Here is a 72,089-nt window from a genome sequence, read left to right as displayed (position 1 = left end):
TATTGTATTGTGATCAACAAAAGAGAGCATGAATTTGAAAATAAATCTTCTTCACCACTTGTAAATGATGAAGCACCTTGGTTTTTACATGATTATGCATATGTGGATGTGATATTGATGACTTACAACTCAGGTATGACGATACCCTTCAAAATACAATATGTGATTAAATAAAAAATAAAATTTGAATACATTGATTCTACATGAGAAAGGTGGATGCCCGAAAAAGGCGTTTGAGACATAAGGGTTCATCACTGGAATAACGTGTTTGGCGACACAGAATATTGGTACCAGGCTAAGCGATCGTGTGTACTTGACATCATGTCATTCCCAAATTGGGACTATAGGTAGGAGCCCGAGCCAAGTGATCTTGGGCACTACCATTGGGTCGAGACACCATGCTGTGTGGTCTTGTGTGTCTCTCCCTCACTTATACTCCAATCTCGGCGGCAATCAAGGTTTGACAGTTGGTGTAAATTATGTAGGGTATTCCACCTAGCTCAGTTGTATTTCATTGATTGTTGAGAAAACTATTGCATTACACCCATGTGCTTTCAAATGATTTGATACGAAATTACTTTATAATGGCTCTCAACTATATTTTGTAAAAATATTATATTTTGTTTTGATATCTCTGCGTGCTAGTACTTTTGTGCTGACTCCCTCCTATCTCTAACCCCCTGGGTTTAGAGTTCCAGTCTAGGGGTCAAGAGAATCAGTAGATTATTCAGACAAAGTTGCAGAGACAAGTGGTGAGCCATCTATGTTTTGGAAGGTCTTATGTCCTGCAGTCCTTTTATCTTATATTCAGTTTTGGGGGTCTGCTGGGGGCCTTGTCCTAGTTTTCAGATAGACATTATTTCAGTCATGTAGTAGAGATTTCGCAGACGGTTTTAGGGATGTTAATTTAGATTATGGGACACTATTCTCCATTTTCGTTTTCATATGATTCTTAATCATGTTTCCATTAGATTGTGTTTCTTCCGAATTACTTTAATCATATGAATTACGTGCATGATTATCACACAAATAGGGGTGTTTTGGGCCTCCATGGTTTGAAATGCTCATTATGGCCAGGCCCTGGTTTAGGTCGTGACAAGCTTGGTATCAAAGCATCGTTCATGGTCCTAGGGTATTTGCAAAATTGCGTCAGGTAGAGTCCTATTTATGGGTGTGTAGCGCACCACACTTATAAGCAGAAGGCTGCTAGGTGTTTCGGAAGTGTTTCCCTTATTTGTGATTTAGTTCGTGCTTCAGAGTCTGAACTGTCCCCTAATCAATGATCACTTGTGTTTTAGAAACATAGCTATGCCTCTACGTCATATCATCAATCAGAATGCTCACGCAGATGAGGTTCGTCCCACCCATGGGATGCAAACCCGTAACAGGGCTCACACTCCAGAATTTTCCCTACTCCAAGAGTCCCTCCAGTCCCGACCAATCCACCTCTAGGGAGATATTTCAAATGCAGAATTCAGACGGTCTATTGATATGCTGACACAGTTGGTAGCTAACCAGGCTCAATGATCGAAAGATGTTGGGTCTGCATCTGTTACATCTGAGGCTACTAGAGTAAGACATTTGATGAAGATAAACCCACCTAAGTTCACTGAAACCAAGGTGGAGGAAGATCCACAGGAGTTCTTGGATGAGATGGAAAATATCTTTAAGGTAAGGCATGTGGATGAGGTTGAAGGGGTGAATCTAGCAACCTATCATCTCAAGGACGTTGCGAATCAGTGGTATGCCAACTTGGAAGATAAAAAAGGTGAAAGTGCTGAGCGCACAGTTTGGGACGAATTTGTGGAAGCTTTCCTTGATCGATTCTTTCCTCTGGAGTTGAGGGAGGCCAAAGCATAAGAGTTCATAAATCTGAAGCAGGGCAGTATGAGTGTCCAGGAGTACACTTTGAAGTTTAATAAACAAGCCCGCTATGCACCAGAGTTGACTAGTAATATGAGGGCCCGGATGAGGAAATTTGCATCCGGCCTTACTGATGACCTGGTACTTGAGTGCCAGGGGGCTATGTTGAATAAGGAGTTATACTTTGCTCGACTGACCGTTCATATGCATCAAGTGGAAGAGAAGAAGAAAAAGATTATTGAATCTAAGGAGAAAGACAGACAGGCTAAAAGAGCTAGATCTACGGACCAACACCAGAGTTAGCCACAGAGTGGTAACCGGGGTAATAAGTGGTCAAAGAAGAAGAAGTTTTGGAATAATGCACAGTCAGCAGCCAGTGCCCTTGACCCAGACCACCAACAGACAGACAAACTCAGATTTTTCAGACTCCTCATGGGTCCAAAGCTCTAGGTACACAGTCTCAGGGCAGTGTGGCCCAGCAATATCGTACTCATCCACGGTGTGAGGTTTGCAGAAGGAATCATCTAGGGAAGTGCTAGTTTGAGGGGAGAAACTGCTATACTTGTGGCAAAGTGGGTCACCTTTAGAGAGATTGTCCAACTGCTGGAGTAAATGCGGTGGGGGGGAGGGGGGCTAAGTCCCAAGCCACCTCTACAGCTCCTTTTCCTAAGGGAACCCCTTCAGCTACCGAAAGCGGTCACAACTGGTTATATTCTTTGACTAACCGCCAGGAGACGGATGCTTCACCATATGTTGTCACCGATATGTTACGAATGTTTTTTCGTGATGTTTATGTATTGCTTGATCCCAGGTCTACTTCATCGCATGTGACCCCTTATGTGGTTGTTGGTTTTGGGTTTGAGCCCGAAGTTATTATAGAACCCTTCTCTGTTTCTACTCCTGTAGGTGATTCTGTTGTTGCTAGAAGGGTATATAGAAATTGTGTCATGTCTATTCATAGTTGGTAAACTGCGGCAGACCTTATAGAACTGGATATGATAGATTTTGATGCCATCCTTGGGATGGACTGGCTCCATTCGTGTTATGCCAGCCTTGATTGCAGAACCTGAAAGGCTACTTTTTCTTTCTCAAATGAGACAACAGTTATATGGGCAGGGAGTTCTGTGGAACCTAGAGGTTACTTTATCTCTTATCTTAGAGCCCGAAAGCTTATCTCCAAAGGTTGTATGTATCATCTAATCCGAGTAAAAGATTCAAAAGTTGGAAACCTTTCTCTACAGTCAGTCCCTGTAGTGAATGAATTCCCAGAAGTCTTTCCTGAAGATCTCCTAGGGATACCTCCTGATAGGGAGATAGATTTTGGCATTGATGTGTTGCGAGACTCTCATTCTATTTCTATTCCTCCATATAGAATGGCTCCCACGGAACTAAAAGAGTTAAAGGAACAGCTTGCAGACCTCCTAGACAAAGGTTTTATTTGTTCTAGTGTTTCCCCATGGGGTGCACCCATGCTCTTCGTGCGAAAGAAAGATGGGACCCTTCGGATGTGCATAGACTACCGTCAGTTGAATAAGGTCGCGATTAAAAATAAATATCCTCTTCCTAGGATTGACAACCTTTTTGACCAGCTTCAGGGTGCCAAGTGCTTTTCAAAAATAGACCTTCATTTGGGTTATCATCAGTTGAAAGTTAGGGAGTCAGACATACCTAAGACAGCCTTCCAAACCCGATATGGTCACTACGAATTTCTAGTCATGTCCTTCGGGTTGACTAATACCCCAGAAGCCTTTATGGATCTTATGAATAAAGTGTTCCATCAGTTTCTTGTCTTATTCTTCATTGTATTTATTGATGATATTCTGATCTATTCTAAGAGTAAAGAGGATCACGCCAATCACCTCCGAATTATCCTTCAGACCCTTAAGGATCATCAGCTTTATGTCAAATTTTCTAAGTGTGAATTCTGGTTAGACTCTATTGCCTTCTTGGGGCATATTGTGTCTAGTGACGGGATAAGAGTTGATCCCCATAAAGTTGAAGAAGTGAGAAAATGGCCCAGACCCATGACTCCAATCAATATTCAGAGCTTCTTGGGTTTGGCGGGGTATTACAGAAGGTTCGTAGAGAGTTTTTCTTTCATAGCTGCTCCGCTTACTAAACTAACTTAGAAAAAGATGAAGTTTGTGTGGTCTGACTTATGAGAAAACAGTTTTGAGAAGTTGAAGGACAAGCTGACTACTGCTCTTGTTTTGACCCTTCCCGAGGGTGTAGATGATTTTGTGGTTTATTGTGATACATCCCGTGTGGGACTTGGTTGTGCATTGATGTAGCATGGTAAGGTGATAGCTTATGCATCTAGGCAGTTAAAGGTGAATGAGCATAACTACCCCACTCATGACTTATAGTTAGCAACCATGGTGTTTGCACTTAGAATCTAGAGGCACTATCTCTATGGAGTGCTTGTTGATATTTATACTGACCATAAGAGTTTACAATATGTTTCTTACAGAAAGAATTGAACCTCAGGCAGAGGCGTTGGATGGAGCTTTTGAAAGACTATGATATGAGTCTGCATTACCATCCGGGCCAAGAAAATATTATAGCCGACGCTCTCAGCAGGTTGTCTATGGGCAGCCTTTCTCATGTATAAGAAGGAAAGAAAGAGATGGTGAAGGATATTCACTGCCCTGCAAATCTGGGAGTGCGACTCTTAGATTCTGAAGATGGAGGGGTGATTGTTCATGAGTTAGCTAAGTCATATCTTTGTGCTGAAGTTAAGAAGAAGCAGGTTGAAGATCCTATCTTGATGCAAATTAAGAACAATGTGGGTTAACAAAAGGTTATGTCATTTGAAATTAGTGGCGATGGTATTCTGAGATTTTAGGGTAGGTTATGCGTTCTGAATGTCCATGGGCTACGGGAAAGAATCCTTAATAAGGCGCACACTTCAAGGTATGTCATTTACCCAGGCTCTACTAAGATGTACCATGATCTGAAAACCTTGTATTGGTGGAATAACATGAAACGTGATGTAGCTGATTTTGCGTCCAAGTGTTTGAACTGTCAACAAGTGAAGGTAGAACACATGAGGCCGGGTGGTACTTCCCAAGAGATAGCCCTGCCTTTATGGAAGTAGGAGATGATAAACATGGACTTTATTATAGGACTTTCGAGATCTCGAAACCAATATGATTCTATATGGGTGATTGTAGATCGGTTGACCAAGTCAGCCCACTTTTTGCCTGTGAGGACTAATTATTCGGGAGAGGTTTATGCTAAGATTTACATTGAGGAGATAGTTCGATTGCATGGGGCACCATTGTCCATTATATCTGATAGAGGTACACAGTTTTCATCTCAGTTTTGGAGATTTTTTTAGAAGGGTTTTGGTATAGAAATGAATTTGAGCACAGCTTTCCACCCTCAGATGGATGGGCAAGATGAGCGTACCATTCAGACCGTCAAAGATATGTTGAGGGCATGCGTCATTGATTTCAAAGGTAGTTGGGTAGATCACCTGCAACTAGTTGAATTCGCTTACAATAATAGCTACCATGTCAGCATCAAGATGGCTCCTTTTAAGGCTTTGTATAGGAAGAGATATAGGTCTCCGATAGGATGGTATAAAGTGGGTGAGACTCAGCTGTAAGGGCTTGATCTTGTTTATCAGGCGATGGAGAAAGTGAAAATCATTAGAGAATGACTCAAGACTACTCAGAGTCATCAGAAGTCCTATGCTGATGTTCAGAGAAGAGAAATAGAGTTTGAAATTGGTGATTGGGTGTTTCTCAAGGTTTTTCCTATGAAAGGATTTATGCGGTTTGGAAAAAAGGGTAAATTGAGCCCTCGTTATGTAGGGCCATATCAGATTTTGAAGAAGATTGGTACAGTTGCATATGAGTTAGAATTGCCTACAAGTTTGGGTTCCGTTCATCCGGTATTCCATGTATCCATGTTGAAGAAATGCATTGGAGATCATTCTATGGTATTGCCAGTAGAGGGTATCAAAGTGACACTCCTTGTCTTACAAAGAAGCACCCGTTGAAATTTTAGATAGCCAAGTTTGAAAGCTGAGGAGCAAAGAGATAGCCTCAGTAAAGGTACTGTGGAGGAATCAGAAAGTCGAAGAAGAAACTTGGGAGTCAGAAGATGACATGAGAATTAGATATCCCAATTTGTTTGATTTGATGGAGGAGGAGACAGAAGGTACTAGTGTTCCTATCTTATCTTTCCTAGTCCGTTATTATGCTTGAAATCATATCTGTCTGTGTCCTGCATCATCATTCGGGGATGAATGATCCTAAGGGGGGATAATGTAATGCCCTGCAATTTGGGCTATAATATAGACCATGATTTCGATGCGCTGCTAATACCGAAGCCATAAAATCCTATACCAATACGGCATATTAATTATTGTGTAGCATGTTAATCCACACAAGCTTGAATTTAGACAATAGAGGTCCTTCTACTCAAGGATGAGTTGAAACTATTTCGGTTGACTAAGTTTTAGTGGATGTTATAAAGTGTGTCAGCTTCCATCGACCACAACTCTTTGTATATGTCGAATTAGGAATCCTACTATATGTCAAATGATAGATATTCGTGTTAGATTTCCAACAATACCAATTTGGCTAAAATCCGACACCCGAGCAAGAAGTTATGGCCCTTCAAAGTGATAAGCGTCGCCTAACCAATCGCCCATGGCCACTGGAAAGCATAGGCAATAGCCTAGGCGGCGCCTATGTAAACATAGGCGATAGCCTAGGTGGCGCCTATGTAAGGAATTCTGGTGATTTAAACACTCCGTGTTGAGGAAAAAGTGGTCCTTTTCCACCCTTACTTAGCCCTAAAACATGAGATTTAGTTCCAAGGACCCCAAAATACTTATTCTTTCATCAAAAGTGCTCAAGGTTCTTCTTAGGGTTTCAAAATAAAAACCCCAAATAATTCAAGATTTGGCCGTAGGTTTTCAAAGATAATTACATAATTGGAATCACCAATCCACAAGCTTAGAGAAACATCTATTATCCTTGGAAATAGAGGTACGTGGGGTTATCCAAAAATCTCATGGGTTTAGCTTTTATGAACATGAATGCTTTTAAATAGGGGTTTTCAATCAAATGCTAATATCTTACTTTCAATATGATTTCGAAGTCATTTTCTTTATGTCATGGGAATTGTTTGCCCATATACTTCAGTGGTTGAAACCATGCATATGTGATTTGAGATTTTCCATGGAAGTTTGATAAATATGAATGATGAATTGTTTTCAAATTCCCATGATAATGTTTCGATACTCAATATTGTATTGTGATCAACAAAAGAGAGCATGAATTTGAAAATAAATCTTGTTCACCACTTGTAAATGATGAAGCACCTTGGTTTTTACATGATTAGGCATATGTGTATGTGATATTGATGACTTTCAACTCGGGTATAACGATACCCTTCAAAATACGATATGTGATTGAATAAAAAAATTGAAATTTGAATGCATTGATTCTACATAAGAAAGGTGGATGCCCAAAGAAGGCGTTTGAGACACAAGGGCTCATCGCTGGAATAATGTGTTTGGCAATACGGAATATTGGTACCAGGCTAAGCGATCTTGTGTACATGACTTTATGTCATTCCCAAATTGGGACTATAGGTAGGAGCCCAAGCCAAGTGATCTTGGGCACTACCATTGGGTCGAGACACCATGCTGTGTGGTCTTGTGTGTCTCTCCCTCACTTATACTCTAATCTCGGCGACAATCGAGGTTTGACAATTGGTGTAAATTATGTAGGGTATTCCACCTAGCTTAATTCCGTTTCATTGATTGTTGAGAAAACTATTGCATTACACCCATGTGCTTTCAAATGATTTGATACAAAATTGCTTTATAATGGCTCTCAACTATATTTTGTAAAAATATTATGTTTTGTTTTGATATCTCCACGTGCCAGTAACTTTGTGCTAACCCCCTCCCCTCTCGAACCTCCAAGGTTCAGAGGCCCAGTCTAGGGGTCGAGAGAATCAGTAAATCATTCAGATAGAGTTGCAGAGACAAGTGGTGAGCCTTCTATGTTTTGGAAGGTCTTATGTCTTGCAGTCCTTTTATCTTATATTCAGTTTTGGGGGTCTGCTGGGGGCCTTATCCCAGTTTTTAGATAGATATTGTTTCAGTCAGGTAGTAGAGATTTCGTAGACAATTTTAGAGATGTTAATTTAGATTACGGGACACTATTCCCTATTTTCGTTTTCATATGATTCTTGACCATGTTTCCGTTATATTGTGTTTCTTCCGCATTACTTTGATCATATGAATTACGTGCATGATTATCAGACAGATTGGGGTGTTTCGGGCCTCCATGGTTTGAAATGCTCATCACGGCCAGGCCCTAGTTCGGGTTGTGACAGCAGAAATATCCAAAAATAAAATATTTTTATACAACATACATGAGAGTATTTCATAAAAATATGTCATCATAAAACATTTGAATATACATGGGCATAATTTGATAAACTTCAAAGCATCTTCTTGGAATCATGACTCTACTCTTTATTTCTCTTTTGAGCTAGATGGTATACCCAACAATCTATAATTCCACAGGCTACATAGAATTTTCCCTTGACTCAGTGGCCAGGCCACCAATCCCAGTTTGCTGCAATAATTGGAGTATCAGTAAGGGGAGACATGCAAGATCACACAGTAGGGAGCCATAATCCCCAATCAAATTAACATGTCATGGTAGGACACAACATCACAAAGGAAGGCTCCTAACCATAGTCCTAAATTGGGATGACATAATAGAAGGTACATAAGATCACAAAGCAGGGACCGACATCCTGTATTGGCAAATCACGGTTTCCAGCATTGAGTCTTTCAACTCGTACTTTATTTGGGTAACCATCTTACTTTCTTAGAGCCTATTTTTTTAACCTTTTAAAATATGCATCTTACTGAAATCATGATCTGAAGTATGAAAAATCTATAGTTTGTTCTGTTCTATATCTACCATGGCATTCATCTGTTTTGGTATCCTCATACAAAGACTTGCAAGTTATATCTATAAGCCATATCATATTATGCTTTGGTACTTTCAATCAAAACATTTCATTTGACCACCGAAAAGCATTTAAACATAACATGAGAGAATCTTAAATTGAAAACACATGAAAACTCATGAAAAATACTCTCCTTTCAGTTCTTTGGCAAAATGTGGTCATCTTCTTTCATTGAGCACATACAAGTTCCTTAACAGTGAATATGAACATTTAATAATGTTGATGAAACCCCTCTAAATTATTTCATAAGATAATAACAATCCATCAACATTGGCAAAAACACTTAAATCAACATTCAACCATCAATGAAAATAATCAATAACATTATCAAAACATTGGTTTTCGTAACAAGAGAGGGAATTCATGTAAATCATGTTTTCAATTAACTTCTCAAACTCATAACATAGATACACATGAATATAATTCAGATTTAGGGAAAACCCCCATGGTTTAAAAAAAATTCATCATAAATTGGGGTTCCCAGCACATACTCTCAAAATAAATCTTAAATTTCATAATATGTATATACATATAAACTTTGTAAAAACTTTAAAACTTATGCCCATGTAGTTTAGGTTAGCCCTACGTACCTTTTTTATGAAAGGGAATTTGAATTAGTTTGAATTCTAGCCTTGAAGGAAACCATAATTTTCTCTTTTTCTTGAGAGTGAAGAGGATTTGAGATATTTTAAAACTAATAAAAGATGACTAATAATGCTTATGGTATGATCTAAATTCATAGGGGAGGTTTTTAAAGTGAGAAAAGACCAAAAAACCCCTAGAGAAAGAACGTAAAAATTGTAGAAATTTTCAGTTGATGACTTAATTGATAGCTTATCAACAAGTTGATGGCTTATCAACTAAATCGTCAACTCATAGATGGAATTAGACCCTTGATGTTTAATGGTGATGACTTGGTTGAGAAGTCGTCACTTAGTTAAAGGCTTATCACCTCAAGTCGTCACTTTGTAGCTGAGGTTGATCATATTCTGTTTATGGGTGATGACTTGATTGATAAGTCGTCACTTAGTTGACGGCCTATCACCTCAAGTCGTCACTTTGTAGTTGGATTTGGTCACATTCTGATTAAGGCTGACAACTTGGTTGATAATTCGTCACTTAGTTGGTGGCCTATCACCTTAAGTCATCACCTTGTTGACAGACGGACATATTGAGGTAAAAATAAGCATAACTTCCGACTCCGGTGTCAGATTAAGGTGAAACCAGTTGCGTTTCAAAGAGGACTCGGAGATATTTATTTTCGTATATAGTAGGCCACATAACTCATTATGTACAAATACAAATGGTCATTGAAAGTTGACCCAAGTTGAAACATTCACTAAAACTTAATTGATAGAAGCGTTCTCAACTCACTTTTGAGTTAGGAGGTATTTGTGACCTCAGTTCATATTCAAAGGTATTACCACAGTATATAATTTATCATCACACATATATTATCAAGGAATCATTAGGTTTGGGTCTATACGCGTAGGAACGACAGTTTGAATTTAAGCTCAAAAAATGCGGGGTGTTACATTATCTCTCCTTTGGAATCATCCATCCTCGAATGATGGGTAGGAACTTGTTAAAGCTATAGAAGTATGGAATAAAGGATGTTACCTCACATTAGGAATTATATTTTCCTAAATGAGACATACGTAGACATTCAAGAAGAGCTTAATGGCATCACCAAGTAAATTATGTAGCACAAAATCATGAACTCACAAAACTTAACCTCGATAAGATCTTAGCTTATGTTCTATGGTGCATGATCAAAACATTGTAAAGAACGAATTTTTCTAAGAATCCTCGGCCTGATTAAGATATTTACAAGACATGATATGAGATTTCCGTGGGATATATGAGTAGATTAGAAATATTCTCTATCTCAAATGATACGTCTAATAGCCTTTAAATTCTTTTGCGATGCTTCTCCACTATGATTTTAACAATGAATACCACATTTCAACATCTCAATATTATAATTGCCCCGCTAAATATATAACTACAAGATCTTGAGTCTAAATGCATCGTACTTCCATATTAAAGCATAACCCAGAGTAAAAATATACTAGCTTAAGCTATGGGACCTGATATTCTACATCCCTTTAAGAATAGTTCTCCATTTTATCATTATAATCGAACAACCTCATGCCTTAAATTGAGGAGTACTAACCACATAGTGCATTGGTTTGAGTATCCATCAATCACAAAATTCAAGTCTATCTCTACTACACCCATTTTATAGATCTTCCTACTAAAACCAGAAACTTCAATCATTCTCACAAAGATTTATGCCACATATCTCCTTCCTAACTATTTCACATAACGAAAGTTCATCTCTATCTTCCCCCTACTCCTATAACCTTAGCTTAAGAAATCATATAAAAAATTTTCACCTTCAATAACATCTATTCCCCTACCTAAAACATTACTACGCTTCCACAACCACTATCATACTAACATACGGAGGGTCATTGAGGACCCAACCATAAGGATCATGAATAGGAGTAACACTACTCTATTATAACCTATATTTGTTGATCTACTCAAGGTGGGACATTCGATGAAAATATACGATACAATAGACACAAAGTACTTCATATATCAGATATCTAGATCATAAATAGAGAGTTGTTCGGGCGTAAACATAACACAACATGAGTTCTTAGGACAGGCCACAGTGGGAAACTTGAGCGCGTATATCATGAGTTGTATAACAAGAAGGTGGAATTCATGAAGTCAACAACTGAGACTGGGATTGCTACTTAGAGCTATTGCTTCTCATTTTCAAAGCTTAGATAGTCATGAGTTTTCATACAGCTTATCACTTTAGCTAATCCCGACATAAAATGAATCAGTAATATACGAATACATAGTTCGTTAGAAGTAAGCATGAGTTGGGACACGGATTTATGGATCCTGAACATCATAAAATAGAGCTTGAGTACATGAAAGACTGAATTTATTGAGACATTATTGCTTCTAGTTAGGAGGTCGGAACATTATAGGACTTACATAGAGAACTCAGACCTTATTGATGTGTGAGCAGACACTAACATATTCAAGGCTTTTTACTGAAATAATTGCAAGGTCATAAGAATATTTTGTCATTTTTGATTATTTTATCTTTAATTTTACAGTAGAAGATAAGATGAAAGTGAACCAATAGGGATGGAATCAAAAGAGTTGAAATCTGAAGCAAATAAAAGAGAAGTATGGCCGATGACATTCCTGATAAGTCATCAGCCCTTTGATAAGTTATCAGATATACCTTCAGCCTTAGATAGAGAATGGACCTCAGCTGAAAGTTGTAATGACATTTTTAGATAAGTCATCAAAGAGTTGATAAGTCATCAGAGTCGCCATCAACCTTAGGCAGAACATGTGAGCTGAGGTGGAGAAGTGACGACATTATCTGATATGTCATCATATTTCTGATAAGTCATCAGGATTCATCATCATCCTTAAGCAGAAAGTGCTAAAACTGAAGAGGGAGCTGACGACATTTGTGATAAGTTGTCAGACTCCTGATAAGGTGTCACGAATGTCGTCACCTAAATCGAGGAATTATTAAACTCAGTGATTTTGTTTCCGTATTTAGGCTGAACTATAAAAAGTATTGTTGACGGTTTTCTAAAGGAGTTCTGAACATAATTTTGGAACACACGTATTTTGTTATTTTTCTCTCTAGTTTCTTAGCTTGAAAAACAATTAACTTTGAAGAGATTTTCATTAATATTATGGGATTTCTATTGTGATCTAATCTGAGAATCACTAGTTATTATTCATCTTGTGGTAAGTTCATCTTTCAAATTATGAATACGTCTAGTTGTTTCGCTTATTACATTATGAGTGGCTAAATCTCTTTAGCCCAAATTATGGGATCTATGGGTTAAGTTTTGGTAAGATGCTATGTGTTTTCAATTCTAAAGGTAATAGGACTCCTTGATAATTCTGAGATTTTAATTATTGTTTATTGGTTGCAAATGATAGATAGCACCTGCTCTGATTTACTTGAGATAAGAAATCAAATATACTAGGAAGTGAATTATTGACAGGGACTTGGAAACACTAAACTTCCATTTAATAATCGACGTTGTAACAAGGTTGATTAACATGAGGTAAAGTCTGGTTAATAAATATAAATTCCCTAAGTCCAAGAGGATTAGGTAATTAAATGCTTAAGTAGGTCAATAGATATTTAGGCATAACTTCGATAGAGATAATCTATTGTCCTACCTAATATGAGAATCTTGAATCACTATTAGCATCTATCAAGTACTAAAACCCTTAGTGAACATAATTCTGGTTTCCCATAAACTCTTGATTACAAATATTGAAACTAAAGTGACCAACAATTATTTGTTAATCTCCAAAACCCCCATTTCAGGAAACATCCAACTACCAGTTGATTAAATCACAAACAACTTAAGTTCACACCATATTCCCTGTGGGATTTGACCCCAACCTAGTTGGGTTATATATGGACAATGATCACTTACATTCTCATTAGAGAGGTGTTGTTTGAGTATTATCAAAAATGGCACCGTTGCCAAGGAATATGGTTGTAAATTGAAGTTTGTGTGCGCTAATTGATTGTTAGTCAAGTTTCCTAGTTTTATGTTTATTTGTTGTTTTTGTTTATTACAGGACCTTTGTAGTATATGCCAAGAACCAAAAGTTTTGGAGAACTATTATTACCATTTAACCTGGAACCGCAACAAATTGGAAAAATGATAGACCAGCAGGAGGCTGACAGGTTAGCAGCCTTAGCTAGAGCTCAGGTGAATGTGCAGAATGTCGGTCAACAAGTACGACATTAAAATCCTGAGGATGAAGATTTAGGAGACGAGGAGTTGTTAAACCCTGGTAACCCAAGACGTGTAGAGTAAGTAGCTGCACCAGTACAGCGTAATGCTAACAGGAACCGTCCGTTCTGAGGAAGGCAAGATTACCAGCCAGTCTAGTATGACCTCAACGATGACGATGATGGAATGGATGGAGAAGGTAAAATGGGTGCAAGGCAAAATTCAACATCATGAGTACTATGATTCAACTCCTTAATCTGAAGGGGTTGTTTGGTGGCCTTCCTGGGGATGACCCCTACTTGCATCTGGTGAACTTTCTCACCATCTATAAATCTTTTGATAACCCAGGAGTGGGTCAGAATGCTATCCGATTGAGATTGTTTCCATTTTCTCTGTCTGGGGAGGCAACAATGTGGCTTAATGAGCTGACACTCAATTCTATAACCAACTAGAGGCAGTCGAAAAGAGTTTTCCTAGAAAGGTTCTTTCCGCCTTCTAGGAGGGTACAGTTGAGGGATGAGATCAGCAACTTTAGGCAACTCCTAATTGAAGCCTTGTATAAAACCTGGGAGAGATTCAACAAGAAGCTGACACAATATTCGAACCAAAATATGAAGGATATACACTTGATGGAGACTTTATACATGGCTTTTTAACTCTGTAATAAAACCAATTGTTGATAATGTTGTTGTGGGTTCATTTGTTGATCTTACATTCCTAGAGGATTCAGAAATGCTAGAGAAAATGACCAAACAGAGTCGAGCATGGCATACCACAGACTCTGTGTTAACAAGCCCCACTATTTCTGTAGGTATGACTGCGGAACAACATAGAAGAGATGAGGAGCATGACTAAGACATGGCTCACCTAAAAACCCAGATGGACCTACTAACCAAGCACTTGCTATCAGGCAAGACTGAAAAGGTGAAAGTTGTGGGATCTCAAGATAGAGTTGATACTGATGTAGAAGAAAAGGCAAACTATGTTAATAATCAGGGGGTTTCTGAGGCAATAGCCAAGGAAATCAAGGTCAAAACTATTATGATAAGCCTAGTTATAAAGATAGGGAGCAGGGAAACTGGAGAAGCTAATAATAGGAGTGCGCTATATGTTCCTCCTGGAAATCATAAGGCTGCTATAATAAGTTCTGAAAAGACATCCATGGAGGACATGATGACTAAGTTGCTGAAGGAAGTGGTGGCTACCAACTCTAGTGCGAATACCAGGAAGACCGATCTGTCATCTATTAGTCAGTTGGTAAACTCACACTCCACCACAATCAAATAGTTAAAGCAGCAGATGAGCTAACTTTCCACAACATTTAACCAGAGAAAGAGCAAAATATTACCAAGTGATACGGTCCAAAATCCGTAGAATGATGGCTCATGTATGGCGATTACCACTAGGAGTGGTAAGATATTACCTGGACCTTTTGTGGGTAAAAGTTTGGTTGAAGATGTGACTGAGGCAGAGGATGAACCCAAAGAAAAATGTCCAGTGGAGTCTGAGAAGCTGGATGGTTCTGATAATGCTCTAGAAAAAAAAAAAAAAAGAAGGAGGTAGTGTTGAAAACTCTCCCAAGACCACCATCTCCCTTTCCTTAATGATTGAAGAAAAAAACTGATGATGCAAAATTCAGCAAGTTCATGGCAATGCTCAAACAATTGACAATAAATGTACCTTTGGTGGAGGCACTCAAGCAAATGACAGGATATGGTAAGTTCATGAAGGACCTTATGACTAAGAAAAGAGTGGTGAGCTATGAACTAGAGGATAATCTCCATCATTGTATCACTATTTCTACGAGGACCTTGGTGCAGAAGAAGCTAGACCCAAGAGCATTTACTATTCCCTGTACGATTGGGTCTATGGAATTCACTAAGACATTATGCGATCTGGGAGCGAGCATTAATTTGATGCCACTGGCTGTATATAGAAAGCTGGGTCTGGTAAATCCCACACCCACCAACATGCGACTCGTGATGGTGGATAGGTCAATAAAACGACCTGTTGGTATTTTGTATGATGTGTTGGTAAAAGTAGCTAGCTTTATATTCCCTGCAGATTTCGTCAATCTGGATTACGAGGTGGACTTCGAGGTGCCCATAATCTTGAATCAAGTTTTCCTCAAAACCGAACGTGTGTTGATTGATTTGAGAATGAATGAGCTCATGTTCAGGATGAGTGATAAAGTGGTACGATTTGATGTGTGCCAATTAATAAAGTAGCATGAAGAAATGAGTGGGTTCTCAGTAGTTAATGTGTATTATAAGGATGAACAAGAGGTGTCAATGGAGGAGCAACTTATTGTTGAGCCTTTAGCCATAGTTTTGATAAATTTTGATCGTGAAGGCATTAAGGAGTACGAAGAGACTGTTTGTGCTTTAGCAAGAATAGGTTCATATCCTTATGCTCCTAAGAGGCTAGATCTTGATCTTGCTAATCGACTGACACCACCGGCTAAGCCATCCATTGAAGAGCCACCGGTGTTGGAATTGAAAGAACTACCTAGGAACTTAAGGTACATGTTTTTGGGCAACGAAAATATGCTACTCGTTATTATTGTGGATGATTTGGGAGAGCAACAGGTAGAAGTACTTATTTTAGTACTTTAGAGGTACAAAAGAGCAATAGGATGGACCATCACAAATATTATTAGCATCCCCCTGGCATCTGCACACATAAAATACAACTTGAGGAAGGTTGTATTCCAACCATCGAGCTCTAGCACCATCTTAACCCACCAATTCAAGAGGTGGTTAAGAAGGAAATTATTAAGTGGTTGGATGTAGGAGTCGTTTACCCTATTTCTAACAACAAATGGGTGAGCCCAGTTCAATACGTGCACAAAAAAGGGGGCATTACTGTGGTTGAAAATGAAAGGAATGAGTTGATTCTACTCAGGCCTGCGACTGGGTGGAGAGTTTGCATGGACTATCGCAAACTAAATTCATGGACTTTGAAAGACCACTTCCCATGCCTTTTATGGACCGAATTCTTGATCGATTGGCCTGAAGAAGATGGTATTGCTTCTTGGATGGTTATTTCTATATATAACCAGATTTGTATTGCTCCTAAAGACTAGGAGAAGATGACATTCACATGTCCATATGGCACCTTTTCATTTAAGAGGATGCCGTTTGGGCTATGCAATGCACCCACTACTTTATAATGGTGCATGATGTCTATCTTCTCAGATATAGTGGAGGACACCATAGAGGTATTCATGGATGATTTTTCTGTGGTGGGAGATTCATTTAAGCTGTGTTTGGCAAACCTGAGTATAGCCTTGCAACGATGTGTTAATTCAATTTGGTGCTTAATTGGGAGAAATGCCACTTTATGGTAAAGGAGAGCATCATTCTCGGGCATATAATTTCAGCAAAAGGGATAGAAGTTGATCGAGCCAAGGTTGAAGTTATTAAGAAACTACCACCTCCCACTTCAGTGAAGGGAGTGCATAGTTTTCTTGGATATTCTGGCTTTTACCGGGGGTTTATAAGAGATTTATCAAAGGTTGCAAATCTTCTTTGCAAAATTTTGAAGAAAGAAGTGAAGTTTTCCTTCGATGATGATTGCTTGAAGGAATTTGAATGCCTTAAAAAGAAGCTGGTTAAGGCCCCTATCATTGTTGCACTAGATTGGTCAAAACCGTTTGAGATCATGTGTGATGCAAACGGTGTTGCCCTCGGAGCTGTACTGGGACAAAAGAAAAATAAACTATTTCATCCAATATACTATGCCAGCAAAGCACTGAATAGAGCACAAAAGAACTACACTGTCACTGAGCAGGAACTCCTGGCTGTAGTGTATGCTTTTGAGAAGTTCAGGGCTTACCTGCTTAGGACCAAGGTGGTGGTCCATACTGACCATGCAACTTCAGGTATTTGATAACTAAGAAGGATGCAAAACTAAGGTTGATTAGATGGGTATTGCTGCTACAAGAATTTGACTTTGAAGTCAAAGATAGGAAAGGTTGTGAAAACCAGGTTGCGGATCATCTGTTTAGAATGGAAGGTGAGCAGGCAATTAGTGATGAAATGGAGATAAATGATGCATTTCCGGATAAGGATATCTTGGCTACTACTATGGTGAAATTTCCTTGGTACACTGATCTTTCAAATTATATTATGAGTGAGGTCATTCTAGAAAATCTTTTTTTCCATCAAAGAAAGAAATTCCTGCATGATGTGACACATTACTTCTGGGATGAGCCATATCTTTTTTGGCGATGTGCTGACAATATTATAAGGAGATGTATGCCAGAAGTGGATGTATTGAGCATATTGGAAGCATGTCATGCTTCCCTAGTTGGAGGTCACCATGCAGGTGATCGAACAGCTAGGAAGGTATTGCAGAGCGGCTACTATTGACCAACATTGTTCAAGAATGCTCATGATTTTGTGTTGAAATACGACCAATGTCAGAGGTAGGGGTCAATCTCCAAAAGACATGAGATGCCTTTGACAAAGATTCTTGAAGTGGAATTGTTTGACGTATGGGACATCAATTTTATGGGTCCTTTTGTAAGCTCGTATGGGATGAAGTATATTTTAGTTGTTGACGATGTCTCGAAATGGGTCGAAGTTGTTGCCTTATCTGATAATGAAGGAAATAGGGTTGTTGCTTTTCTCAAGAAGAAAATCTTCTCTCGCTTTGAAGTACTATGTACTATTATAAGCGATGAAGGATCTCATTTTTGCAACAAAGTGTTTCAGGTGGCTTTAGAAAATATGGGGTAAAAAAGCATAGAGTAGCCACTCCATATCACCAACAAACTAGTGGGCAAGTGGAGGTGTCAAATCAAGAGATTAAAGTCATCCTAGCCAAAATGGTGAATGCTAGTCGAAAAGACTGCTCTCGAAAGCTCGATGATGCCTTGTGGGCATACCGGACTGCTTTCAAGACACCCATTGGCATTCACCATTTCAGTTGGTCTATAGAAAGGCATACGACTTACCAATAGAGATAAAGCACAAGGCCTTATGGACACTCAAAAGGTTGAATTTGAGTTGGAAGGAGGCAGCAGAGCTGAGATTAGGACAACTGAATGATATGGATAAATTCCATCTCAGGGCATATGAACGAGCAGACCTATACTAAGAAAAGATAAAAAAGTATCGTGATTAGAGGATAGAGAAATGAGACTTCTAAAAAGGTGGCTTGGTGCTTCTGTTCAATTCCAGACTCAAACTATTCCCAGGTAAGCTTAAATTCAAGTAGTCAGGCCCATTTAGAGTTACTCAAGTCTACTCATCTGGAGTAGTAGAACTTGAAAATAAAGACGACAGAACCTTTAAGGTAAATGGGAAATGAGTCAAACTTTATATTGATCCAAAAGACTCGATGAACAGTATTGTTACTATCTGTCTTGATGAAGTCTGAAGTAATCGAGATGCCTAAGTCATGCCGCGACGTTATATCAGGTGCAACATGAAAGGTAACCTATGATCCCCGTGCTTGATCTACTCCAGGTATACCCTAACCTTTTGTTCAGTTTTTCTGTGATTTTAAGCTGAGGGTGTAGGGTAAATTATTGTTGCAAAATTTTGCAACTAACTAGGAGAAATACAAGTAACTAAGGCTTAACTTATTTTTGTAATTTTTGAGCACCCCTCCAATGGTCTGAAGGTTTAAATGTGTGATTTGCATCCAAGTGTTACCACTGTGCATCTTTGTATGGCATTAGTTCTAGTGACACAATAATCATTGCTAAACAGCTGTATGAACTGGATAAGTAGTAACTAGTGATATACTAGTGTGCCATATACGTGTGAGATTTTATTTAGTTCCCTCTGTATGTTGGATTCAAAACTTGCCCAGTTAGTCTTACCTGGGTTGAAGGATAGGGGTTAGGAAATGATCATAGGCCATTTTGATAGTAGCCCACTTTTAGCCTAAACGACCTTCCATGTATGTAGAATATCCCTTGATCCTTGCTTTGAGCCTGCTTAGCCTATTTCTTCTTATGACACCTGTCACCTTCTCATTTATATTACAATAAACCTGTTTTGGCCCTAGTCCTCCTTGGACACTGTACACCTAGACTTAGGCAAATGGCCTAAGTTAAGGGTGGCTATCATAGAGGTGCTTGATACAGAATGAGTATGAAGAAAGGTAGCATAAAAGAAAAGAATAAAAAATGAGGTGTGGTGAAAAAGAGCAAGGAAAAAAAATTGTGTAAAAAAATAAGTGATTGTGGAAAAGACCACACCCATCCTGAATAAGTGTGATCAATAAAAAAAAAGAATAGAAAAAGGTTAATGAGTGAAACTCCAAAAGCTAGTGTAGTGTCAAGGAGGCTTAGTCACTTTAAACATCATCAAGTATCATACCATCCCCTAGCCGGCATTACAAGCCAAAGAAAAGACCTATAGTGATCTTAGTTGACCTGTCTGAAGATCTTGGTAATGAAAATAAGGGCAAGCCTATGGTATTCGGCATACATTGATTGGAACATCATTCTAAGAGTGAGTGTTTTTTTTACTGTCCCCATAGTTACATATATGATTACTGATATAAGAAAAAAGGGATTTCTTTGCTGTGAGGGCACACCGGATATGTTGCTACTTTCTAACTTGTTCGGATAGTGTAATACTGGTCTATGCATGGTTGTTATAGCTGAATTAATGTCGTATCTTGATTCCTGTGTGTTGTATTGTTGGTCTTCAATAATATACACAGTTGTCTTGAATTGACTGACCTTGGAGAGGGTGAATATGTTTTGATATAATATGGATGATTGACAGCCGAATATACTTTGTATCCTCTTGGTTGTGTTTGAGTTGCTTGAGGACAAACAATTGTTTTAAGTTGAGGGTGTTTATGTGTGAGCAGACGCTAACACATTTGAGGCTTTTAACTGAGAATAATTGCAAGGTCTTAAGCAACTTTTGTAGTTTTTGATTGTTTTATCTTTGATTTTGCAGTAGAAGCCAAGATGCAAGAGAACCAACAAGGATGGAAGCAAAAGAGTAGAAATCTGAAGAAAATAGAAGAGAAGTGTGGCTGAAGACATTCCTAATAAGTTGTCATCCCTGTGATAAGTTATCAGATATACCGTCAGCCTTAGACAGAGAATGGACCTCACCTGGAAATTGTGATGACATTTCCTAATAAGTCGTCAAAGAGTTGATAAGTTGTCAGAGTCGCCATCAGCCTTAGGCAGAATATGTAAGCTGAGGTGGAGAAGTGATGACTTTTTTTGTTATGTCGTCACATTTATGATAAGTTATCAAGATTCATCATCAGCCTTAAGCAGGAAGTGCTAAAACTAAAGAGAGAGCTGACGACATTTGTGATAAGTCGTCAGACTCCTGATAAGGTGTCACGAATGTCGTCGCCTAATTCGAGGAATTATTAAACTCTGTGATTTTGTTTCCTTATTTAGGATGAAATATAAAAAGTATTGTTGAAGGTTTTCTAAAGGAGTTCTGAACATAATTTTAGAACACACATATTTTGTTATTTTTCTCTCTAGTTTCTTGGCTTCAAAAACAATTAACTTTGAAGAGATTTTCATCAATATTTTGGGATTTCTATTGTGATCTAATCTGAGAATCACTAGTTATTATTCATCTTATGGTAAGTTCATCTTTCAAATTATGAATACGTCTAGTTCTTTCGCTTATTACATTATGAGTGGATAAATCCCTTTGATCCAAATTATGGGATCTATGGGTTAAGTCTTGGTAAGATGCTATGTATTTTCGATTCTAAAGGTAATAGGACTCTTTGATAATTCTGAGATTTTAATTGTTGTCTATTATTTGCAAATGATAGATAGCACCTGCTTTGATTTGCTTGAGATAAGAAATCAAATATAGTAGGAAGTGAATTATTGACATGGACTTGGAAACACTAAACTTCCATTTAATAATCGGCGTTGTAACAATGTTGATTAACCTAAAGTAAAGTCTGGTTAGTAGATATAAATTCCGTAAGTCCGAGAGGATTAGGTAATTAAATGCTTAAGTAGGTCGATAGATATTTAGGCATAATTTCGATAGAGATAATCTGTTGTCCTACCTACTGTGAGAATCTTGAATACTATTAGCATATATCAAGTACTAAAACCCATAGTGAATATAATTCTGGTTTCCCATCAACTCTTGATTACAAACACTGAAACTAAAATGACCAATAATTATTTGCTAATCTTCAAAACCACCATTTCAGGAAACATCCAACTATCAGTTGATTAAATTGCAAACAACTTAAGTTCACACCATATTCTCTATGGGATTCGACCCCAACCTAGTTGGGTTATATATTGACAACGATCTCTTACATTCTCATTAGAGAGGTGTAGTTTGAGCGTTATCACTTATACATAGGACATTGGTAGAATGACCACTTAAATTGAAGTAGGAGAAATATGCTTGAATAAGAATCGGTTTATCATAACTCCTCTACATAACTGTCCACACTGAGAAAATTTTGGAACTACTTTAATTAACCATCTCCCCCATAGATCAAAGTCACAATCCTAGACTTGCGGACATATCCCCTCATCAAATATATAACCACAACTCTCAACACAATGGGGGATCACCATACACATAAAAGCTAAACTTCCCCTGATAAACTATACTTTGAAGGCATTTCTTTTCGGGAATGCTACTCTTAACTTTTGCTAGCCTCTATAGCCATTACCCTACAACTCAAACTCGCATGAGTATACATATCCACACTCCTTATCACATAATGATCCATTCTCCACTACTCAACACACTAACATTAGATCTCTAATCACATAAATTATAACTTAACAAAATTTGTAAAACTGTACCAAAGGCGCATATTGCCTACCCATATTTCCTTAATTCAACTCTAAATAACATTATAAAAAACTCCCCAGACTTCTCCATACTATAATATTTGAGAATGAAATCTAGGAACACATGATACTCGTACACATCACACCTTATCTAACAACATGCTACCTCAGGGTTCAACTTATTCTTATATACTTACGCTCTTATCCACTTAATGATTCAACCATAATTCATCATTTTAAACTCGTTCCAATGTCACATTCAGGTTAAGGCTGATGACTTGGTTGATAAGTCGTCACTTAGTTGACTGCCTATCACCTCAAGTCGTCACCTTGATGATAGACGGACATATTGAGGTAAAAATGGGCATAACTTCCCACTCCGATGTCGGATTAAGGTGAAACCAGTTGCGTTGGAAAGAAGACTCGAAGATCTTTGTTTTGGTATATAGTAGGACATGTAAATCATTATGTACAAGGATTAATGGTCTTTGGAAGTTGATACAAGCTGAATCATTCACTAAAACTTAATCGATAGAAGCATTCTCAACTCGTCTTTGAGTTAGGAGGTATTTGTGACCTCAATTCATATTCAAAGGTATTCCCACACTATAGAATTTATCATCACATATATATTAACAAGGAATCATTGGGTTTGGATCTATACGCATAGGAACGACAGTTTGAATTCTAGCCTAAAAATGCGGGGTGTTACATTTCATCTATGCTTTCGATTATGAATGTTATTGATTTATTCACAAGTATGAGAGGCTAAAAACCCATACATAGGGTTGTGAAAACCCTAATGGATTGACGAAGTAGGGGAAGTGTTGTTGTTGCTATAAATGGATACCCATGTATGTATTTCTTTATATTCAATATAATATTTTTCTTAATGGGTCCACACGTTAGGATCCTACCTAGATATTGCTACTTACTCCAAAAGAGAAGTAGTGACTAGGAAAAGATAAAGACAACAGTAATTTGGAGTTTAATTGTCGATCCATGCTTCTAGGTTTTATCTAATTAAGATGGTTAGGTTTCACCTAATAACTAAAGACCCAAAAGGTGATAGTTAACTGGGGTCAAGATAAGTAAAAGGACATCCTGAGACTAAAAAGGTAAAGGGTGAAATCTTTCTACTTGTCCAGAAGACTGTAGAAGGTACATAACTTATTGATTTTTCATGAAAAATATCGGGCTGGTTCAACAAAGCACGATAATCCTACGGAGTTGAGAAGCTAGGGTAAACACAGTCCTAGTGTTGAATTATGACTGATTACAACCAAAATTAATATAGTTACTTGCTAAAGGTTGCTACACAAATCCCCCCATTTACTTTTCCAGTTCTACCCGTTGACTACAACTACTGAGATCCATAATTATACATGTTCCCTTAGGATTCTACCCCAACCTTTGTTAGGTTACTATATTTTGACAGCAATCATATCATCTTCTGAGAGGAGGTGTAGTTTGGACGTCATCACAGTATTTTCAATATATCATCCAGACTCGAACCGGGTATCAATGTCATCAACATATCCTCCAGACTCAAATTGGGTAACAACATCATCAACATATCCTTCAAACTCGAATTGGGTATCAATATGATCAACATATCCTCTGACCTTACCGAATATCATCATATCATCACAATATTATCAATAATAGGCAATCAATTTCAATTATAAAGATCAAGACCCACAAGGGCTAAAGTAAATGACAAGCCCCACAAGGGCTAAAGTAAAGTACAAGCTCCACGAGGGCTAAAGTAAATGACAAGCCACACGAGGGCTAAAGTAAAGGGCAAGACCTACGATGGCTAAAGTAAAAGAGAAGTAAGGAGGAGCAAACCTTTATATCTTATCATCCATCGTCGAGGGTAATTTAGACATAAATATGTGAATATATATATAGCATGAATATTATAAAGCATTAAGGGGTTCCATGGTTAGTAGCATAGATTCTCATGTATTCAATAAATCAACCTTTTAGAACCCTTAGTATCATGACTCATAATATTAGCATCAAGAAAGCTTTCTAACATAATCACTAGATGGGCTACAAGACAAAGCATAACATAAGTCCAACACAATCTATATAGTATCTTTATGCATAGTCAATAAGCATGCCTTCTTACACCATTAACATCATAATTTCTAATATAGACAATAAGGAAGATTTCCAATATGATTTGTTAGCATAATTATTAAGCATGATCATAAATTGGGTAATAGTATAGTTAATGGCCCGAACACTAACCTAAATGATGGATTAATCAAGAGTATAGTCAAGGACTCATCATTACAAAATCCATAATTTAGTCATTTATACCTTGGGCATAACCATAAGTAATATCATGAGCAATGGCCCATTAGTAGCATATTCATTGGCCTAAAAATATTTCATCATTAGTATGAACAATGGCTAAAGCATTACATGATCTAATTTATTTATAGCATGGTCAATAATATCGTTTATGACTTAGACCATATTATAGAATTTAATAGAACGTTCATTATCTCATCCAATAGATAATCATAATAACATAATTAATAGCTTGACATAAGATTTAGCCAACAAGGCATACAAAGGAATAATTACTTGGGCATCATTCTCAATGCCATTCCACATAACCAACAAGTACCAAGAATCATCAATATTGCCTCAAAATGGCACTCTTTAGTCAATTACTAGGCGTAAGATTTCAAGGGAACTAATCACAAGTCTTGTCTTAAGGTGAGTCAACAAGCCCACATCTAAATCCCCAAAATGCATTCTAAGTCAATTTCTACCTCGGACTAGGCTAAGGTCTCTAAATCAACTCTTAGATTTATAACAAGCCACTATAAGACCTAAGGTAGATATTTTACTCAAGCACCTTTACTAAGTCCAATAGAACCAAGGCAACCTTCCCTAGTATAACCAACCAAGGCCAATTTACTCTAAGTATGAGCAACTAGAGCATTATATCTAAGGCTGAGTATTTTAATGCATTCTCATGCTAAACATGAGTAATGAAGTCAATTCCACCTAATATAATGGGAAACAAGTTAAGCTTTCCAACTTCTAAAATCCATATAGCTTAATTGGTCCAACTAATCTAAGTCTTGAATTTCATCAATCCAATACTTAAAACTCATCCCAATCTAATAAGACATCACAATTATATCAAAACATAGCTCAATCTAACAAGGAGTAAGCCTAACCTACCTCGAATCCAAAGAAAGCCCACAAACCGCTAAACCTTTGATTTTTTTTTTCGAGAAGCTTTTTCAAGGTGCCAAGCTATCAAAAACACAATCTACACATTATTACGAGAATTTCAACACCCATATTGTACCACTGTGCTTTAGGTCCAAAAATAAAATCCAAAACCACAAGTGGGTCCCACAAATGAAAAACACATTTTCGATATTAACACAACATTTATACACCACTAGGGAATCATAACCCTCAAGAATTAGATGAAAACCAAGAATAATTGGGCTAAAATCAAGACCTTGAGTAATTTGGGGTTTTGGTCAAATAATCAAGAAATTAAAGTATGAAAATGAAGGATTCATACCTTAAATTCATTGTTAATCGCATATATATATATACATATATATATATATATACATATATATATATATACACATATATATATATATATATATATGTTAATCAAGCGCTTCTAACTCACCCCCAAGAATTAATGTGAAGTTAATATATCATTTTGGGGCTTTTAGGGTTCAAAGGGGAGTAAAAATGGTCAATTTCGCGACCAAGGGGGCTATTTATAATACCTTGATCGCGGTTAAATGAGTCCGCAACATGAAAACTTATTTTTGACCTCACGGACTCATTTGAACTCCATTTTTGGCAAATAAACTATAAACTCCATTTTTCATAAACGAACTATAGACTCCATTTTTCGCAAACGAACTATGTAACCCCATTAAATTCGACGTTTCAGACGCATTGGTGAAGTTGAATTTTCCATTCGAGGTCGTTTAGTCCACTTATGGGTCCCACATCCATATCTTCTAATTTTTGACTTTTTGACCAACGGATCAAAATGAGCTCGTGTGTAGTGGGACCCAAACCAAGGGTCTACCTAGCCTAAAATCAATATTCCAAAACTATTGGAGCAGTTGAAGTTTGAACCCGAGATTGTTTTATTGAGGTTTTTGCTCGGTGACCATTCATAACTAGTGAAGACTTCTAAACTGGAAATTGGTTCTAAAAACTAAATGAATTGTCTAGTAACCGAACTATCGATTCCAGTATGTCATAATTGATTTGGAGCAGCTATGGAAAAGCTCTACAGGGGAATATAAGTGAAATTATGGAAAATCACCTGGAGGGTCATTACATAATCTTAATTTAAATTTTAAAATGTTACTTACATAAATATTTATAATATAATACTACTTAAAGCTACTATTTGTTAGTCAAGAAACAAATAGAGATGTTGATAAACAAAGTAAACACTTAACGAGCAATAATTTAACTATCTAAATAGCAATACTAACCTAATTTTGTTTCAATATATTACAATAAAACACAAAAAATGTCAAGATGTAATTCATAGAAAATGCAATTGAACTCCTAAAAAATAAAAAAAGCCTCTTATGGCTCTTATGACGTGTTCAACACCATCACATCATCTTCATCAAACATATCTGATTCCTTAAAAAATAGTAATTTTGTATTTTAATTATTTATATAAATATCTATAATGGTCTAAATAAACTTTGAGTTTAGACTCCTTTTATAATTCTTAGTACTCTATTCTATTTTCTTTTTTATTTAGCATATGTGTCAACCCAACCTATATTGCTCAAGACCTTTGGGCAAATAAACTTATTCGATCCGAGTGGAAAAGTCATGTTCTTAAATGAACCGTAAACATCATAACCCAACCCTATCAAATTATAGGCCAGGCCAAGCCAACACCATATTGACGACTCTACGTGTCAAGCTGCTTGAAGGACTAAAGTAACGAAAAACAAAAACTGAGGGACTAAAGTATAATAAATTTCAAAAACATTTTCGGGGATGACCGAAGAGGCTCCAAGTCTCTAACCCAAATCTATTTATATATAAAAACAGAAACAAAAAAGACAGGCATCCTCACAAGAAAAATCATCATTAATTTTTTAAAAAAATAAAAATTACAAATTTAAATATAGCTTAACTATCATCAACATTTTATTTAAAAATTTAACTTCAAATTACAGCTATAAAAATCAAATCTGAGTAACTGTCAACCACAATGTCACGATGATCTATACAAGTTTCCCACAATATTCCCACGACACAACTATCATCACCATTTTTCTTTAAAAATTAAACTTAAAATTACAGCTTTTAAAAACATTAAAACTGCCACAATTTACCAATAATACAATTTAATCATTTGAAAAAATAAGTTTCCACAATACTCCTACTACTTAAAAATCAGCATTTATTATTTTTGAAAATAATAAAAAATTATCTTTAAAAAATAAATCTAACTGTTAAACAAATCAGCATTTATTATTTTTGAAAATAATAAAAAATCTATCTTTAAAAAACAAATCTGAGTAACTGTTAAACACAATTTCAAGATAGTTTCCCACAACGCTCCCACTACTTTAAAATAGTTTTTCATTCACGACTCTGTTTAATATATCTCAACTTTCCGTGCATTGATTTTATTCTTCTTACAGAAAAAAATTAACAAATACAAAAATGACTCTATAATTTCATAACATTTCCCAAATTACAAGCAAATCATTGCAATGGAATTTGAAAGTAAGAGTTGTTCGGCTATGGATAATGTTGGATAAATTCAAACCTGAAATGCCCTATTCAATGGATATGATTTTACAAGATGCAAAAGTTCGTTGTTTTCTTCTCCTTTTAAGTTTACTTCTTTAAATTTGTTTTCATTATTTTTAAACGTTTTGAATTGATTTAATCATACTAATTTTCATTGTTAATTTAAGGTTATCGTATACATGTGTCAATTGGCAAGTACGATATAAAGTTTTTCAAGAACAAGATAGAGGAACTCGAGTTATATCTCATGAACTACTTTGTTGTTACATCGAATTCCATCAAAATTAAGACTACGGCATACAAACACAGGTCGATTTTCATCAAAATGACTTTTGTTGAGAAAACTGTTGATCCTTCATTTGATATGGACATATTTAATTTGCGTTCATTTGACGAACAGAAAATTCATCATAATGCTAATGACACTAAACTTTTTGGTAATTACTCTTTTAACTCACTTTACAACTTATTGATTAATATGTTTTTTTAGGTTCACTAACCTTTATATTTATAAATGTTGTTGGACAGGTTGTGACATATGAATCGGTTCAGACCTGCCATCAAGACATCAATAATAGTGTCTTTATAAATGTTGTCTTGGGAGATGAAAAGTAAGTTTTTTTTTCATTTCACAGTACAAATTGTAAAAAAAAAATACCATCAGAAAATAAAGTATCATTTATGCACTAATTGCATAACCTATTATACAATATACATGAGGAATAGGCTTTCAACAAATTTATAAGGGAAACTTATGGATCGAATTCAACCTTATATGACTGCATCTACTGGTGAACCTTTGATTGTGGTTCTTCAATTAATGAAGGCTCAAAAATTTAGAGGTATAACTAATTAAAACTGTAATGAAAATCATATTTATCAAAGAAAATTATTATTTTTCAGATTGTAAAATATTATTTCTACAAATGTCTATTCTGTTCGTAGTTGTTGGTATCAAACTAAGCTATGGATAAATCCATCTCTGCCGTAATCTATTGCATTTAAATCTAGGTTTGTCACTACCTATTTTAGAAAATATTGATCAATTAAAATTTCTGTATATTATATAAATTAAATTATAATATTTTTTACTCAGATTAAATGCAACATGTGATTCTAACTATGAATGATTTAGTCAAACAAGTTCTCAACAAAGTTATTCTATCACTGATGAGCTATCCAAAGGAATTGTACCTTTTAAATATATCAGTGATCTGAGCCAATGCATCAAAGTGAGTTGAATAATTTTTTAAGTTCATATTGACTTTATACACTCTGTTAGAATAATTATTAACAAAACTATTTTTCATAAATAGGAAGCTACCTATTTGATTGCTACAAAATTTGTCAGTTTGGATCCTAAACATGGATGGTCATATTTGTCTTGTAATAAGTGTCTCATAAAGGATGAACCTAATGAAAACCCATATTTTTGCTCAAAATGTAATGCAAAAGCAAAAGTTGTTCACAGGTTGTTACATTCCTATACTAATTTATTTATCTAACAAATAAAATACTTTATCAAGATAAAAGAGTGAATTTCAGGTATAGGCTACAAGTTCATGTAATGGATGGAACTGGTCTTATAACTTTACTGCTTTGGAACCGCAAGGTTGTGCAACTTATAGGAAAGTCCGCAAAAGAATTAAAGGAAGGATTAATTCCCAATGATGAATGTTCATATCCAAGTAAGTTGGATGATATTATTGAGAGAAAAATCATGTTTAAGATCATGGTTAAGGATCAAATATAACAAAACATGATGAAGTCTACAAAGTGGTTAAGTTAGTTGATGATGAAGTTCTTTTCAAGGAATACAGTCATCCTTCACTAAAAGACACTATAAGTGTTACTAATAAAAAAATCTTATACATTTGACAGAATTTATACAGAAATCATAAAACAAACTTTATTGACGACTTTACTGTATGTATTAGGATCCCCTTTTTAAAGGTGCACAAAACAATGGAGGAGATGAGCTTTTTGAGATAATTATAAGTTACATTTATGATTCTATCATCCTAATTTTTCTATAAAAATATTATAAATTTGAGTTTAAGTAATCACATACCTTTTAGAATGAATTTTTGCCATTTCATCACATAATTGCATCCTGCTAATTATGTCCTCTGCAATATCAACATTTAAAAAATTAAATAGAATCATAACTACTAAAATTGTTGTTTTATATTTAACATAATATATTAGAAAAGAATTTAAGAAAATAAAATTGTAAAATGTATACTCATATTATTATTCTTTAAATTTTACTTGACACAACTTTCCACTATACAATCTTTTACAGACTCCAATCAAGAAGGATATCTCAGGTTGAGGATCATCCCTCACAGAAGTTAGTGTCAATGTTGATATGACAGAAAAACAGACTTCCAAGAGAAGCAAATCTGTGGGAAAATTCCCTATGCAGGAATATGATGATGAGTGTAATGACAAATAAGTCAACAACTAGGTTCGTAAAGTGATTAAGAAGGGAAAAAAATATGATGTGGGAACTACATGGTCAAATATATTAATGTTTCTACAAGTTTTAGTTTCAATTTATTTTTTTCATACTATAACTTAGGGTTTATGTATTGTTACAATCAGTTATGAACAACTATATTAGATGTTTGAATAATGTAATGAAAAGTATGTTTTGTTGTTTCATATTTCATTATTCAGTTTGTATGATTAGATCTTATTTATAGAAACTTAACATCAAATGTAGCCTATTTTCCTAGAAACATATTTTTTTACACAAAAATTAGACAGTGGACATATCAGTCTCCAAGGCATCAACAACTCTCAATTTCAGATATTTCATTAATGTCATTTTTCTCTTTCCATATTGTAAGTCTAGTGTGTTGATCATGGGGCACTCAACTACCTAAGTATATCTCCTAAAGAAAACCATACTATCATGTTTAATGTGGTTTCTTACACAAACAAGTTTCAGCAGACAGAATGCGGGTGTGAGAAAAACACAGTATATTCACTCAGATCGTTAGTAGTATCCTATATTCATTGTTATCTTATAAACAAATGGTGTATATATTCACAATAACAATGAGAGTAAGATTGATAAATAATATGAATTTTTTTTTAAAATACAGTACTATCTGTTAAGTATAAGATAATACATATATCTGCAGATTACGAATAAGGTCCTTGCATTGAATATCATGAAGACTTAGCCACAATTCCTTAAATAGTACAGCTGCTTGTGTTGGTGCTGCAATTTCTAGACATCCATTTACGTTGATTGTTCCAGTTTGAAAAGGTATAATTACATACCATTACGTGCATCCTCTGGTATCTGTTCATATGCAAGCAAATAAAAACTTATAAGATTATAATGATAAAATAAGAAGGACAAAGGAGAACAACTATAATAGACAATTATAGGCTTTAAGCTTCCCACGAGTGAGATCTCACTACGAACACTACTATACTTACAATTTCATGACATGGATATCAAATGATGGTATGGTTAGTTTGGTCATGTGTTATTAAGGAACTAACCCATTTAGTTCTGATATAAAATAGTGCTTTTAATGATTTTATTTTATAATTGTGGTGTCCATGCCACCTTGCATGCACATCTATTAATTTCATAGGATATCTACAATCTCCCACCAAATACGGGGATCATTTAACTCTATCCACCAAGGTGCTCATGATGAATATGTACTTCCACAACAATGAAAACTTCTTTACAAAAATTGAACATAAATATTTAAACTATTGAAACGATTGAAGCTTTGGTTAGTATTTGGAATGTTATAGTTTCAAAAAGTGCTTCAAAAATTGAAAAGTACGATACTATTTGTTAAGTGTAAGATAAAACACCTACCTTCAAATTACAAATAAGCTTCTTGCATTGAATATCATAAAGACTTAGGCACAGTTCCTTAAATAGCACAGCTGCTTGTGTTGGTGCTGCAAATTCTAGCCATCCATTTACGTTGACTGCTCCAATTTGAAAAAGTATAATTACACACCATTAAGTAGGATAATATAGTGCAAATCCAATATACACACAAATAAAAATGCAGACAATGCGACACGTCAACATTTTAGGGCAGGTGCTATAGGTACAAGATCAACAAGTGTCTCACTTAATTCAACCAGCTCACAAAGCAATTATTTTGCAGATACCTTGATAAGCTCTCTACCAAGAGTCATTGCTCTATTTGATATAACTATAGAAACTACTACATAAATAATCAACACTCGCCCAATATCTACCATATATGCGGCACCCTCAGACTCCTTTATTATGTAAGCCCTATCACATGATCCATAAAGATTACAAGCACCACATACTTGCAAGTAATTTCTTTAAACCTCAAAGAATACGTTCACAGAGAGATGTCAAATGACCATTGAACTACAATCAATCTAACTTATCCTAGAAAAAGAAATTCAAAACCAAGGACTTCTAATTATTTAAGAGTCAACTTACATCTCATTCATCGAGGTTTAGATACATCCGTAGCCTTTTCGTAGTTACCAAAATTCTTGAACAAGTTAGTTATGAAATATAAGATACTTAATATAGCTATTGAAAGAAAGAGTAACATTTGTGAGAGATAAGACACTTGTTGACTGAAGTATCTTAGCCCGTAAAATAGAAAGTCATCTATCCCAATGTGGAAATGGAAAGTCTAAAACCTTTTTACCCTAATCACAAATGACAGCAGTGTGAAAAATAGTAGTATGTTTATCCCATCAGTTTCTCTCATATACTATTTTTAATCAGCGTATAAAATTTCATCAATGTGGAGCCTGCAGTACACACAATAATGCCATCCATTTCCCAAAAATATAGATGGGATAACATTTTTACAAAAGTTACTCCTTGCATTGAAACAAATTTTTTGATATTCAAAGAAACATTCTTCATTTAGAAAATATAAAAAACAAGTGAAAATGCTACCTAACCATCTAGCAAAAGCCAAAGACTGCAGCCACTGAGAATGAGTTGGTATATATTTGCTATATCATGGTGAATAATTATAAAAAAAGGGAGGGCAATTCCTATCATTAGTTGGCACTCCAGCAGAATTAAATCATAAAAATAATTACATCCGCATGCTAAAGAGAAAATAAGTCAATTTAATAAACAATCTGAAACTAGTTGAAGTCATTTCTTACCGCCATCAATAATATCTTCTCTTCGTCTAATATTCTATTAAACCGACACTAAATATGAATCATGCATGTTCTTCAAACTGAATTGAAGAAAATATGAAGTAGAATAAACTACATATCAAAAAACTCATAACAACACATTTAGCTAAAAAAAGCATTTTGGAAATTATTCACGAGCCTCAAACTGAATTTGGATAAATATAGATTAAGAAAAGAGTACACGAATTGAGAAAGGTTGTAGTAAATAGTTTAGCGAAAAAACCTAGGAACTAAAATTTTTAATATTTGCATCCTTGCAGCAGTAGATGATCAAAAGTCATAGAAAAAAGTGTACTTTGCAGCAATGCACAAAGCAAAACACTCATAAAAAAAAAAAGAAAAAGAACTAACTGTTTCTCTCCTTTGCAGATTTGCTTCCTAGGTTGCTAACTATTTTTGCTTTTGATTAGGCCCCTAAAACATAATTCGGAAGAACAGATTCAAAACACAAAATGCTCTTTAATAAACTGCAACAACAACATATCACATACATTAAATGGGGCATCAAATATTAAAGTGAAATTTATGACGTCTTGGAGATGCAGATATCTGTCCACATATATTTATGTCTGTTTAAAGTTTAATAAATATAACAAATTTATTTTGATTGTTACAGTTAATGGGTAAGCTACATCGGTCATCATTCTTTCATAAAACACATTTAATAAAGCTTTAGAGGGACTCATTGCGAAAACTATAAAAATATTTATAATAAATCACTTGACAAACAAAATTCATTTACAACCATAAGGATGATTCTAATGCTTTTGGGTAATCCTATTGCATGTGTGTTGTTGTTGTGACCAGTTCACCAAGCCCAAATTAAATTAGTAAGTCAACAGCCAGACTCAGATCGATACAACAACAAAGTGGTAGAAACAATAAAAAAGACTGATTATGAAATATCAAGATCCAGTAGATGAGAAAAATAAACAGGATGAAAGGATATTGAATTCACTTGCTAACTAAATCAGAGTTCGGTATGACAGATCTCTGCAAATTCTGCTGCACATTGATGATGCTATTCACTTATTGAATATGCGATTTGTAGAAGTTGATTAAAAAAAGCAAACATAACATATGAACACAAATTAAGATAAATTAAGTAGAATCTTGTACGGGATAATACAGAACTTACTTCAATTTTGATGAAATATACTATATACCTTTGTGTCTAAAAAAAATTAGGACCTGTATGTCATTAAATAAAACTTGATATAATTGCTGATAAATTAAAGTTAAATAATAAAAAAATAAAAAATTGAATATACTCAACTGCATTTAACAACTGTTATTTTTCAGTATTTCATATCCTTTTCAAAAAATACAACAAAAACTCACTTTATCATGGAAGATCAAAAGAAACTTGCAAGAAAAAACAGAATATTCTTAAGGAAGAATAAAAAATGAGGAAAATATTCGTCAGATAATAATGGCATGAATTTTGTTCCTTTGTATTCTTTTCAGACATTTTATATTGCTTCTTCAAAACTTCTATGATATGTACACTTTTACCATACTATTAGATACTTTTTCATTTTTGAAAAAATATATTATTTGAAAGACATAATATTTGAATCTAAAGACACATTTATGTTTTCATGTTTTCAAAGTACTTACACATTATACATAAATCAACAGAAATGTAAAGGGACATTTATTCATAAAAATTACAGATGTAATGCATTTAAATGAAAATATATGTATCAAACCCTTTACTTCATAACGACATTATTAGTATTGGTATGACAACTACACCATTCAATGTTAATTTGTATTTGACAGATTCCGAGAGCAGTTCATCTTCAACTACAAAGCATTCTAAGGGTAAAGGATTGTTGGTGGATGAGAATACTTAGTCAACTTATTTAAATAGGCAATATGGTGATATACCAGGTATTTCATTAAAAGAATACTATAATTCAATATTTTACATATAACATCGTTATTTAATTCTAGTATTTATGTATAAAAGACATTTGCTCTCAAACCAACAAACTCATGATGAATATGTAGATGAAGATATGTTTGAAGGTATATCGAATGCTACCCAATAACAATTGATATTGTTATACTGTATTTAATATAATAGATTATATACATATTATTTTATTTTCATTATTTGTGGTGGATGTAAACGAAGATTGGACAACTAATAATGAAGGTCATTATATTTCTTATTATATTTACATATATAATATAATTCGTCTATTGTTTATAATATGTATGATGACTGAATTTATATTTATTAAATTATAACAATACTAGATTATTGGGACATAGGAAATCATACTTGTCAATATGAATACTGCGGAGCTTACTTCTGGTACGAAGAAAGAATAGAGAAGAAGTACAAAAATAGAAAGCCAGTATTCACTTTGTGTTGTGGTAGTGGAAAGATTAAGCTGCCAAATTCAAAAGAACCTCCTTCTGCACTAAAGGAATTATTTCTTGGATCAGGTACATATATTCATTTATAATTTAAATACAGGAACATCAAAACATATTTATATATAAATTTTAATAAACGTAAACTTGATGTAGGAAAAAAAAAAAAGCAATCATTTCAAAGAGAATATTCGAACTTATAATTTCATGTTTTCTTTTACATCAATGGGAGGAAAAGTCTATACATCTGTCAATCAAACAAAAGGACTAAGAACATTCAGATTGCCTAGGCAGAATTATAATATAATAGGAAGCTTATTGCCGACTGAGGGATCTATTTCAAAATTTGCACAATTGTATATTTATAATATGGAAAATGAGGTGAACAAAGAATACATGATATTAGGTGAGTTATTGCTCAATAAAATATTTAACTATATTTTAAAAATAATCATAATTTTACTGTACTTTGATAATTATTTTTTCTCAGTCATAGTGAAAGCAACAAAAAAATACATTCTGAAATCGTCAATGTTGTGAAGGAAATGCTAGATAAACACAATGTGCTAGCTAAGTCTTTTAGAATGTTTAGAGATAGATTTTAAGAAAATCAAAATTTAAATTTGCGTCTCAGATTGATAAGAAAAAGAGGCTTTGATGGAAGAAGATACAACTTATCATCAATTTCAGAAGTAACTGCATTTGGTTGTTGGTGATTTTGAACCAACAAGGTCTGACAGAGATATCATTATTGAAACTTAATTTGGACAACTTTAAAGGATAAATGAATTGAATGCATCATATTTGGGTTTACAATATCCACTACTTTTATCATATGGTGAAGATGGATACAGAGAAGATATTTTCTCAAATGTTTATAAAGAATCAACACGTGAAAGAAAATGTGTTAGCTGTCGTGAATCATCTAATACAAAATTCAAGAAAGGAAGCATGAAGTTTCTATAATTGTATCATCTAAAAGATTATTTCATCAATTCTTGGTTGATGGATTTACAATGATAAAATCTTTTAGATTAAATTATTGTAGGCTTAATAAAAAAAAGTTGAGATCGCACTTTTATAAAAGGTTAGAAAAAGTTTTTTAAGGAGAGATACTGAACCATCTTCTCAAGGACAAAGAGTTTTATTGTCTTCCTCATTCGCTAGAGTAACATGTTACATGTTGCAAAATTATCAGGATGCAATGGCAATCTGGCTAGATATCCTGATCTCTTCATTACATTTACTTGCAATCCAAAATGGTCAGAGGTAACTAGATTTGTTAAGTGTCGGGGATTGTCTCCAGAAGATCGATCAGATATTTTAACAAGGATTTTCAAAATCAAATTGGATCAGTTAATAATGGATCTGCGAGACAATAAAGTTTTTGGAGAAGTAAAGGCAGGTATAATTTTTATGTTGTATCTCAATAATTACATTAAAATTTTTAATTATTAGTAAGTTATTATTAATTATCAACATAAAAATATAAATATTTATCTAATATATCATTTTATATAGTAATTTATACGGTTGAATTTCAAAAGTGAGAATTGCCTCATGCATATATTCTACTATTTCTTCATAAAAAATGTCCAAATGCTGCCGATATTGATGAAATTATTTTAGCTGAATTGCCTGATAAATTAGTTGATCCTCTTTATTATGCGATAATTACAAATTTCATGATACACGAAACATGTGGTTCTATAATAAAATCTTCTCCTTGCATACAAAATGACAAATGTACAAGGCACTTTCTAAAAAAGTTTGTTAAATCTACTTCGATTGATGAAGAAGGATATCCAATCTATAGAAGAAGGAATAATGGAAGATCTGCTAATAGAGCAGGTATTGATTTGGCTAACAGATGTGTTGTACCACACAATAGATTTCTGTTACTGACATATGGTACACATATTAATGTTGAATGGTGCAATCAATCAAGATCCATTAAATACTTGTTTAAGTATGTTAATAAAGGACATGATCGTGTCACGGTTATTTTTTCACAAAGTGAAAATATTGATGACTCAAGAATTGTTGATGAAATAAATATGTATTGTGATTGTCGGTATATATCACCATATAAAGTGTCTTGGAGAATTTTTAAATTTCCAATCCATCACAGAAAACTACCTATAGAAAGCTCATCTTTTCATCTAGATGGCAATCAAAATGTAATTTTTTTCAGATGATTATTCAATTGATACAGTGGTCAACAGACCATCTGTTAAAGAATCAATATTTTTAAAGTGGTTTAAGGTTAGTAAAGAATTTTCTGAAGCAAGACAGCTAACGTATGTAGAATTCCCTCTAAAGTTTGTGTGGAAACAAGAATCAAAGAAATGGGAAAAAAGGAAAACTTCTGCCTTTTCCATTGGCAGAATTTTCTTTGTTCCATTAGGATTCGGTGAGCAATATTACCTTAGATTATTATTGAATGTAATTAAAGGTCCAAATCTTGTGAGGATCTTAGAAACATTAATGGTTGTGTTCACAAGACTTTCAGAGATGCGTGTTATGCTTTAGGTTTATTAGACGATGACAAAGAATATGTGGATGTGATAGTACAGGTAAGTAATTGGGGAATGCCATTATATTTAAGATAGTTATTTGTTATGCTACTTTTATCGAATTCAATGTCACACCTTGAAATTGTTTGGCAAGCAACATGGCATTTACTATCAGAAGATATTCTTCCTGAAGAAAGAAGAGTTTTAGATAACCCAAGTACTTAAATAATGCTTTTAGTTTTTTAAAATACTCATATAAGAATAATATATTTTATTTCATTAACTTAGATTTGATGACAGATGATAATACACACTTATGCATTATTTAATTATGATTTCATTGATCATATCTTTCATTGACTGTTTTTAAACACAACTTTTATCTTTACTGTACTTAATTTTAATATGTTTTTATTTTTTCTCAGAAGCTAACCTGACTGATGATGATATGAAAAATCGTTGCTTGCAAAAAATAGAAAACTTTTTAAAAGATTCTGGAAAAAGTTTTCTTGATTTTTCAACAATAACAATGCCTATTTATAATGATGAAGAGATTGGCCACAACAACAGATTAATATGCGATGAAATGCATTAAAATAGGCATGCTTTAGCATTGGAATATCAGCAATTGATTGAGAAATTGACAGATGAGCAAAAGTCAGTGTATAAAAAAATAATAGCATCTGTGAATGAAAACAAGGGTGAATTTTTCTTTTCATGCGATTTTGGTGGAATGGGTAAAATTTTTATTTGGAAGACTTTGTCTACTTTCATAAGATCTAAAGGAGATATTGTGTTGACAATTGCATCTAGTGAAAATGCATTACTTTTGTTACCAGGTGAAAGAACTTCTCATTCAAGATTTGCAATTCCACTAAATATAACTTAAGACTCAATATGTAATATCCAGCAAGGTACTCCTTTAGCAAATTTAATTATCAAGACAAAGTTGATTATCTGGGATGAGGCACCAATGATGCATAGATATTGTTTTGAAGCTCTTGATAAAACATTAAGAGATATTCTTAGCTTCAAAGATTCATCAAATTCACAAAGACTATTTAGAAGTAAAATTATTATCCTCGGAGGAGACTTAAGACAAATATTACCTGTCATCCCAAAAGGTACTAGACAAGATATTGTTAATGCAACTCTTAATTCTTCATATTTATGGCCTCATTATCAACTATTGAGACTAATAAAGAATATGAGATTGCAAGGTAATGAGATAGGTACACATCCGGATGAGTTGAAAGATTTTTCAAATTGGATTTTAGTTGTTGGCGATGGAAGGATTGAAAGTTCATTTGATAGAATAGAAAACGTTTCTATACAAAATGATCTTATAATAAAAGAGTCTATTAATCCAGTATCAGCTATTGTGGAAAGTATGTATCTAGATTTCATCAATCATTGCAATGATCTAGGATATCTACAACAAGCAACCATTCTTGCTCCAACTCTTGATATGGTGGAATCAATTAATCAATAGATGATTTAGCTCAATCATAATTCTGAAAAATTATATTTGAGTTCTGATAAAATTTATAGCTCTGATCATACTTATTTAGCTTTGGAACATATACATACATCAAAATTTTTGAATACTATTAAATGTTTCAGAGTTTCAAATCATGCTATCACTTTAAAGGTTGGGATTTCAGTGATGTTATTAAGAAATATTGATTAGACAACATGATTGTGTAATGGAATAAGGTTGATTGTTACTAAACTTGAAAATCAGGTAATTGAAGCCAAAGTTTTATCTGGACAGATGCTTGGACAAAAAGTGTTTATTCCAAGAATGACTTTAACAACATCTGATGCAAGAATTCATTCAAGTTTCAAAGAATACAACTTTCAATTACTGTGTCTCTTTCCATTGACAATCAACAAAAGTCAAGGACAGTCTCTATCTCATGTGGGATTATTTTTAAAAAATCCAGTATTTACACATGGACAACTGTTTGTAGCTCTTTCCAGAGTAATAAGTAGAAAGGGATTAAAAATATTGGTTTATGGTGAAGATGGACAAATAACAAATGAAGCTACAAATATAGTGTATAAAGAAGTTTTTCAAAATTTGATCTGATACTCAGTGTATTTTTGGAGATTTATCTACCATTATTGATTTGAATGTGGTTGAATCAGAATATGAAAAAGATCTTTGCATATTAATGTAATGCGACACCCCAACAAACAAAGGATGATTGCGAATGTAATAAAATCTTTATCATCTCATTGCTTACACTTAATAGATGTTCATTTAATGTATTCATTTTGATTATAATTTTTTTTAATGAAATATTACAGGAGAAAAATATTGGATCCAATATGTGTCATCAATGCCAGAGGAACGACTAAAGATCCGTTGTTAGGTGCATCAAGTGTAAAACAATGTATTTTTTTGTTTCTTAAATTACCAAATGGTACTGTAAAATTTGAATAACTATATTGTTGTTTGTATTTGTTTATGCGAGTAACTTTGTCCGACAACTATCAGTACAAATCGATGACATTTTACATTACTGAAATAAAAAATATCAACTTTGTCATCCACCATAAACTCTCTCTCCTATTGTCTAAATACATGAATAAAGTCTTAACCATTTACATGGATATTATCAGTAAATTGAACACAAAATAAGAAAAAATTTCAGACAGGAGGTATATTTTTCATTTTGTTCTGCTAAATCATTATAATAATTCTAAAACAGTATGAAGATGAACAAAAAACTCTTTTGTAAAATTTTTACAAAGACTGACAAAAGTATTACCAACCTCGGATGGTCATCTTCTGATTACCTCAAAAAGTTCGTTAGACCTATGAACGTCATCATTAGCCTGGAAAGATACTTCCAGTTGAAAATCAATAAAAACAGACAAAGCTTTAAGAAAGTTGAAAATTGGATCTTAACCATAATAAAGAATACAAATATTGCAAGAAATTTACTAATGGGTTATTAATTTTATTAATGCCCAATTAAATTTATTAATGTACAGTTAGCCTTCCAAACATTAACTACCATGTCACAACTCACATGCATGGTCATGTGATTTATTGCATAACAGGTAAACAAAACAAAACACCAATAACAACAAAAAAGTTTAGGTTTGAAAAACAAAGAGATAATTCGACCCTAAACTTGACACTAAATTATAACTTTGACCTTAAACTTTGATAGTGCACAAATAGGACCTTTAACTATTCAAAACCTGAACAAATATGACCTCCGATTTTGCAACTCCATGCGTGAGTCTCACTCGTGCCTACGTGAAAGGTAATCCAATCACACGGTGTCACATTGTTAAAAGGGCTGACTTGGAGAGAGGTCATATTTGTGCAGTTTTGAATAGTTAAAGGTCATATTTGTGCACTGTCAAAGTTTTGCTTTTTGTGTTAAAACGTCATTTTTATTCTTCTTCTTCTTCTTCTTCTTCTTCTTCTTCTTCTTCTTATTATTATTATTATTATTATTATTATTATTATTATTATTATTATTATTATTATTATTATTATTATTTCTAGAGCAGCAACACCTAACTTTTTTTTAATTTTAAAAATTATTATTATTATTATTATTTTGTTTATTTCTATAGTAGCAGCACCTAACTTTTTTTTAATTAAAAAAAATAGCCACTAGCAAGGGTCGAACCCACGCAGTAGGCTGAAGGAAGCACCCAAGAAAAGCAAATAACACCACTGGGCTATCTAAGTGCCTTGTTTCATGTGGTTCAACATTAATATACGTACATAAATATACATTTTCTATCTTATATATATACAACATAATTTTTTTATCAAGGGGGTTCGGGTGAACCCCATGGCAACCGCGTAGGTCCGTCCCTCGTTAATTTAATAACGTTTAATAACGTTAATTTAATAACATTTTAATTGCATTAATTTGATAACGTTAATTTAATATACTACTACTACTATCCTTAATAACATTAATTTAATAACGTTTTATTAAAACAATAATTTTTTTTATTATTAGTATAGTTTCATCTTTAATTTAATATTTAAATAAATAATATTTAGATATATTATATAACTTAAATTCGTCCTTTGCTTTATAATATATATACATATCCGAGCGATTTTTTCGTATGAGGCTGACCCGCCTAATTAATAAATCTTCAATATTGCTCTTTTTTCGCAATGACAAAAGAAATTAGATGCCATTTTCATCTTTGAACCAAAAATAATGAAAAAGTAATAGTGAAAAGTCATTTAAAGGTCATATTTGTGCAGTTTTGAATAGTTAAAGGTTATATTTGTGCACTGTCAAAGTTTAGGGTTATATTTATGTATTATGCTCTTAGATTTTAAGCTGGACGCGCTCAATTTTGCGTGATGAACATGCATTTTGCCACGTAGAATCGGAGGTCATATTTGTACAGTTTTAAATAGTTAAAGGTCATATTTGTGCACTATCAAAGTTTAAGATCAAAATTATAATTTGATGTCAAGTTTAATGTCATATTTATGTATTATCTCAAAAACAAAATGAGCCTAAAATAGTTCACAAAAGTTGTCATTTCAGACATGTAGTCAAGTACTAACTAGAGTCTAGGCCAATATCGTTAAGATGTATGAAAAATAACTCACCATGCATTCTATTTCACCAACAGAAAATAAACCATCCTTGGTTACTTCTGCATACATGAATAAGTCACAAGCCAGAATACTAACATATTTCGGCAATGGGATTCTTTAAGACCTTTTCTTAATCATGTAGGATTATTAAGACTATTAGAAAAACTAACTAAATAACTGGAAAGATCTCCACAAAATACTGACCATTGCTCTTTACATTCCGGTGCTTTAGTATAGCTCCTTCGATATCTCTGTAACCACGATTCATACAAGTTGTTGTGCGCCAATCTAAAGGGACAAGAAACTGAGTAAGCTATATTAAATAAAATCTGGTTCTAAAGTTTCTGCACGTGCACCAGCGAAAGGTCAAGACAAACTACTCACTTTTGTGATGTTAAACATCGTGGAGGAAGTTGCAACCTTATATACATGAATTGGGCTGACTCAATAACCTTAGCCACCTTAAACATTTAGAAGAAAAAAAGTTTGGACAGTGATTTATATTCCTATTAAGAATCTTACATCCTTGTTGTTTTCTTTAATATCATGTCCTTACTAAAATGATCATGATCGGTGACCAGACAACAACGTTCCTCACTGTTAACTTTAAAAGGCTCATCTCTAGAAAAGCATGCAAGCCCTTCTACTAGATAAGGGTACCCCTCCTTTCTGGGTTGATAAACTTTAGATGTTGCGAGGAGACCAGTGAAACCTTCTTTTGCCGAAATTGGCAGAGCTACCTCATTGCTAAAAAGCAAATTTTACACGGCAAAAGGTTGCAACGCCTGCACAAATAGACATAGATTCATATCATTTATTTATTATCTACATTGATCTACTTTAGATATACCAAGTTTTAAATGAGATGTTAAAAATTATACAAAAAAATAAATTCATTAAGTTCACCAAGCATTGCTTAGCCTTGTGGACCACTCATTATCTGCAATCCACAAGATTCTATTATTTTATTTCCAATCCATCAGACTTAAGACTCTCTATGTTTCATCAACTTCAACAGCACTCGACAAGTTCTTTGTAGAAGGAAAAAAATAAAAAGGAAAAAATGAGTAATCTTTATCAAAAATCACCCTTTTCTCTCTCTCTCTCTCTAATTGCTCAAAAACTTCAGAAAAAGTTGATTACGGTTTCAAAAGTTCTATCTATATATCCCCTACTATTCCATACAGATTTACTATTATCCAAGTAAGTCACATTTCTTGATTCCAATTCTCTCCAATTTTCCGTGATAATAATTATTATTAGAATAACTATTTGAGAAATCAACTCAAGATTTGACTAGACCCATCAAACAAGAAACAACAAAGACCACATAAAAAAAGACTTACTCAAATAGTCAGCAATTGCAGGTCCGTTTAGCAGCCCAAGCAATTGTCCTTGTCATTGAAGGTCTGTTTGGTATATCCAGTTGTCTGTGATTGAACCACCAACATATGTCCTTGATAATTGTCGGTTCGACAAGTATGATAAGTGTAAATATGATTTTTATTTCGTACCGATGAGCAAGACATTTGCTAGAAGCCTCCCCATTTACAACTAATATTCACCATTTTCAGAAAAAATAATTAATTAACACATGCAAAAAAAGTAATTAACTCATAAAAAAATTATCCATCAAATTTACACTGAAGAAAATATTTTTTTTGTTTTAAAATTAAAAAATATCAACTCATACTCATAGATCAATGTCAATCATTCTAATATTCAAAATCCAAAAAAATTATAGTAAACACAAGCACTTTGAAACTTTCAAGACATGCAGAACAAAACTACTTCTCTTAATATAACTTTACAAAATTAACACTTTAGAAATATTTAAAAGAGATTTATAAATTTCATTTTTTATACACATAGAGACAATGAAATATCTCAATATCGATGTATTTACATCAATACAACTCAATATACACAGTGTCTTCTCATATATTGAACCTAGGGATAAAAGCGTATACAAAGCATAACACTACTTAAGAAAAAGTAGAAATGTTGTTTCTGTTGTTTCTAATAAACCCCAAGCTCAGGACAAATGTTGTTTCTGTTGTTTCTAATAAACCCCAAGCTTAGGACATCGTTTCACCCGTACAACAATAAAAATCAAGGATTTTCATATACTGTATTTAATCTTTTTTCAACTTCTTCATATAAAGCAGATAAGTAATTTACCTCTAATTAGAAAATTCAACACAAAAAATTCTTTCACGGAGAAGATCTCTACAACTAGATTGATCATCTGGATCAAATACAAAAATATAAACTAGATTTTTACACATAGATATAGACAAGCCATAATTCGTTAAACTTCAATTTCTGCTTGACAAGCACTTGCTTCATATTCACCCAAAAAGAATTTTCAATATTTGATCAACAAACAAACTTAAATTATTCAACAATAACATACTCAGTGTATTCTCAACTAGTGAAGTCTGGGTACAAGCTTAAATCATTAATACTAAAATAAAAGTACGAACTGAAAGAGTGTTTTTTTTTTTTTTTCACTGAGAACACAGTGTTCTTTTTGGAAACATGGTAAAGTCACCTGAGCTTTCTAGAAGTAAGATACAATGTAGTGTCCTTAGATATTTTGTACTTATATTTTTAATATTTAATTAGTTTGGGACTTTTGAATTTGACCACAATACTTTTAAAATTTACAATTAACTTTAAATATAAATAATAAAAAAAGTTGGATAGTTATGGAGTTATATTATACAATATCATAAAATTGAAATAATTATTGAAAATAGTTATTTTATGTTTTTCAAGATATATAATTAGCTTTCGATATATTCAACAATTAAATATAATTAATGTGGATTTGTTTTAATTACTTTGTAAGAGTAATAATTTTTATAAAGTTAAAGTGTATATTTATGTTAATTTTCATTAAATAGAATGGTTTCAATAATTTCTAATTCCTTATTCTCAATTTATGTCATTGATTTATATGTATTATCTTTATTTATAAATCATCTCTTATAGGTCAAAATAAGATTTAAGAATTGTTATATTAAATATAAATTGTATTTTTAGAATACATTTATGATAATTGTTAAATTTAACATATATCTACTTATTAATTAACTTATTCCATTAACTATAAAAAATATAATGTTTTAATATAAATTAATAAGTAATAAAAACTATATACCATACTTAATTTGCTATGCATTAGAATGCTTCATAATGAACTTGAAAATAAAATATTTACAATAAAATTACAAAGGTTATACTCACACATTAAAATTACTAATCTAATTGCATTTTTAAAGTAGAGTTAGCTAAAAAGTATCAAATATTTAATAAGAATTTAACCTTATTTTTTCATTTAATAGTAAATTAAATACCCATCTTTTATGTAATACGAAAACATATCAACTAAACTGTATTAATGAATATTGTACAATTAAATATGTATTTTATATGATCATTTGAATTTTTATTTATTCATATCAACTTAGTTAAGGTTGGATTGGTGATAGATTAGACATATTAAATAATAATATAATAATAATATTAATTTACTATATAATAATTTTACAGTTTTATACAAAAACTCGATATCTGAAACAAATATTTAGTAATACATTTAGGTGGGCGAGGGGTATGCGGAAACGGAAGAAATGAATAATAAGAATATATTTTTGTCAATTAGATTTAAGTAGCCGTTACTCAGGTTTCTGAACGTATCTCTCTCTAAACTAAACAATCAACAACAGCAACCCTGAAAAATCAAATCTTTCTATATTTGATTTCACTTTACTACTTCCATTTTCTTCTTCTTCTTCGCAGTAAGGTAAGTCTTTCCATTTGCTGTTTACTACCTGGCTTTCCTTTCATTACTACTTTTTTTTTCATTGAAATGACAAAATATTTTTTTTTTTTTTTTTTTTTTTAAATTTTGGATGTAATGGAAAAATCTTCTTGTTTAAAAATCAATTCGTGGGTTTTGGTTTTCTTTTTGCTTTGCTTTAGTGATTTCTTGCTTAAGGAGCTCAAGAAACTGATTTCTTCATCTGGATATGCTTTGCTTTAGTGATTTCTTGCTTAAGGAGCTCAAGAAACTTGTTACTTCATCTGGAATTTCCTTTGATTTTTATTTTTTCCCCCTGAAATTAGAGATGATGATTACCAAATCATCTTTCACAAATTAACTGTTTGATTGTTTAAATTTTTGACATTTTCTTGATTAAATCATGGGTTTTGGGTTTTTTTTATGCTTTGGTTTAGTGGTTTAACCCTCATGGAGTTTAAGTTGGCTCTATAACTGTTTTTTTTCTCTAGTTTCTAAACTTTTAGTTTATGGTTTGATAATTTCATGTTAAGAATGGGTTTTTGTTTTGATGATTTTAGTCATGGGCCCAGTAATTGTAGTCTGGTTCGTAGTGTTGTGGCTGTAGTTTGGGGCTAGTGGTGTTGGCTTTTTTGCATCCCGTACTAGTTTACTATACACTTATTTTTGTGTTTGTTATACTGTTAGTTTGTTTTGTGTACCATACTAGTTTATATGCGCTTACCTTTTATATTTGTTATACTGTTATTGGTTCTAAGCCGGAGGTCTATCGGAAACAGCCTCTCTACTTCTCTTGAGGTAGTGGTATGGTCTGCGTACACTCTACCCTCTCCAGACCTCACTAGGTGGGAATACACTGGGTATGTTGTTGTTGTTGTTGTTGTAGTGATTTATAATGATTCGATTACAGTAAATTATGCTTTATTTTTTCTATTTTCTTGAATTTTAGTTGGTGATTTTGGTAATGGTTTGATATTTCATGTTAAGAATGTGTTCTTGATTTGGTGATACTTTCAGTCTTGGGCCCATAATTGTATTTTACTACTGTTTAGTGATTTATAATGATTCAATTACAATAAATTATGCGTTTTTTCTATTTTCTTGAATTTTAGTTGGTGATTTTGGTGTATGATTTGATATTTCCTTTTTAATAATGTGTTCTTAATTTGATGATTTCAGTTATTGGCCCAATAGTTTTATTTATGACTGTTCAATGATTTATAATGATTTCTGTTATACTATATTATTTTTGAATAGGATTGTAGAGTTCACAAAGATGGTGATACGCACACCATTGTCCAAGACTGCAAGCACACCTTCTCGTTTCCCAAACAGTAGAAGGACAACCCCGTCGCGTACTCCTGGAGGAGTTGCAAGGATTAGTGAAGAAAAAATCCTTGTCACAATTCGTGTTAGGCCTCTTACCCCGAAAGAACAAGCGGCCTATGATCTTGTTGCCTGGGATTTCCCAGACGAACAATCAATCATCTCCAAGAAACTAATCCATGAACGACATGCTGGTCCTTATTCATTTGGTTAGTTAATTAAATGTGAATTACTTCTTGTTGTAGGTTCTGATTTTAGAATTTTGTCTGCTTATTATTATTTATTCTGTGCCAGATTATGTCTTCGACCCGACATGTTCAACTAGCAAGGTCTATGAACAAGGAGCTAAAGATGTTGCTCTCTCTGCTCTAAATGGGATAAATGGTAGAACCACTGTACATTTTATTTTAGGATCTAATATACATCGTTTGGTTTATTGTTTGAACTGAGGAGACCATTCAATTAATCTCACACCTCTTTTGCAGCAACAATATTTGCATATGGGCAGACAAGTAGTGGGAAGACATTTACAATGAGGGGAATAACCGAAAGTGCTGTTAACGACATTTATGAGCACATCAAATTTGTACGTCTTACTTTCTCCACAATCTTTGGTTTTTCTATGATTGAGAATTGTGGTTTTGATATCTGGATGCTTTTCCTTTTTTGTGCATTACAGACTACGGACAGGGACTTTGTGCTGAAATTTTCTGCTATAGAAATATATAATGAGACAGTAGTAGACCTCTTGAATCGTGAGGCTGGCTCACTACGCCTGTTGGATGATCCAGAGGTAAACAAATGCCTTAGTTAATGAGTTCAAGTTTCTTTACTAGAATTTCCTTAAAAATAAATCTTTCCTGAAATTTTTGTCTCTGACTGCAGAAAGGTATTATTGTGGAGAAACTAGCTGAGGAGATTGTAAAGGATGGCCAACACCTTAGGACCTTAATTGGTACCTGTGAAGGTAAGTTACATATTTTTGGTTCAACAGAATATTCTTTAATGATACACTATTGCTTTATCGTATGATATCATAGAAGAATGTAGACTTTGAAACCGCAGTATCTATATTTTTAAGTCCAGGATTTTTCTCTTACCTAGTGGTTGAAGATACTTGTTACTTGCTGCAGCCCAGAGACAAATGGGTGAAACTGCTCTAAATGATAAAAGCTCAAGATCTCACCAGATAATCAAGCTGGTAAAAGATTCTGGTCTCTTTCCTACTAAGTATAAAAGTATTTGACACGATAAAGTTTCTTCTGCACATTTGATATGGGATACGAAAAATACATTGAATAGATAGGGATCCGAGGATGTGTAGGCCAGAAAATTAAAGTTGAATTAAATCATCATTTTGAAGTTCTTGTTATTTTACTTGGTTAAACCACTTGAACTATGTTTTATATGCTAGTTGAAGAGAGCAAATCTAATCTACCCAATAACTAGCTCCTTAACTATTAACCAAGATGCCAAGTAATTGTTCCTTAACTATTAACCAAGATGCCAAGTAATTGTTGTATGTGGCTGCTGCATCTTTCAATGCTGGGACCTGACTTCTAAGGTGGCATCACAGCATTCCTTTATAGTATAATAAATGTCATATTGGTAATCTCATGACATATATGTATTTTATCTCCTTCCGTACACATTGCTTTTACATGAGTTGTAGCCCCCTATCCATACAGCTGGCATCTCAAAGTGGCATCACAACAATGCTAATAATCAATGTTGGTGATTTATATGGAACATTCTTCATAGTACTAGCAATAAATGTTGTGTTTGTACTGTTATGATGTATTATGTATCTTACCTCCTCCCATCCATATTGTTTTTACATGAGTTATAGCACCACCCTACCATACAGCTGATGTATTGACCTTTTGTTCAGACCATTGAGAGCAGCATCCGGGAAAACTCAGGGCGAGTGAAATCTTTCTTAGCAGCTCTGGTGAGGACCTCACATACCTTCTACTATATATTTATAATGCCATTAATTAAATGCCAATATATGATACTCTTAATACTGTAGAACCTTGTGGATCTTGCTGGGAGCGAGCGTGCCTTGCAAACAAGTGCAGATGGTACAAGGTTAAAAGAAGGTAGCCATATCAACCGGAGTTTGCTGACACTGACCACTGTGATCAGAAAATTAAGGTAATTGAGAATACAGCAGTATTCTTTTCCCTTTTCTTCCACCCAAATACCATGGTATCAGTTACTTGGTAAAGTTTTTGCTACTTAGAAGAAAGTGATCACATTGCTTTCCTTTCACGCTATTGTAACCACATCTCTTGTTCTCGTTTTTCTGTATTATTTGCATATGCGATAATGGTACTGCTTTTAGTGGCTTGCCATTGCTGTCGGTGATAAATCTTTCATGAATCATATCGTGTTACGACCTAGCATTCTTGCTACTTTTAAGAACAATTCATTTGATAACAAATCAGTTAGTAGCCTTGGGACATTACTTTTTGAATTTCATTTGCAGTGGTGGAAAGAGTGGTCATATTCCCTACAGAGATTCAAAATTGACGAGGATATTGCAGCCTTCACTAGGTGGAAATTCCAGAACAGCAATTGTTTGCACTATGAGTCCTGCTTTAAGCCATGTGGAGCAATCACGCAACACTCTGTGCTTTGCAACAAGTGCCAAAGAAGTCACAACCACAGCCCAAGTAAACATGGTATGAGATTAGTGGTTAATTCGAAAGCTACTAGTGACTTTTAAGGAACTGTGTCATATTACTATTTCTCCCTGTTTTCTTCCCCTTAAAATTAAATACAATCAAATCTCTCATAACAATAAACAATTTAAGGGGCTGTTGGTCACAGACTAGTTATGTTGAGATTATATTACGGAGATTGTTGTACGGTTGATACCAAATAATATTGGTGTGTAAATTTTACTTGCTTTAAGAGATTTTTTGTCTAGTTACTAATATCGATGTATATACCTTATCAAAGAAAAAAAACAAATATCCATGTATAGCTAATAATTTCTGATCTCATATTCTAAAAGCCATAAAATAATACATAAATTCTCGCATAACTTATGTGGTATGAGCAAATACAGATTTTAATGAGGCCAGCCTAATGTTGTATTAAATTGTGCAGTGGAGTTTTTCTCTGCAACTGTAAACCAAAACCCCCTACCAAATCTCATACAATAAACAGTTTAAGGGGCTTTTGGTCACATACTAGTTATGTTGATATTATATTTCGGAGGTTGTTGTACGGTTTAATACCAACGAATACTGGTGTGTGAATTTTACTTGTTTTAAGAGATTTTTTTTCTAGTTACTAATATCGATGTATATACCTTATCAAAGAAAAAAAAACAAATATCCATGTAAAGCTAATAATTTCTGATCTCATATTCTAAAAGCCATAAAATAATACATAAATTCTCACATAACTTATGTGGTATGAGCAAATACAGATTTTAATGAGGCCTTCCTAATGTTGTATTAAATTATGCAGTGGAGTTTTCCTCTGCAACTGTAAACCAAAACCCCCTACCTGGTTGTTAAACCAACAAATTATCTCATCGAGTAAATTAAGTCTGTAAAAAGTGGATTTTCTTTCAGAGTGGATATAGTCCAAACAACTTCTATCGTACGTACCGTTGCTTTTTGTTTAGTTACTTTTATCCATGTACTGGCAATGCCTGTGCTCTTATCCATATTCTATTAGGCATACAATAATACACATACACAGATTGTTGTATTACTTAGATGTGTAATAGCACATGCGGACTTTAATGAGTCCAACCAAATGGTTCATAGCTATGTAGCGGTTGATTTCCTCTGCAACTGTTACCAAACAATGCCCAAGTGATTGACTTATACCTACAAGTTATGTCGTGAGTAAATTAAATCTGTAAAATGTGGATTTGCTTTTGGAGTAGATGTGACCTCTAAACAACTTAGGTAATAGATACCGTTTCTGTACTCTTCTGAGCGTGCATTACAATAAAAATCAGGGAGTCTTTATTCCACTATACTTATTCTGCTTAGTAATTCTACAGTTCAAAGACCTTCATATTTGACTCCTTTCTTGTTTTACTTTACTTCTCCAGGTTGTTGCCGAGAAGCAATTGCTGAAGCATTTACGAAAGGAAGTTTCCAGACTTGAAGCAGAGCTCCGAAGTCCTGACCCTTCAGCCTCTCCATGTTTAAGATCTCTACTAATCGAGAAGGAACAGAAAATCCAACAGGTACCACTAATACTTTCTAGTATAATTGCATTTCCAGCATCATTTTTTCTATTACTGAAGGGGACAAGAAGCAGGATACTAGTACCACTAAGCTATTGATACACAAGCGCTTCTAGTATCAAAACTTTTGTCATATTCTGAAGTTATTACTTTTGGCATCTATTAGCCATGTACTGGTTCTCATTTCAATGTGTCAAGAGTTACTTTTTTATTGCATATAAAGAGATAGAGAGTAGAAGATGGGAAAAGAATCGTATGTTATTGATTGACTGACTTTTGGTTTTCAGTATCTGTACAAGACTATATATAAGACCTATATCAACAAGGATAGACTTGAAGTTACAACAACTATAAGAACTCTACAACAACTAGGGTCTAGTAATTATCCGTTATTACGCCCCCGCAAGTTGGTGGTGTCAACTACACCCAACTTGGAAAAATGCTTGACAAAAGAGACTCTTGGAAGTGGTTTGGTCAGTATATCTGCCACTTGATCAGCCGAGTGAAGGTGTTGAACTGCGATATCCTTGTTTTGAACTTGTTCACGAACAAAATGAAAATCAATAGCAATATGCTTCATCCGACTATGGAACACCGGGTTGGCACAAATGTAGGTGGTGCTAACATTGTCACAAAATATCCGAGGAATGTCTGAGATACGAAACCGAAGCTCATGGAGTAATAAACTTGTTAGCTAATTGGTCTCAGAAACAGTAGCAGCGACAGCCCGATATTCTGCTTCTGTGGAGGAACGGGAGACAGATCTTTGCTTTTTAGAGGACCATGATATCGGAGAGCTGCCAAGGTAAACAACATAACCTGTGGTGGAGGTTCGATCAAGAGAATCTCCAGCCCAGTCAGAATTTGAATAAGCTAGAAGACGGTGATCATGTTCTTTGGCAATCCGGAGGCCAAATGAGGATGTTTGGTGTAGATACCGAAGGAGACGTTTCATGGCTGTCCAATAAGATATAAAGGGCTGGTGCATAGACTTTGAGAGTTGGCTGACAACAAATGCTATGTCCGGACATCATGTTCTTTGGCAATCCGTAGGCCAAATGAGGATGTTTGGTGTAGATACCGAAGGAGACGTTTCATGGCTGTCCAATAAGATATAAAGGGCTGGTGCATAAACTGTGAGAGTTTGCTGACAACAAATGCTATGTCCGGACGTGTAAAAGAAAGGTAATGAAGTTTACCGATGATCCGCCTATAAAGAGAGCCATCAACTAGAGAATCTTCCACGGACTCTGGGAAATAGTTGAAGCCATTGGTGTTGGAACACCTTTGCAATTTTGCATATTAACTTCTTGCAAAAGATCTGTAATGTACTTCTGTTGAGACAACAAATATTAACTTCTTGCAAAAGATCTGTAATGTACTTCTGTTGAGACAACAAAAGACCACCAGGATAAGACAATACTTCAACACCAAGGAAATAATGAAGTGGACCAAGATCCTTCAGCGAGAATCGGGTTGCAAGATATTATCAGTGATGCTTTGAACACCACGAATCTGATTACCAGTAATAATTATGTCATCAACATATACTAGGACATAAACAATAAACTCAAAATTCTGCAGGATGAACAATGAAGAATCAGATTGGGACTTAATAAACCCCAAAGTAACCCAATAATTTTTGAGTTTGGTGTACCAGGCCATGGGGTCCTGTTTGAGTCCATAAATAGCTTTTTGCAGCTTGCAAAGATGCGTCGGATTTGCAGAAGATTCGAAACCAGGTGGTTGGCGCATATAGACTTCCTCATCAAGACGACCTTGCAGGAAGGCATTAGTGATATCAAGTTGACGAATGGGCCAACTTTATTGTGTTGCAATCGCAAGAACTATTCGAACAGTTGCTGGCTTTACCACAGGAAGTGCATTGGAAGTCAAGGCTAGGTCGTTGTGTGAATCCTTTGGCAACCAAGCGAGCTTTGAACCTGTCAACAGAACCATCAGGATGATATTTAACCCGAAAAAGCCACTTACAATCCACCACATTTTTCGAAGGATCACATGGTACCAACTCTCATGTACGGTTCCGAACTAATGCATCAAATTCATTTTTCATAGCTTCACGCCAATGTGGGACTTGTTGAGCTTTCTTCTTAAAGGTTCTAGGCAGGGAGGAAGTGGTTTGAACAACAGTGTGGAATTGCTTAGGCTTAAGGCTATTAGTCTTAGATCGAGTAATCATGTAATGAGTGGGCGTTGATGTAGAGCTAGGGGCAACAAGAGAAGGTTGTGGGGCCACGGGAGATGGGACAGGTGACGAGAAAGAGGGTTGTACTATAGGGTTCTGGGTCAAAGGACCAGTAGACTTATTTCGACGTTGGTAAGTGATTATTGTGGATTGCGGCTGCGTATTTAAATGGGGAGAAGAATGAACTGGTGAGGCCAAAACATTTGGTTCAGGTGAATTGCGGCTGGAAACTGAATTTTGTATGGTGAGGGAAGGGGGGAGTGGAGATGCTTGAGAAGAAGTAGCAGATATGGGAGAAATTGAATTACCTGAGATGGTGGTTCCTGTTGGGGTAGAGGAGATGGGTGAGTACGTGTCCACGGGTTGCTGCACAATTTGAGTGGGAAGCTCATAAGAATCATGTGAATATTGAGTATTATCCTGCGGCTGCTGTTCAATTAAACAAATCTCCGAAGACACATTTTTATTTTGTGTTTGTCAAATAAGAAAAAATATTTTCGAACGAAAACTGGTTTTCTAAAAATAAAACGTCACGAGAAAAATATATTTTGAAAGTTAAAGGATCAAAACATTGGTGGCAGTAATGTTTATTCGAAAATCCTAAATAAACACATGGTGTCGAACGAGGCTCGAGTTTGTTTTTGGCATATGTTTTGACCCATGGATAACATAAGCAACCAAATACTTTAACGGAGTCATACTTGGGCATAGTTTGAAATAAAATTTCAAAGGGGCTCTTATGCTGAAGATTCGGTGTAGTTAGCCTATTTATAAGATAAACCGCTTGTTGACAGGCAAAACTCCAAAAATGTGAGGGTAAAGATGCTTGGTGCAACAAGGTTCTAGCAGTTTCAATAACATGCCGGTGTCGTCTTTCGACTAGAGCAACTCTCTGTGGAATATATGAGGGGGTGACACTCAGTGTTCTATGCTATGTGCTTTGAGATACGACTATAGACTCTGAAATTCGCCACCACCATCAGTGTAAAAAGATTGAATTTTGGTGTTGAATTTGTGTTCAAGCAATGGATGTAGATTTTGGAAAACTTCCAAAGTTTCATTTTTTTATTTTAAAGTGAACAACCACATGCATTTTGAAAATTGATCAACAAATAACACATAATATCTTTTCTTATCAATTGACAAAAAAAGGCAATGAAACCTGTGCATTTTCTGAAAAAGGATTTGCAAGGGCTTATTGCTTCGCAATGAATTTTCTGAAAAAGGCAACTTGTGCATTTTATTTGAATAACAAGAATTACAAATGGAGCTAGCTTTAGGATATGAAACAGGAAGGGAAAATTTAATCAACATAGTATCTAAAATGCGACGATTAGGATGTGCCACAGGTGAATTAGAACAGCCACATTGCATTTAGGAGAACGATGTGTGCAGCCCGGTGGCCACTCATACAACCCATCTTTATTCTGCCCTCGAACTAGAGATGCCCCCGTACTCAGATCCTTCACAAAATAATGGAAAGGAAAAAATTCAATACAGGAATGATTATCATGACAAAACTTAGAAACAGAAATAAGATTATTTTTAATGACAGGGGAGCATAAGGTATTGAGAAGTTTGAAATGATGATTTGATGCATTTATGTTAGCGTTACCGGTATGGGATATTGGAATGGTGATACCATTGCCCTTAGTTATCTCTTTGGTGTCGTGGTAGTCATGTACAGTGGCTAGGTTTTGAGTATCAGATGCAATATGATAAGTGGCTCCACTGTCGACGATCCAAGGGGACTGTTGAGAAGGAAAACGAGCAGTAAAGTTTGTCCGGGCTTGCAGATGGTTATGTAACTGCGATCTGCAGACTTTAGCGGAATGACCTACGCGATCACATAGTTGGCAGCAAAGGTTTTTGTCAGAGGGCTGCTGCTGGTTGTTTCTTCGTGGGTGTTGTGCTTGCCGTTGCTGATTATTGGTAGGAGAGTGCCATTGCTGATTGTTGGCAGGAGGGTTCACACCTGGACGACGGTTGCTGGAGTAATTGTTGTTGCTCTGGCGAGAAGGAGATGAGCTAGTCTTTTGTGCTATAGCAACAGTAATAGGAGTTGATAGCGTCTTCTTGTCTTCCTCATGTTTGAGGAAAAACTCATAATCTAGAAGCTTTTCATAAAGCTCTTCATATGAAATAGGAGAATCACGAGCACGAATGACAATAGAGAGTTCTCGAAATTCAGATCTGAGTTCACTGGGAATTTTCACAATGAGTTCCGGGTTTGATACCGGTGCACCAGCAGTTGCAAGTTCATCACAAAGTGATCGAACTTGATGAAGATAATCTGTGACTGGACGACAATCTTTAGTAAGGCGGGCCAATCGATCTTGTAAGCTGAAAATTATTGTTTGAGATTTGTTCGCATATGCAGTATGCAAAGCATCCCAGGCAGCTTTGGCGGAGACTGCAACAGCAACAATGGGGGCAAGCATAGGATCAACAGAGGCTAAGATAGCATTTTGAATTAGTTGATCTTGGTGATACCAAGAAAGGAACTCAGGGTTATCAACGTCTTGATTGTTCTGAGAGATGGTGCAAGTGGGTGTAGGGATGGAGCCATTGAGTTTTTAGGATAAACCCCACGTACCTCAATTTAGAAATTTGATGGATGATTCTTGAAGCCTATGGTTTGGGGATTCCAAATCTTCAATCAGTTTCGAAAATCTACGGTTGAATCTTGAGTTATTTGGGTTTTAGTTTGAAACCCTAGAGAGTGTCCTTGTGAATTTTTTTAGAAAATATGAATAATATGGTCACTTGGGAGTAAAATCCCGTATTTAAGCTGATAAGGGGGTGGAAAATACCCAATATACCCTAAATGAGACGGAGTAAAATATAATTGGGAGTCCAATTTTATGGGCCACCGCGACGCGCCACTATCGTGGTGGCTCACTGGAAATTGACGAATGGGATTTTTAGGGTCACCGACGTGGAGCCATCACGTTGTCCCACTGGTTGGGACCTGGAACTTCAGCGCGATGCGCCACAATCGCGCTAGGCTACTGGAATTTGACAATTGTTAAATAGACCACCTCCGCGACGCGCCAAGCACCAAAATGACGGTGTTTTACGACTAGGACTTAAATTAGCCATAACATCTTGCCTGAGTATCGGATTTGGGCGAATCTTATATCGACAGAGAGCTCATTCAATTTCCTACACTACATAATTGATTAACATGGAAAATTTGCATAGGATTTATGGCTTTTGGATCATCTACACATAGAAATAACAGTTTTCGTTCTAGACCGAAATGCGGGGTGTTACAGTTCTGTCATGTTGAACTGAATTATGAGCAATGCTTATGATAGCTTTATCGTCACAGTATGTACTTTATTGGCAAACTCATAGGTCTTCTTAGTTCTTTCAAAAATCTGTTGAGCCACAATATTTCTCAAATTCCATGTGCCATGGATCGATACTCAGCCTTAGCACTAATGCGAGCCACCACGTTCTGCTTCTTACTCCTCCATTCACTAAATTTACCCAAATAAATGTACAATATCTGGACGTAGACCTTCTATTAATAGAAGAACCAGCCTAGTCCGCATTTGTATAAGCTTCAACACTTTTTGGCTTTTTCTTTTTAAAGAACAACCCTTTTCCAGGAGAACTCGGATACCTTAGGATTCGATACATAGCTTCTCGGTGTTCTTCTCATGGAGAATGCATGAACTGACTAACTAGGCTCTTACAGCAAAGGCAATATCAGGCCTAGTATATGACAAGTAAATCAACTTCCCTACCAATATCTTGTATCGGCCCCTATCAATTGATTTTCCATCATTCGCAAACTTTAGATTCGGGTCAATTGGAGTTTCAGCTAGTCTACAACCACTCATTCCCGTTTATTTTAACAACAACAACAACAAACCCAGTGTATTCCCACATAGTGAGGTCTGGGGAGGGTAAGTGTATGCAGTCCATACCTCTACCTCTAAAGAAGTAGAAAGACTATTTTTGATAGACCCCCGGCTCGAGACACGGAATATTAAACAAATTCATAGTAAAGCATGGAACAAGATGGCATAACATAAATACGACACCCACAAGTAATAGTAAACAGAGAAAAGTAAACAGATTCGTAATAAAGCATGAAACAAGGTATCATAACAAGAATAATACCCCCACCAAGTAATTCCCTACACTAGCGACCCAAATTGACCCTAGCCTTCTGCCCTAATTCGCGTCTTCCAGATCTTCCTATCTAAGGTCATGTCCTCAGTGAGCTGTAATTACTTCATATCCCGCCTAATCACCTCTCCCCAGTACTTCTTCAGCCTACCCCTACCCCGCCTAAAACCATCCAAAGCTAGCCTCTCATACCTACGAACCGGGGCATCCATACCCCTCCTGATCACATGTCCGAACCATTTTAATCGGACTTCCCGCATCTTATTCTCCACTGGAGTCATTTCAACCTTCTCCTTGATAGTCTCATTCCGAACTCTATCCCCCTTAGTCAGCCCACACATCCAACGTAACATCCGTATTTCCGCTACCTTCATTTTTTGAATGTGGGAGTTCTTAACTGGCCAATGCTCCGCTCCATACAATATGGCCGGACGGACTGCCACCCTGTAGAATTTGTCTTTAAGCTTGGGCGACACCTTCTTATCATACAACACCCCCAAAGCGAGCTTCCACTTCATCCATCCCGCCCCAATACGGTGCGAGACATCCTCGTCAATCTCACCGCTACCCTGAATCACGGACCCGAGAAACTTGAAACTATCCCTCTTACATACCACCTGTGATTCCAACTTCACTACCACCTCATTCTCCAGCCTCACGTCATTAAACTTGCATTCCAAATACTCTGTCTTGCTCCTACTCAACCTGAACCCTTTAGACTCAAGAGTTTGTCTCCACACCTCTAATTTATCATTCACACCCCCCGCGTCTCATCAATCAAAACTACATCATCTGCAAAAAGCATACACCAAGGCACCTCTCTTTGAATACGTTACGTCAACACATCCATCACCAAAGCAAACAAAAAGGGACTAGGAGTAGATCCCTGATGCAATCCTGTCAAGACAATGAAATGCTCTGAGTCTCCTCCCGCCGTCCTCACCTGAGTTTTAACTCCATCATACATGTCCTTAATTGTTCTGATATATGCCACCGAGACTCCACTCACCTCCAAGCATCTCCAAAGCACCTCCCTGGGGACTTTGTCGTATGCCTTCTCCAAGTCGATAAACACTATGTGCAGGTCCTTCTTCCTTTCCCTATACTGTTCCACCAGCTTCCGTACCAGATGAATTGCCTCCGTCATCAAGTGGCCAGGCATAAATCCAAATTGGTTCTCCGAAATAGACACTATCCGTCTCAGCCTCACCTCGACCACTCTCTCCCAAATCTTCAAAGAGTGACTCAATAACTTAATACCCCTATAGTTATTGCAACTCTGAATGTCATCCTTGTTCTTATAAAGAGGGATCATAGTACTCCACCTCCAAGCCTCGGGCATTTTCGCCGTCTTGAAAATTCCGTTAAATAATCCAGTCAACCACCTTAAACCAGCCTCGCCAGAAAACTTCCAAAAATCCACAGGTATCTCATCAGGCCCCGTCCCCGTACCCCTTCGCATCCTGCGAACAGCCTCTCTAACCTCCTCTACCTTAAAACGTCTACAAATCCCGACACTCTTCTGAGTGCTCCAGCTCCCCTAACACAATAGCTTTATCCCCTTCGTCATTCAAGAGCCTATGAAAATACGACTGCATCTATTCTTAATGTGACCGTCCTCTACCAACACTGTACCATCCTCCCCCTTAATGCACTTCACCTGATCGAGGTCGCGACCCTTCCTCTCCCTAGCCTTAGCGAGTCTAAACAACTTTTTTTCCCCTCCTTTCTCCTGTAACCCCGCATATAAGCTCTCAAATGCTGTCGTCTTAGCCGCCGTAACTGCTAACTTAGCCTCCTTCCTAGCTAACTTGTACTCTTTCCTGTTTACCCGCTTCTCTTCTTCGTCCTTACTCTCAACCAACTTAGCATTACGCCCTAATCTTAGTCTCCACTTTCTTCTTAACCTCTTCATTCCACCACCAATCCCCCCGATGATGCCCGGCCCGGCCCCTAGAAACACCTAACGCCTCACTAGCATCCTCCCTGATGCACCTAACCACCCTATCCCACATACTATCCACGTCCCCCCTACACTCCCACACCCTCATTCCCACCAACTTCTCTTCTATCTCCCACGCATTCACTGGCACTTAATTCTAGGTCTACACTCCTCACCCCTTCTCTTCCTATCCTTCTTTATACCCAAATCCATAACCAAAAGCCTATGCTGGGTCGAAAGATTCTCACTCGGGATGACCTTACAGTCCTTACACAACACCCTATCCCCTTTCCTAAGCAATAAAAAGTCAATTTGGGTCTTGGCTATCGCGCTTCGAAAGGTGATCAGGTGATCGTCCTTCTTCGGGAAGCCCGAGTTCACCACCACCAGCCCAAAGAACCTCGCAAAATCCAATAGAGTAGCCCCCTCTTTATTTCTTTCCCCAAAACCAAAACCACCATGCACATCACCAAAGCCTCCCGGTAACGCCCCGATGTGCCCATTGAAATCTCCTGCTACAACAATCTTCTCCGAGCTAGGCACGCCTCTCACCACCTCATCCAAAGCCTCCCGAAACCGCATCTTCTCCTCCCCATCCAAGCCCACTTGCGGCGCATAAGCACTACACACGTTCAGGGTAAACCCCCCAGTGACCAACTTAATAGTCATCAACCTATCGCTGATCCTCTTTACCTCTACTACCTGACCTCTAAGCTCTTCATCTACTAAGATGCCAACTCCATTCCTACGCCTCTCGCTCCTAGAGTACCAAAGCTTGTAACCATCCACATCACTAGCCTTAGACCCTACCCACTTGGTCTCTTGAACACACGCAATATTAATCCTCCTCTTTCTAAGAATCTTCACAAGTTCTATGGACTTACCCTGAAGAGTCCCTATATTCCAAGACCCAACCCTCAGCCTACCAACTCTATCAACACGTCTTTCTCTACCGCCCTTGAGGCCAAACCTTGGCCTCCCTCCCACCCCCGCCCCCACAACAGCCCCCCGCCCCAACCCCCTCGGACATAACCCTATCCAATCATCAATGCCCACAGCCACTAATACAAGAAAATATAAGAAAATATAAACAATGGTAGTAACAAAGCAGCAGCAGGAAATACAAGGCTCACACAAATTAGAAGAAATAATCAAGAAACAAAACTAAACTCAAATAGGGAGAAAAAACAAAACCAAGGTAAGGACAAAACTAACAGTAAGAAAAATAGAGCACACTAATGGCCTGGCACCAAGGACAGCCAAATAATAAGGAGCGGTGCAAGTCACGAATATACTACAGCAGACACGGAAGTAAGATACAAGAGATAGTACGATAAATAATATGAAGCAACATAAGAGGTTCAAAAACAGCAAGACAATAAAGACACCCTCAAAGCACACACTATATCCAAATTATAAGAACAACAACTACTAGAAATCCAAATAACAGATAGGAAATCCCACGCAAAGTACAGGTAATGAAAATATCGAAAAATCGCGCGATAAAATAAAGTTCAAGGGTTAGAAGTCACCGAAATACGTATATCATGTAATTTGCTCTTGCTTGTTGTGCTGGAACCAGGCAAATTGGGTCGCCGGAATTACTTCGTCGGAAAGTCGCCGGCTCAAATCTGGACAGTAGTTGCAATATCCGGTAGAGACCCCCACCTGGATTTTCTGGCTCTGCCGCCTTCACCACCGATGTCCATTGAACTAGTCGAACCAGTTCGCCAAATCCGATCGCGGACCAGTAACTAACAAGTTGCTGCCTTCGCAAATCTGCTGACAGTGGAGAGGGGAGAGAGGGAGGGAGGGGGAAAGGGAGAGAGGGGGAAAGAGAGGGAGAGAGAAGTGTGCCTACCTGTCGCCGGTGTTGTTTCGCTGCCGGCGTCTACTTCACAGAGACTGACCAGTCACGTCAAAGAGAACGCAGGGGAAGGGAGAGACCAAGGGAGAGAGATGGAGCAATGTACTTACCTGTCGCCGTCGTCTGTTTCGACGGCGACGGCATGGTCAAGTTAAAGAAGGCATTGAAAGATACGTTTAGTTAGAGAGAAATAGCTAAAGAGAGAGAAAGTTCAATCTGTTTCCGACGGAGAGAGAAGATGTATCGAAAAAAGGAAATCGTTGGCCGATCTGGTTTCTCTCTCCTCTCTCCGACGAGGAAAAAAAATGTATATGACCCAACTAGGAGAAAATGGAAAACAGCTACTCCTTTGTGACACTATAATTTCTTGTTTTGATCGTGCAACCTCCATGTCGAGAAAATACTTCAACTGGCCTAAGTTTTTTATGTCAAATTCTGAGGCAAGACGCTCCTTTAGGTTTTTTATTTCAACCACATCATCTCCTGTGAGGATGATATCATCAACATACACTATAAGAACTACTATTTTTCCTTTTAGTGAATGCCGAGTGAACATTGTGTGATCTGCTTGTCCTTGCAGATATCCTTGCCTTTTCACAAATTGAGTAAACCTTTCAAACCAAGCCCTTGGAGACTGTTTCAGGCCGTAAAAAGATCTTCTAAGTCTGCATATCTTTGACTTGTACTTTTCTTCAAAACCTAGTAGGGGATCCATATAGACTTCTTACTCTAGTTTCCCGTTCAAGAAAACATTCTTCACATCTAACTGTTGAAGTGACCAGTCAAGGTTTACCGCGATTATCAACAGAACTCTAATTGAGTTTAGCTTAGCTACTGGAGCAAACATCTCAAGATAGTTAATGCCATATGTCTGTGTGAACCCCTTAGCTACTAGGCGGGCCTTACCTCTCCAAGGATCCGTCTGACTTGAATTTGGTAGTGAACACCCATTTGCAGCCTACTGGTTTCTTTCCCAGGCAAATCTACCAACTCCTATGTCTTATTTTTTTCAAGAGCTCGCAATACCTCAAAAATAGCCTCCTTCCACTCGAGAACTCGTAGAGCATCCTGCACATTTTTTGGGATCCCCACACTCGAAAGTTGTAAAGTAAAGGCTAAATAACTAGGAGACAACCTTTTATAGGAAACAAACATAGAAATAGGATATTTAGAAAAATTTCTAACACCTTTGCTTTTTGCAATAGGTAGGTCTAGATCTGACAAGGAATTAGAAATAGAATAAGTTGGAAGATTTCTTTGAATTTCAGGAAGGTCTTGCGGAGTTGTCTTTTGACAGTGTTGAGGACCGACGGTCTTTTTTTCTTAAGTTCGATTCCTTCTCGGATACACCTGCATTTGTTTTGTTTGTTCTCTGTTCCCATTTTTATTTTTGTTATTTGAAGGCTCTACAGGTTTAGTATCAAGGTTTTTATCATTTAAGTCACTTAAGTCCTTAGCATCTCTCGAATCACTGTCCTTTTCATCTTTTGCATCACACCTATTCATATCTTCTCCAAGATCCCTCGCATCAGTATTTACTATAATATCTAGCCCATAATCAGTATTTATTGTAATATCTAGCCCATCATTTGTCTGATGTCTAGTTTCCTCAATATCCCAAAAAGACAAATCTTCACCTACGTGGTACTCCCTTGAAGATGAGTAGTAAAATGGAGTTGGGATTCAAAGAAAGTTAGATCCATTGTGACAATTATCCTCCTCGACTGAGGATCATAACACTTATATCTCTTTTGATTTGGAGCATATCCTACAAAAACACACTTCTTAGCCCTTGATTCAAGTTTACTGCAATTATGAACATAAACAAAGGTTGTCCACCCAAAACTTTCAATGGCAGATTTGTAGTTAACTTAGAACTAGGAAAACTCTTTCTAAAAATGCTAAAAGGTGTTTTAAATTTGAGAGGACGAGATGGCATCCTATTAATAAGATAAGTAGCAGTCAAGAGAGCCTCTCCCCAAAGGTACTGTGGAACCTTATATGGTAAACATTGATGCCCTAGTTATCTCTAATAGGTGCCTATTCTTTCTTTCCGTGATGTCATTTTATTAAGGTGTATTCGGACAAGAGATTTGGTGTACTATCCCAGTTTTTTCTAAAAAAACTTCCATTAGTTCATTAAAAAATTCACGACCATTGTCACTTCGAAAAATCTTGATTTTCTCATTAAACCGCGTTTCCTCCATAACTTAGAAAGTCTCAAACACATTTTTAACCTCAGATTTGTCTTTCAATAAAAAAACCCAACTCAGTCTAGTATGATCGTTTATAAAAGTTACAAACCACCGTTTTTCAGACATTGTGTCTATAAAAGTTACAAACCACTGTTTTTCAGACATTGTTGAAATTCTAGCCGGTCCCCAAACATCACTATGAATCATCATAAAAGGTTTAGAAACCTGATACTTTTGAGAAGGTGATGCTTAGCCAATTCACACTAGAATAAAAACGGATTTTTATTTTTAAATAACTAAGGTAACAAATGTTTAAAATAATAAAAACTTGGATGTCCAAGCCTATAGTGCCAAAGCATGACTTTATTTAAAACAAAAGTAGATTTCAAACAAGTAGGATTCAGTTGTAGAGAGTTGTCCCTGTTGTCAAGAAATAAAGGCCTCCATATTTTCTAGCACTGCCAATCGTCTTTCCCAAGACCTTTTCCTAAAATTCACACAAATCAGAGTAAAGAATAGCACGACAATTAAGAGAACGGGTTAATTTACTGACAGAAACCAGATAACAAGAAAATTTTGGAACATGAAGAATATCATGAAGTGTGAGGAATGGTGATAATTTAACAGTTCCTTTTCCAGCGATTGCGGAGAAGGAACCATCAGCTATCTTGATTTTATTATTCCCTGCACAAGGAGTATAAGTAGAGAAAGCACGAGAACTTCCAGTCATGTGATCAGTAGCTCTTGAATCTATGATCCAAGAATCCTTTTGGTTGGAGTTAGCACTAAGAAAAGCAGATGGTACGATACCTGGTTCAGCAATAGAACAAGAAGGATTAGAAGGATTTGGTACATTTGCACGGAACTCGGGAGATTGAAGAAGTTTGTGCAGAATCTCTAGTTGTTCCCCTGTGAATGGAGATGAATCTAATGGAGGTTTCTGCTCCTTCTCAAAATGAGTTGTTTGGAGGGCTTGACCATGTTGATATTGGAAGCTACGATTATCAACTCCCTTTGCTTCCAGTTTGGTGGTTTCCCATGAATTTCCCAACTTGTTTCACGGGTGTGCCAGTGTCTTTTGCAATGATCACACCATGGAAGCTACGATTATCAACTCCCTTTGCTTCCAATTTGGTGGTTTCCCATGAATTTCCCAACTTGTTTCACGGGTGTGCCAGTGTCTTTTGCAATGATCATACCATGGCCTTTTCTTTCTGTTATCTTCATTTTTCATTGGCAAAAGAGCTGAAGAGTCTATAACAGGTTTTAGTTCAATATTTAAATCAGGTTTTAACATAACTTTTCTCCTAGTTTCTTCTCTCTTAATTTGAGAAAAGGTTTCACGAAGTGTGGGTAGAGGAGTTTTCCTAGGATTCGTGACCTAACCTCATCAAACTCCCAATTTAATCCTGCTAAAAAAAGGTTAAACCCTCTCATTTTCTTCCTTTTTTTTTCTTTCACACTATCCATAGAACACTCACATTTATCATTATAATACTGGTCTAACTCCTGCCACAAAGACACCATTTCGTTATAATAAGCAGTGACTTCTTTGTCTCCCTGCTTAGCCTGCCATAGTTTAATTTTCAACTCAAATATTTGAGAAGCATTTTCTACATCAGAATATGTCTCCCTAACGGCTTCCCACACATCCTTAGCAGAAGGTAAAAAAAGTTAAGGTTTATCTATGACTGGCTCTATGGAATTTATTAACCAGACAATCAAGAGTGAATTCTCTGATCTCCAAGTGTTGATCTTTGGGTCTCCGACTTCTAGCTTTTTCGTTTCTCCGGTCAGATGTCCCAACTTTTTGTGACCAGCAATTACAAGCTTTACGGACTGTGCCCATTCCAGGTAGTTCTTTCCGTTGAATCGATGAGAAGTTAACTGGAAGGACATGTGAGAAACATTGCCTCCCTGAGTTATCATATTTTCTGTAGGAACTTCTAGAGAAGACCTTTTTGTTTTCTTTTGATGTTCCAGAAAGATGATCTCCTTGAAAAATTGTTTTTTCCATTTGATACTAGGGGAAAACGTCTCGCTCTGATACCATGAAAGTTCAGATGTTGCAAAAGTATATTTTTTATTCAAATCTGCTAGCTGATTTTGTGGAGTAGATTTGATTGAAATCTGCTAGTCATTATGGAACAGATTCTGCCTTAATCTGCCAGCTCATTCGACAAGACCTAATATAGAAGACAAGGTAATAGGGGTGGTTGGTCTAACCCCTCCCCATATCCAACACTATAGCTAGTTGATTCATCAGCTACGGTAACGAGAGAGGGTGTGTTGTGTAATTGAAAAAAAAAAAAAGGGCAGCCCGGTGCACTAAAGCTAGCGCTATGCGCGGTGTCCGGGTAAGGGCCCCACCACAAGGGTGTATCGTATGCAGCCTAACCTTGCATTTCTGCAAGAGGCTGTTTCCAAGGCTTGAATTTGTGACCTCCTGGTCCCATGACAGCAACTTTACCAATTACTCCAAGGCTCCCGTTCTGTTATGTGATTGAAAGTTAGAAAAAAAGTATCAGTTACCTGTCATGCGATTCGTGGCGCCTGAATCAATCACCCATCTATTATTTGAAGAGGTGATGAGACATAATTTTTCTGACTTAGTAAAGGCATTAACTGAAGTGGATTCCCTCAATTTCTGATATTGAGACAATTTAGCAATATCCTAAGTCGAGACCAGAACTTTTTATCAGAGAATGAAATAGAAGCAGTCATTTTCTCAACACACAATATCAAAAATAAATTGATAGAGAATTTCCAAAGTTAGAATTATCCAAACCAAATCTCTCTTGGACAGAAATAGAACTCCAATTAAATTTATCACTCGAACAAATCAAAGAATCAAGTGAATCTGAACCCAACTAAACAAACTCGAAGAATTAGCAAATAGCCAACACGTCTCAAATTATAAAAGTGAAAAGAAGACCCAGATAAGTGGCAATCCGATCTGAACAGGGAGTCTCACTAAAAGACAAAGTTCCCAACACAGGTAGCCTCCTGATATTACTTCGGATTCACAGAATTAGAACAACTTATTAGAAAACGAAACCTGACCAAACAAAGTAGCGGCAGAATCTGAGGATTTGTTGCCCTGAGAACTAATGCAAAGCAGCCAGAAATATCAAAGGTGACCTGGGAGCTTTGAACTAGACCGAGGATGGTCCACTCACGCGCTTTCATGCGCCTTACAAAGTGGGTTGTTGTAGTTCAGTTCGCCAGCGGGTGAGACACAAGCATGTCCTCTCCAACGATCTGGGAAATGACAAATCAGACTAAAGCGGTTTAGCCCACATAGGTGGTGAGAGTTGTACTCCAAGTCTGCAACCACCTCCAACAGTGAAGTTGTCACTTTTCCTGTGGAGTTGTTGACCCGATACTAGCGAATCAGAAAAGAACGCTCTAATACCATGTCTTTCATAAGGTATGAAGGAGGAATAAGATGTGTATTACTCAAAGATTACAGTGAAATAAGTATGCAAAGAGAATAAGCTAACTATGGTAATTAAATATTCAAATCTATAAAAATCATCTATATACATTATCATCTTGATTCTGTAACATTATCACACCAGACTCCCGAAGCGAGCCTCCATTTCAACCATCCTGCACCTATATGGTGCGTGACATCCTCGTCAATCTCTCTATTCCCCTGAATCATAGACCCAAGATACTTGAAACTATCTCTCTTCCGAATGGCCTGGGAATCCAATTTCACTACCATGTCAGCCTCATGCGTCAAATCATTGAACTTGGTACTCCAAGAGTACTACCATGTCATGTTAATACTTCAATTTACCTAAATGTACCTGCACAGAAAACCTGCTAATTTTGCATGTAGTCATGCAGATAGACCCCTTTCCTACAATGACATTTGAACTTGTATGACATAGGACCATTGTAGTACTTACGAATTATTAAGTTCATATCTTCTCAGTGTGAAGTATTGATAGTTGTAGTTCAAAGATACTTGTAAGTTCGGAAACAGAATATAGCTAGTTGAGGTGAATTGCCAAGTACCCTGCTAATCTAATATTCTTACTTATGAATCATTGTATATATTTTTATCCTAAAATTTTTCGAGTATACAGATGGAGGAGGAGATGAATGAGCTGAAACGTCAGCGCGACCTAGCACAGTCCCAGCTCGAACTAGAAAGAAGATCAAAGAAGGAGCTCAAGGTACAAAAATATTGATGCATTTAGACAGAACCTAACTTTCCATCCTTTTTTTGTGTGGATTTGAGTCTTGAAAAGTACAACTTGTTGGCACATACTCATTTCAGGGTTCAGATCACCATGGACCTTCTCGTCAAGTAGTCAAATGCCTTTCATTTAATACTGAAAATGGAGAAGTTTCCGGATATCTTTCTACAACTGTGGGAAGAAAAAAGTTACTTGACAGGCAGGCTGCAATCAGGAGGTCTACCAATTCAATCAATCCATCTATGCTGGTGCACGAGATCCGAAAGCTTGAGATGAGACAGAGGCAGCTTGGTGATGAAGCAAACCATGCATTTCAGTTGCTTCACAAAGAGTTTTCATCTCACAGAATTGGCAGCCAAGGGGCCACAGAGACCATTGCAAAGTTATTTGCAGAAATTAAAGAACTGCAGAAAACAAGTTGTGTTCCAGAACAAATTGAGATAAAAGATAAAGCCAGCTTGAAAGAAGAGATTGCACGGCTGAGATTGCAGGAAAACATTATTGCATCTTTAGAACAGAAACTTGAAAATGTGCAGAGATCTATAGAAGAATTAGTCATGCATCTTCCTAGTTGTCAGGAATCTGTTGATTTGAGGACTCCAAAAAAGAAAAAGGTGTTCCCTTTTAATTTGAGTAACACCAGTAACATGCCAAATGTAATTCGATCACCATGTTCTCCTATGTCTGCTTCATCCTGCAACATCGTGGAGGGTGAGATTGAGAACAGAGTACCAGAATGCAACAATGTTGGATCTGCTGGTGATTCATTCTGCTGCCAAAAAAGCACTCCAATTAGAAGAATGGACAGTAACTGTATCTCATCAAGGGAGGGTACTCCTGGATCAAGGCAGTCAAACTCTGTGAACATGAAGAAGATGCAAAGGATGTTTATTAAGGCATCTGAAGAGAACATCCGGAGTATTAAAGCTTACGTTACTGAGCTGAAAGAAAGGGTGGCTAAGTTACAGTACCAAAAGCAGCTGCTTGTTTGCCAGGTTAGGATTTATTTTCGCTTTCCTTGTGGCTTTTTTGACGAGATATGCAAAGTCTGGTTCAGGGTTTTTAATCATTGCAATTTCCTTTTCCTTTTGTTTGACAAATCAAAAATATCACTTGGACTGATTACTGTGTGATAAGTAAAACCAGGTGCTGGAGTTGGAGGCAAATGAGGCTGCACATGATGAAGCTGATATACCCGATCAATCTCCGTTGTCATGGCATTTAGTGTTAGAGGACCAAAGGCAGCAAATTATAATGTTGTGGCATTTGTGTCATGTGTCTTTAGTGCACCGTACACAATTTTACCTGTTATTTAAAGGGGATCCATCAGATCAGATTTACATGGAAGTTGAGCTTAGGAGGTTGACATGGTTAGACCAACACTTAGCAGGGCTTGGTAATGCGAGCCCTGCACTTTTGGGTGATGAACCTGCTGGCTATGTCTCATCAAGGTATAGTTTATTCTTTCAGGAGCACTGTCATCCATGTATTTTATTTGAACTTTTTTAAGGTCTTTATTTGAAGTTTTCCAACTCTTGACTTATTATGAATATACAGTATTAAGGCACTGAAGCAGGAAAGGGATTATTTAGCTAAAAGGGTGAGCTCGAAGCTAGACGCAGAAGAAAGGGAAGTGCTCTACTTGAAATGGGACATCCCCCCGGAAGGAAAACAGAGAAGACGGCTTCAGCTTGTGAATAAGCTCTGGTCAGATCCTCTCAACTTGCAGAATGTACGCGAAAGTGCTGCAGTAGTAGCGAAGCTTGTGGGATTCTGTGAAACAGGGGAACATGTTTCAAAGGAGATGTTTCAGCTCAATTTTGTTTCCCCCTGTGACAAAAAAACATGGTTAGGTTGGAATCTGATATCAAACTTATTACACTTGTAGTTACAAATAGCAAGCTAATATTTTAATAGTTGAAAAATGAATCTGAGTGTAGATTTTGTATCATACTTACCTGTACAATATTCAACTTTTTTGCTTCTAGGAAACACACATCTTGCTGAAAATTTTGCAAAGAGGTTTAGTTTTTTTTTTCTTTCAAGAAAAACTAAAAATAGAAATCATGAAAGATTATGATACTCGATGCAAACTAAAAATCTGAGTCTAGAATTTGTTACAATTGGCCATCAAGATAGAATTATTTAACCATCACCTATATCCATAAAAAGTGTAGTAAACTGTATTTCTCATTAAACATAAACACTTTAGATAGGCATCACTCTCAAAAAAATTTACTTTGTCTTTGAATATACAAGCTTTAACTTTCCCCTTTTTGGGTGCATTCTCCTTCTGTTCTAAATAAGAATAAGATGCAAGCTCCCAGGTAGAGGTAAAACTCTCTGCTTTCCAATTCTCATCATCCTTTGATTGACTAATCATAAAAACTTATCGCACTCCGTATTTGTATCAAACATCAATGAATACGACACACGTCTTCACATATACTTTTATCACTAAACTATTGTGAATTAACATGCATTCTTATCTTAATTTTCCATCCAACTGTAGTAAATTAACGTAGTTTGATATCAGTATCACATTAGCTGGCTTTGAATGAATATGATCATGCTCATTCTACTTAAATGCAATATGTTAAAGTTGAAGCATAGTTGGTTTGACCAAAATTTTGATGATAGTTTAGTGTAGTTTTTGGACATTGATGTGTACTCCCTTGGAAGAGCTATGTCTGATTCTTATCCCGTTGGAAGATCTAAGTAATAACAAGTATGGGATATGTTATGCTATATTATGACTTACTTTAGGGGTATTAAACATGGACTAGAAATTAATGATCCATTCAAAATTTATGGATTGGACACAAGATAATTTCATAGGGATTCTTACACACTATATACAAGTGATAAAAAAATGCCTACAAAATGACCACATATTTATAATCTATATCAATATCTATAGTTTGTACCTATCTATAATCTATATGCATATCTATAATCTATATCTATAATCTATAATATATTAAAAGTGTGAAGACTCTTGACAAGAAAAGTGATTTGAACTTTTTACCCTTCATTAAAAAATTTTGCTCTAGACAAAATCATCTTTTTCACTATTTTTTCTTAATTATTATATATTAAATATTAACTATAATAAATATATGGAAAGTTTTGATACTATAATAATACATGAAAAGTTTGGTATCCCTAACTATATTAAAAATATAGAAAATACTCTATTACCACCT

General features: G+C 35.7%; 1 protein-coding gene across 1 annotated transcript; it reads left to right on the top strand.

Annotated features, from left to right (window-relative positions):
* The first annotated feature begins 46,588 nt into the window (after positions 1–46,588).
* LOC107853553 (kinesin-like protein NACK2) lies at positions 46,589–70,893 on the top strand. Its single transcript, XM_047393623.1, has 15 exons — positions 46,589–46,777; positions 48,032–48,309; positions 48,395–48,484; positions 48,586–48,686; positions 48,780–48,893; positions 48,986–49,067; positions 49,234–49,301; positions 49,992–50,051; positions 50,133–50,257; positions 50,592–50,787; positions 52,182–52,319; positions 68,770–68,859; positions 68,964–69,878; positions 70,030–70,334; positions 70,441–70,893. The coding sequence occupies exons 2-15, from the start codon at positions 48,051–48,053 to the stop codon at positions 70,769–70,771; spliced, it is 2,874 nt and encodes a 957-aa protein (XP_047249579.1). The 5' UTR covers positions 46,589–46,777; positions 48,032–48,050; the 3' UTR covers positions 70,772–70,893.
* Positions 70,894–72,089: the final 1,196 nt, after the last annotated feature.

The sequence above is a fragment of the Capsicum annuum genome, chromosome 7, assembly GCF_002878395.1.
Source record: "Capsicum annuum cultivar UCD-10X-F1 chromosome 7, UCD10Xv1.1, whole genome shotgun sequence".
Classification (NCBI taxonomy): Eukaryota; Viridiplantae; Streptophyta; class Magnoliopsida; order Solanales; family Solanaceae; genus Capsicum; species Capsicum annuum.
This window is presented reverse-complemented; position numbering and strand designations above follow the sequence as displayed.

Excerpts from the sequence above, each read along its gene's own strand:
- LOC107853553 (XM_047393623.1), top strand. The coding sequence starts at position 48,051 with ATGGTGATACGCACACCATTGTCCAAGACTGCAAGCACACCTTCTCGT. Across the intron at positions 50,052-50,132 it reads AATCTTTCTTAGCAGCTCTG|AACCTTGTGGATCTTGCTGG; the intron begins GTGAGGACCTCA and ends TTAATACTGTAG. Across the intron at positions 70,335-70,440 it reads GCTGGCTATGTCTCATCAAG|TATTAAGGCACTGAAGCAGG; the intron begins GTATAGTTTATT and ends ATGAATATACAG.